Source organism: Medicago sativa, chromosome 6 (assembly GCF_051527215.1).
Source record: "Medicago sativa cultivar Bolivia chromosome 6, Bolivia_mono, whole genome shotgun sequence".
In the NCBI taxonomy this organism is placed as follows: domain Eukaryota; kingdom Viridiplantae; phylum Streptophyta; class Magnoliopsida; order Fabales; family Fabaceae; genus Medicago; species Medicago sativa.
In genome coordinates this window covers 75,578,938-75,651,026 of record NC_140754.1, presented here as the reverse complement: position 1 = coordinate 75,651,026, position 72,089 = coordinate 75,578,938, and the positions used below count along the sequence as shown (strand labels likewise).

General features: G+C 34.3%; 1 non-coding gene across 1 annotated transcript; it reads left to right on the top strand.

Moving 5' to 3' along the window:
* The first annotated feature begins 40,416 nt into the window (after nucleotides 1–40,416).
* Nucleotides 40,417–40,650, top strand: LOC146916847 (RNase MRP). The gene has a single exon (XR_015016992.1).
* Nucleotides 40,651–72,089: the final 31,439 nt, after the last annotated feature.

Genomic DNA, 72,089 nt, shown 5'->3' with positions numbered 1-72,089 from the left:
AATGTTTAAAATTATAGTTGCGGCTGCCATCGTTGATAATAGATAGAATTGCTATCAAATGTGGTTTATGAAACCTCCAATAGTCCAATGTGTATTGAATTTGGATTCCATACACCAAGAGAATTTTGAATTCACACATTCATGATATCAATGGATTCTCGGTCAAGATCATTCAATCTAAAAAAATGAAGATTTTAATATTTTTGTAATTCATAACACCAGCTTAAATCTAAACAGTTTGATCTTATCAAACGACTACCGATGTCTTTTGTTTTTCAATATGGTTGCCGATGTCTTGAATGAAGAGAATCCCCACTTGTAAGGAATCCGAGTTTGTTGCATAGACATTAAAACTTGGGCTCCACGGTCCAAATTATTCATGGACTTTATTCTTAAACTCTGGTCAAAATATATCTGGGTTGTTTAAGCTATCTTTTATCCAACATGGTTGCCGATGTCTTTTGTTTTTCAATATGGTTGCCGATGTCTTGAATGCAGAGAATCCCCACTTGTAAGGAATCCGAGTTTGTTGCATAGACATTAAAACTTGGGCTCCGCGGTCCAAATTATTCATGGACTTTATTCTTAAACTCTGGTCAAAATATATCTGGGTTGTTTAAGCTATCTTTTATCCAACATGGGACTTTAACATTTGTGTTGGACTCCACAAAAGCGACTTACGAGATGAGAGTTATCCCCACTTATAAACACATGGGTCATGACATCTTTTATCCAATGTCTGACTCTTTAACAATCACTTCAGCATGTACATAATTTTAGTTCACATAATTGTGATACCTAGAACAAAAATTGCAGTGCCAATGATAAAAGATTGATAATATACATTGCAAAGACAAAAAGATGAACCTGTTGTAAACAAGATGGACATTGCAGGATAGAAAATTCACCCAAGTGATATTGCATATCTGAATATTATTTGAGTACATGATTTCAATCAGGTGGCCTTATATAACTGACTTGGCCCCTTATGAAACTTTTGACAACGCACTTGACCTTGTCCCTCTAATGTACCATTGTCCCATAGAAATATAGTTGAATTCAATAATTAAAATAAAGAAGCGAATTTGAGTTAGACTAGATTTGTATTTTAATCCCTAAAGCTTAACTGGACTAATTTTTATAGAACACGTACCATTAATATAGCTATGCTTTAAGGATAATGAGCTGCTGCTGAATTATTATTTTATGTTTCTTTTTCTTAAGCTTAAAGAATCAAGAAAAGGCACACTAAACAAAGTCCCACATCGATAGAAGAAAGTAGTATGATAGGGTTTATAAACTTCAGAGTGCCAACATTGCTCATGGGTGATTGAGGAACTGTTTGAATAAGATGAGTTGTACGCAAAATATATTCAATCAATCAGCTCCTACAATTATTTTCATTTTTCAATTTTTCAATTTTTCAAATTTTTTTCAAATTTTCATTTTTCAATTTTCATAGCTCCTACAATTATTTTCATTTTTCATTTTCTTTTATAATAATCAGCTCCTACAATTATTTTCATTTTTCAATTTTTCAATTTTTCAAATTATTTTCATTTTTCAATTTTTCAATTTTTCAAATTTTTTTCAAATTTTCATTTTTCAATTTTCATAGCTCCTACAATTATTTTCATTTTTCATTTTCTTTTATAATACGGTTATCATGTTTTACGATTTTGCTTCATAGCTCCTACAATTATTTTCATTTTTCAATTTTCATTTTTCATTTTCTTTTATAATACGGTTATCATGTTTTACCATTTTGCATTTGTGTGGTTTAAAAATCAGAAAATTAATAAAAGAAGCTATGTGAAAAATTTACAGTTTCTATTTTGTTCGCGTAGCGAGCTAGTATCGCCCAACCAAATGGGTGAAGTGATTCTTTCCCAGCAACTTGAGGTTTCTTCAAGGGGAGGAAATACGTTGGTGTTCAAATAGTCACTAAATCGCTTTACTTCGTTGGGCGAAATGTAGCCAACCCAACGAGCATAATTTTCTCCCTGAAAATCTTTGGAAATGCTTGCCTTCACATTGCCTAGCAAAGGTTCTTTCCTAGATATTATTGAAGCTCTTTGACTTGGCTCGCTTGAGCTCGCCTAGCAAACGTACTTGTGTCAAGAGTCTTTGTTCCACTTTAATCATGTCTCAAACCTACAAAATATGAATGGAAACTAAATAGTATTAGCATTTTGGCATATAACTATAATTATTTGTATATTTACAATAAATTAGGGGTTTTCATATAGATTACTTGCGAAACAAGTTAATTAGTAATCATGAAAATAACTTGATTTTGACGCTTATCGGATTTCACTGGAACTTTGCTTTTGAAAGGAAAAAAAAAGATTTTCTTTGCATTTTATCATTTTTCTTTTGTAGTGATGGCTACTCTTAATTACTGGTTTCGTTAATATAAAACCTGACATGAATGATTATAATCTTGGTCTTAATTGCTATGTGACATTATGTGTTAACTATATGTTGGTGTTATTCTCTTCATTATTTCCTCTTTTAAAGCATTTTTTAATTCATAACTTAGTGATTGTATTTGTTCTCATTATATTTGGTTCAAATTGGATTATATGTCAGCTTTAGGACCTCGTTGATGAACAATCTTTAAATATATCATTATGCCTGTTATTATATTGACAATGATGAATGACATGAATAGTTGACATTTGCATACTGAAATGCCCTTTAGTCTGGGATATTTTTGGTGAATATGATCAAAGAGGTTATATGATGAACTTATGTCTTCATTGTTTAAACATCACTGTGGTTTTTTATGATAAACTTGTTGGTTAATATTTGCTTATTAAAAGTTTATATAATTCATAAATTGAACATAGAACCGACTTAAGAAGTATTTTTTACCTGACTTAACAACTGTTTTCTGCACTGGTGATAATTTAATTTTTGCTTAATATCTCTTCTTCTTTGCGTACTACAGTTGTGAAGATGTTCAGGATGGAATTATGGAAGAAAATAAGCAAAGGAATTATGTGAATTTTGTTGCCTGTTTAACTTCTTTGTTTAATAACATTGTGTCGGATATTGAAGAGAACGCCGAGATTTTAATTTGCTTATGTGGTAAGGATGGTATTGTATATGCAATCTGCGACGTTCACGAGGAATTTGATTTAAGGAGTTCTTGTATTGAACAAGTACATGTAGTACATAAAGTTGGCTCAGTTATCATCTGAAATTATTGCACGCAACAATAATTTTCTTGCAGTTGGCGGAGGATTTAAGGGATCTGATCCAAGAGAGGTTGATTTGCACTTGAGAATTATACTGAAATCATGATTTCAAAGATCAAAGCCCTCACTTTTGTTGACCTCAAATTGCTCCCTTATGCTAGCAAGGCTTTTAGGAGTTGTAGCTTCAGCAAAGTTCCACAGGATTTGACTTGGTTTTATGTCATTCTTGAGGGATTTTTTTTTTGTTTGCGAATGTTAGGACTATTGTCGTCAAAATCCCGACTTAAATCTAAAATCTAAGATTTTGCGACTTTCTTCACCTTCAACGACTCAAATCCATAGTAGAATCCTAAAATAGGCAAAATCCATCGATTTTGATTGCGATTTTACGATTTCTTATAAACTACGTCATTTATGACTAAAAACCATTTATAACATATATTTAATATTATTATTTTTTGGTAAAATCCATCGATTTTGATTGCGATTTTACAATTTCCTATATCGATTCTACTAAAGTCCTTGAGTAAAATCCTTCGATTTTGATTGCGATTTTACGAGTCCTGATTTATATCATCAATTCTAAAAATCCTTGTATGTGTTGACTCAGTAAAGAAAGAACGGTGTTTCTTTGGTACCAATAGGAACTGATATACACTTGAAGTCTATACAGAAATGATCACTTATTCACTTTTACAAAGTTGTTGCAATTTTAGGATCAATGTATATTATGATAGGTCCTTTGTCTGCTTTGACAATCATATGAATTAAACATCAATGTAGTGTTATGTATATGTTCAAAGAACCTGAGTAGACGTTATATTCCAATTACGTACAATTCAATAATATGAATGTGACAACATGAGTGATTCTTGCATGCATGTATGCGTAAAACAAGTTAATAGAAAAATCACAATCACAATTTAAAGCTATCATGTAGAAAATCTGATGGATGTTAAGAAAGTGAGTGTTAGAAGACCTGTTGAAAAGAGAGTGTTCTTAACACGTCTGTTTTTTATGTTTATTCTTCTACGGAACCAAGAAAAGGATCCCTTACAAAAGTCCTTCATCAACAAAATAAACAGATGATTGATAGTGTATACAAAATTTAAATCAACGTCTCTCAATTTAGACATGTTTATATTAACAAAGTATAGTTGTATGGATATATGGATTGAATGGAAGGCAGAAGAGATGAAAATGAAAACCACCCAAGTGACTCCACACGTTGCAATGAGCATGACTAGCTAGAATTGCTCATTTTCTAGGATGCAATGATTATGTTGTTGTTTTTCTAGATCTCAATACAAAAGAGCTTAACTTCTTTTACTTATAATTTGTTAGTTATCTTCTATTTGACGTAATTGAGGGAAACTAGATTTGTTCTCTATTCCATGCATCTCAGATTTTTCATTTTTGTTACAGTTAGCCTTTGGTTTTTAGGAAAATTGCCCTTGGTAATTCATAGTTTGATTAGAGAAGAGTCTGATAAAAAATTGTTCTATTCATAAATCGAATTTTGGTTCTCCCAAACGATTTGTTTTATGTGAAGCTCGTTAACCCCAATGAAGTAGTAAGATAGTGTTTATAAACTTCAAGTAGCATTCAAAAAAGTAGTAAGATTTTATCAATTAAAACGAGGGAAATTAGTATCGGTTGCACTTATAATATGTGGATGATAATAAAAAAAATTGTGTGAAAATAATAATTTTAAGAATCATTAATATATTTTAAGAAGTATATTACAATGACAAATAATACACATTAGATGAATGTACTGAAGTGATAACAATTATGAGAATATTGTAAGTCAAACATTGTAGGGATGGATACCAACACTTTGAATTGAATCGAGCTCCGAACAGATCAGGCTTGCTGCTCATGGAGTGGCCATCCAACTACCAGTTCTAGCCCACCTACTGTATTCAGCATAAGAGTGATCATTGCTTAAGATACAAGGGTTGAGCCGATAGGCAGCAATTAGCCTAACTAATGATTAAAAAACATAATTAACGATTAATGATACACGCGCTCTATAAAAGTGGCATAAACTAAGAGTTCAAAAACTATCTTACACTAAGATTATGAGATGTTGCTGAATTCTTCTTTTAAGTTTCGTCTCAACTGAAGCACAGAGAAGCAAAAAATGGGGCACTAAAAATAGTCCCACCTCGAGTGAAATAAATGATATGATAGTATTTATATACTTCGATGTTTGAACTCAATTTGAATTTGAGAGTGATGCTGAATGAATGAGTTGGTATCCAATTTATTCAACATTATCTAAATTCTTTTGACCTTTTTCTCTGAACAAAACGGTAAAGGCCAAATTGCTATCAGATTGAGAGATGCATAAATTTTATCGGTGATGTTTACTAAGCTCATGGTCTACATCAAAGTCTCTTGAGTATGTGACAATTGTCAAAGAATGTTGCACACAATTGTCAAAGAAAGTTTACAACATGCATAAAAAGATTTTCTTTGCATTTTATCATTTTTCTTTTGTAGTGATGGCTACTCTTAATTACTGGTTTCGTTAATGTGAAACCTGACATGAATGATTATAATCTTGGTCTTAATTGCTATGTTACATTATGTGTTAACTATATGTTGGTGTTATTCTCTTCGTTTTTTCCTCTTTTAAAGTATATTTTTAATTCATAACTTAGTGATTGTATTTGTTCTCATTATATTTGGTTCAAATTGGATTATATGTCAGCTTTAGGACCTCGTTGATGGACAATCTTTAAGTATATATGCAAGCGCTCTCTTAGTCTTGAGGCTTGTCCTGACTATGGGGCGAGCTCCTAAGACCCAACTAACCTAAACTTTTATTTTCCAATCAAAAAATGTGAATTTTAAGAATTATATTAAGTGTAACCAGCAAATCTGTTGTATCATTCTGCCTGTTATTATATTGACAATGATGAATGACGTGAATAGTTGACATTTGCATACTGAAATGCCCTTTAGTCTGGGATATTTGTTGGTGAATATGATGAAAGAGGTTATAGGATGTGATGTTTACAGGTGTTGCTGAATCAAGACATTAACAAGGCATTTGTTTACAGGTGTTTTCTGTGTGTTTTTTAGCACATCATTTCATTTCATTCTAAGATGTGATGATTACATTGTCACTCAAAATCTTAACTAATTAATTAAGGCTTAAATATGTTTTTCGTCCCTGCAAATAGGGGTCGCTTAAAATTTCGTCCCTGTAATCGCTAATCCTTTTTTTTTGCCCCTGCAAAGTTTAATCAGTTAAAAATTCGTCCCTTGACCAAGTTAATGACTGCCACGTCATCAAATTAACAAAATGGCATGGGAATTGACGAAAATACCCCTGACTTATTTTTTTTTTGTTTTTTTTCCTTCAAAAAAAAAATTCAGTTTTTTCCCGAATTTTTTTTACGATTTTTTCCCGAAAATTTTTCAGTTTTAATTTTAACAGTTTTTTTCCGAATTTTTTTTTGACCTTTAAATATTTTTTCAGATTTTTTTAATTTAAAAAAGAATTTTAAAAATTTTGAAAAAAAAATTTTTTTTTGAAGGAAAAAAAAAATTAGCCCAGGGGTATTTTCGTCAATTCCCATGCCATTATGGTAATTTTGATGACGTGGCAGTCATTAACTTGGTCAAAGGACGAATTTTTAACTGATTAGACTTTGCAGGTGCAAAAAAAAAGGATTAGCGATTGCAGAGACGAAATTTTAAGCGACCCCTATTTGCATGGACGAAAAACATATTTAAGCCATTAATTAACTATAGTTTAACATCCGCTTTTTGATCAAGCATGAAAGATCTAACTCAAATAGGTGTATCAATTCAATGGATGCCCATTTATAACTATTCATTAAATTATCACATCTCTATATTGATTTGTCGTTGTCTATGTTTTAGATGGCTTTAAACAGTGTGCTGAAAGATTCATTGAGACATTTGTTTGATAAAAAAGAGAGACTATTATGAAACCATATATATGTCGGCTATGAAAAAAAAATTAACTAATGTAATGTGTTAAGAGATAAAGTTTTAAGGATAGCCAATTGATTTCTACCATTCAAACTTGTCCTATATGATCATTGAGTCTAATGATACACGTTCCATTAAACTGGGTGTAAACTTAAGAGTTCAACATCTAAGAGGCATTGGATAAATGGTTGCTTACAATATGTTTATGAGCTGCTACTGAAATATTATTTTCTTCTTCTAAAGCTTAAAGAAGGAAGAAAAGGGGCATTAAAAAAGTCCCATATCGACAGGAACAAGTAGTGTATTAGTATTTATAATCTTTAAGACGCGTTCTTATTTTGAACTTGATTGTATAAAATATAAATATATGTGGAATTGTATGAATCGTACCTTGTGTTATGAATCGTACCTTGTGTTTTTGCAAATACTTGTGTCACATTCCACATATCTTGTGTTTTTGCAAATACGATTCATACCTAGCAAGCAAATACGATTCATACAATTCCACATATCTTGTGTCACATTCCACATATCTTGTGTTTTTGCAAATACTTGTGTCACATTCCACATATTTTGCAAATACTTGTGTCACATTCCACATATCTTGTGTTTTTGCAAATACGATTCACTTGCAAATACGATTCATACGATTCCACATATATTGTGTTTTATTCTTGTGTTTTATTTTTAATGTGTGCGACGAGTTATCTTGTGTCACATTCCACATATCTTGTGTTTTTGCAAATACGATTCACTTGCAAATACGATTCATAAGATTCCACATATATTGTGTTTTATTCTTGTGTTTTATTTTAATGTGTGAGACGAGTTGACCGCTAAAGATAGCAATGTAGACCGAAACAATCTTCTTGTGTGAAAAAGGTCGAAGCAGTGTGTGTCCCTGGAATGTATGAATCATATTTGGTTAGAGACGAAGAAATAGCTTTCATAGAAGCAGTTTATGCTTCTGTCTCTTCATCTTCTTCTTCTATTCTCTCTTGTTTTTCTTCTTCTTGTTCTCCTACTCGTCGTCTTCACAACAATGCAATTTCCATTAACTCAATCACTCTTGTATCTAAACAAAGATTTTCTTCTTCATCATCATGTGCTGGTGCTGGTGACATTGAAGATACTGTTTGGGGTCAGAAACCAAGAGAGAATCCACTCTCTAACTCTCAATTGAGAAAACTCAAGTTTAATATATTTCAAATTGTTGAGGATGCATGAAGGAAATGACCTTATTTATAGTAATCCTAGAGGCCTTAGATGCAACTGTAGAATGCTGAAAATTAATGTGAATGCAAGAAATAAAATGTCAACATAAGTGGCTAGATGGTTGTGTCAACCATGGTGGCTTCAATGAGGCAAGGGATGATGCAAGGTAGGAGATGTTGTATAATAATGACGTAGAATCATATCAAGTATTAATAACAAATAATCACAACTAAAAATAAATCAGAGAACAAGTGAAACTTATCGAATTTGGTTGCCGACACAGCTCCATCAAAATCTTCGCAAATCAAATTGGAGGAAACCTGCAAAACAACACACTGTTAAGTAACCTGAGGCGTGACATAGTCACTGTCCTTGAGGATTTTATCCGCCTCATAAGCGCATACCCTCCCAGGATACAACAGTTCTTCCCCGTTATGAATCATAAGCGGAGGTGACAGAACAGCTCAAATATATCTCAGATATCAGGAGATATAACCCATAAACTCAATATTTGGATGAGGGAAAATAATTTTGTATAGGTATATGAAGTGAGGGAGTATGCATGTACTATATGCAGATTGATCATTTTCTATATCTTGCGTATTGCTCAAAGCAATATATATATAAGCTATATACAAAATGACCGTAGCACAATAATAAACGTGGGAGCATTAAAAATAGCTTCTTTGAAACAGTCCTAGCATAAATATAGGGATATTAGAAAGGCTAGTTTCCTTCATGAATACGTTTGAGAATTAGTCAACAGAATTTATATCCAAAATGTGTTAATTGAATAAGCAATAAAAAGCCTTAAAAATAGCTAATAAAAATAAGTAACTGAAGCACGTTATAGTGATGCCAAGACCAAGTAAAACCAAGGCAAAGTAATTGAAAAGCAAGTTCCACAAATCATGGCAACGTGATATTCTGCCAAATGAGCTTCTTATGAATAAGTCAACAAAGCTAATTTTCTCAATAAAATTAATTAAACCATTTTTATAATAAATAAACAATAAATAACTTTTGAAATATCTCAAATATACAACAATCCCCCACATATTTCAAAAGTTAAAATAAAAGGTTAAAAAGAGTTTTTCTGGGTAAACATCGTAGATGTAATGCATCGGAACGGTATAGCAAGCTATGGAACCCGTCCTAGACTAATAAGACTTAACACACAGTGAATTGGTTTAGCAAGCTATGGAACCAAGACACTTGTTGTATGTTAGAGGTCTCATAATCACACTACACCCCCACAATTCTTGCTGTTACGCGGTTGTGCGCGAATAGGCCATGCGCGTGCCTGGTATTCATGAGTGCTCTAGAGACCCGCCACGGTCTCATGCAAGCGGCCCCACTCGACACCCATATAGGCGATTTCATCAAGTGTATGCTGCAAGTCATACACCACCCATAAGGGATATGATAATCGTTGAAAGCATTATAGCTTATCCTCTCAATATTGCAGTGTCTAGCACTTTCTCAAATACACCATAGGAAAGAGACAAGATTAAATTTAGCGCTAGCAGAACTAACATGTGACTTGTTCTTACCACATTGAACCTTCTTCATGGGATCTCCAATCACAAAGGTTGGGTTCCTATCACATGTCAATTTCGATTGGCTTAAGTCTCAATCCCCTTGATGCTCACAAATTTATTTCATCCCAGGGGCTTTGTTTAGTAGCTACTTTATACACAAATGATGAATACAATTTTCTTTCATCATATAAGATTGACTAAGACGTCTCTAAGTCAATCAACCTCATATATTTATCAAAGTCTATAACAATAAACTTGATCTCTATAATTATATTTATACAGGTCTGCTTGAATGACTTCAAGCGACAACATCCCTTAAAATAATTCTACATTTTGATTTATTCTCATTGAAATTTTCATTTCAATTAACATCATTGCATCTTAATGCAATGGTTCGTCAACTCTAAATAATATTTCACATATTGTTAAACTGACTTCTTTGATATACGTCATCAGGTCTACTTAGATAAATTCTAAGCGACAACCCCCACATTGGGAAAATATAACTCTATTTGTGGATTTATTATACAGGTCTACTTGAATAATTTTCAAGTGACAACAATTCCACAATGAAAAATAAATCCGATAAATGTATATTTTCTTATAAACAAATTTTAAACATCATTGTATTATTTTAATACAATGGCTAATTTACAATATATCATGCTATATTTCATGGTATCTCTGAGAATATCTAATTAGTCTGATAAACGCCACAAAATATATATAATACTTTATAAATTATAGTATCAAAAAAATTTGCTTATTGAGACCATTTCTTTAGTAATAGTGCATGACTCTATCTCCTGCCAAAGAGAAACTTCCCTTATGGATAACAACAAATTGCAACATTTTCTTTCCACATAGAGTTGTTACATAACATGGTATTAAATCTCAACATAGAATATGAATGCAAAAGTAAAGAAAACTATGAGCAGTATGCAAGAACCGTTTATTTCATTCCACTACAGTACCAAAGTAAGATAAAGAAAATATCATGCATTCTTCAGTTCAGCAGATTAGCCAAAGAGTCTAAATAGAAAGTCTAAAAACACAAACAGAGCATTCACAAAAGCATTTAGCAAATTCTTGATAAAATTTCCATTTTGGCAAATACAATGGTTATATATATACTTTCATTTTGACAAACCAAACCAATTTTATCTAATGTCTATATTCTGATCACTATCCCAAACTCAAGACAAAAGTATTAATATTAAGGTCATTGACTCCAAACCTTCCACAAAATTCATACATACACATGTCATGCTCTAAAACAAAAATCATATGATAAGTCCATAAACCAGTAAAATTTCATTGAACCAATATTATCTAACAGAATTATGAGTAACTAATTTAGTGGCAAGAATATGGGCTAGAGAAATGTGAGATTCAAACAACAAGCAGTGGCACGTAGTAGAAAATTAGACCAACATGCATCATAAAATTCTCACATGTAAGTACATCTTAATTAGTCTCTCGTCATCAATAATTTGTCTGGTTGAAAATGGATTAATATAATCTATTAAACAAAGTTATTAATTCTTTTAGAGACTCAAATGATTACATTTTCCTTTAAACAAAGGAAAGACAAATACAAAGCAACCAGATATACAGCTAAATATAGAGACAAATTTTTCTTAAACATTATAAATTTTCAGTGTGTCCAAAAAGGATTCTCTATGCCAGAATTGAGAATTTAAAAATCCCGGAAACTACAAGCATAATTCAAACAAATATCATCACAACACCAACAGAATGATAAAGGAATTGGAAATGGACACAAGGAGACTAAAACAAAAATTAAAAAGAAATAGAAAAACCTGGTTTTGTGCCTCCCCTTTTCTCATCTCCAGGGATGGCCAATTGCACCTGGCTCTCATAAAATTTTCGCTTCACTAATATTGAATTCTGCAAATCAACTGCTAGGTCTGTATACTTTGGCCATCGAATCCTGAATTGTCGTTCAGAAGCATACACCAAGCCTCAACATCAAATTCTTGTTTTGATACCATGTCCTTGTCGGCTCTTGTGAGTTGAAATGTTCTCTCCACGCACTGCACTGGTTTGGTACCATCAGTTGGAATACTGGTTGTGGCCAACTCTACATAACAAAGGATGAGATACTGAAACCCAAAACGGTATGCAATCTGGTTTTGAAATTACCACACAAAAATTTAATTGCTAAAATCCTCAAGATTGTTGTATAATAATGACGTAGAATCATATCAAGTATTAATAACAAATAATCACAACTAAAAATAAATCAGAGAACAAGTGAAACTTATCGAATTTGGTTGCCGACACAGCTCCATCAAAATCTTCGCAAATCAAATTGGAGGAAACCTGCAAAACAACACACTGTTAAGTAACCTGAGGCGTGACATAGTCACTGTCCTTGAGGATTTTATCCGCCTCATAAGCGCATACCCTCCCAGGATACAACAGTTCTTCCCCGTTATGAATCATAAGCGGAGGTGACAGAACAGCTCAAATATATCTCAGATATCAGGAGATATAACCCATAAACTCAATATTTGGATGAGGGAAAATAATTTTGTATAGGTATATGAAGTGAGGGAGTATGCATGTACTATATGCAGATTGATCATTTTCTATATCTTGCGTATTGCTCAAAGCAATATATATATATAAGCTATATACAAAATGACCGTAGCACAATAATAAACGTGGGAGCATTAAAAATAGCTTCTTTGAAACAGTCCTAGCATAAATATAGGGATATTAGAAAGGCTAGTTTCCTTCATGAATACGTTTGAGAATTAGTCAACAGAATTTATATCCAAAATGTGTTAATTGAATAAGCAATAAAAAGCCTTAAAAATAGCTAATAAAAATAAGTAACTGAAGCACGTTATAGTGATGCCAAGACCAAGTAAAACCAAGGCAAAGTAATTGAAAAGCAAGTTCCACAAATCATGGCAACGTGATATTCTGCCAAATGAGCTTCTTATGAATAAGTCAACAAAGCTAATTTTCTCAATAAAATTAATTAAACCATTTTTATAATAAATAAACAATAAATAACTTTTGAAATATCTCAAATATACAACAATCCCCCACATATTTCAAAAGTTAAAATAAAAGGTTAAAAAGAGTTTTTCTGGGTAAACATCGTAGATGTAATGCATCGGAACGGTATAGCAAGCTATGGAACCCGTCCTAGACTAATAAGACTTAACACACAGTGAATTGGTTTAGCAAGCTATGGAACCAAGACACTTGTTGTATGTTAGAGGTCTCATAATCACACTACACCCCCACAATTCTTGCTGTTACGCGGTTGTGCGCGAATAGGCCATGCGCGTGCCTGGTATTCATGAGTGCTCTAGAGACCCGCCACGGTCTCATGCAAGCGGCCCCACTCGACACCCATATAGGCGATTTCATCAAGTGTATGCTGCAAGTCATACACCACCCATAAGGGATATGATAATCGTTGAAAGCATTATAGCTTATCCTCTCAATATTGCAGTGTCTAGCACTTTCTCAAATACACCATAGGAAAGAGACAAGATTAAATTTAGCGCTAGCAGAACTAACATGTGACTTGTTCTTACCACATTGAACCTTCTTCATGGGATCTCCAATCACAAAGGTTGGGTTCCTATCACATGTCAATTTCGATTGGCTTAAGTCTCAATCCCCTTGATGCTCACAAATTTATTTCATCCCAGGGGCTTTGTTTAGTAGCTACTTTATACACAAATGATGAATACAATTTTCTTTCATCATATAAGATTGACTAAGACGTCTCTAAGTCAATCAACCTCATATATTTATCAAAGTCTATAACAATAAACTTGATCTCTATAATTATATTTATACAGGTCTGCTTGAATGACTTCAAGCGACAACATCCCTTAAAATAATTCTACATTTTGATTTATTCTCATTGAAATTTTCATTTCAATTAACATCATTGCATCTTAATGCAATGGTTCGTCAACTCTAAATAATATTTCACATATTGTTAAACTGACTTCTTTGATATACGTCATCAGGTCTACTTAGATAAATTCTAAGCGACAACCCCCACATTGGGAAAATATAACTCTATTTGTGGATTTATTATACAGGTCTACTTGAATAATTTTCAAGTGACAACAATTCCACAATGAAAAATAAATCCGATAAATGTATATTTTCTTATAAACAAATTTTAAACATCATTGTATTATTTTAATACAATGGCTAATTTACAATATATCATGCTATATTTCATGGTATCTCTGAGAATATCTAATTAGTCTGATAAACGCCACAAAATATATATAATACTTTATAAATTATAGTATCAAAAAAATTTGCTTATTGAGACCATTTCTTTAGTAATAGTGCATGACTCTATCTCCTGCCAAAGAGAAACTTCCCTTATGGATAACAACAAATTGCAACATTTTCTTTCCACATAGAGTTGTTACATAACATGGTATTAAATCTCAACATAGAATATGAATGCAAAAGTAAAGAAAACTATGAGCAGTATGCAAGAACCGTTTATTTCATTCCACTACAGTACCAAAGTAAGATAAAGAAAATATCATGCATTCTTCAGTTCAGCAGATTAGCCAAAGAGTCTAAATAGAAAGTCTAAAAACACAAACAGAGCATTCACAAAAGCATTTAGCAAATTCTTGATAAAATTTCCATTTTGGCAAATACAATGGTTATATATATACTTTCATTTTGACAAACCAAACCAATTTTATCTAATGTCTATATTCTGATCACTATCCCAAACTCAAGACAAAAGTATTAATATTAAGGTCATTGACTCCAAACCTTCCACAAAATTCATACATACACATGTCATGCTCTAAAACAAAAATCATATGATAAGTCCATAAACCAGTAAAATTTCATTGAACCAATATTATCTAACAGAATTATGAGTAACTAATTTAGTGGCAAGAATATGGGCTAGAGAAATGTGAGATTCAAACAACAAGCAGTGGCACGTAGTAGAAAATTAGACCAACATGCATCATAAAATTCTCACATGTAAGTACATCTTAATTAGTCTCTCGTCATCAATAATTTGTCTGGTTGAAAATGGATTAATATAATCTATTAAACAAAGTTATTAATTCTTTTAGAGACTCAAATGATTACATTTTCCTTTAAACAAAGGAAAGACAAATACAAAGCAACCAGATATACAGCTAAATATAGAGACAAATTTTTCTTAAACATTATAAATTTTCAGTGTGTCCAAAAAGGATTCTCTATGCCAGAATTGAGAATTTAAAAATCCCGGAAACTACAAGCATAATTCAAACAAATATCATCACAACACCAACAGAATGATAAAGGAATTGGAAATGGACACAAGGAGACTAAAACAAAAATTAAAAAGAAATAGAAAAACCTGGTTTTGTGCCTCCCCTTTTCTCATCTCCAGGGATGGCCAATTGCACCTGGCTCTCATAAAATTTTCGCTTCACTAATATTGAATTCTGCAAATCAACTGCTAGGTCTGTATACTTTGGCCATCGAATCCTGAATTGTCGTTCAGAAGCATACACCAAGCCTCAACATCAAATTCTTGTTTTGATACCATGTCCTTGTCGTCTCTTGTGAGTTGAAATGTTCTCTCCACGCACTGCACTGGTTTGGTACCATCAGTTGGAATACTGGTTGTGGCCAACTCTACATAACAAAGGATGAGATACTGAAACCCAAAACGGTATGCAATCTGGTTTTGAAATTACCACACAAAAATTTAATTGCTAAAATCCTCAAGATTGTTGTATAATAATGACGTAGAATCATATCAAGTATTAATAACAAATAATCACAACTAAAAATAAATCAGAGAACAAGTGAAACTTATCGAATTTGGTTGCCGACACAGCTCCATCAAAATCTTCGCAAATCAAATTGGAGGAAACCTGCAAAACAACACACTGTTAAGTAACCTGAGGCGTGACATAGTCACTGTCCTTGAGGATTTTATCCGCCTCATAAGCGCATACCCTCCCAGGATACAACAGTTCTTCCCCGTTATGAATCATAAGCGGAGGTGACAGAACAGCTCAAATATATCTCAGATATCAGGAGATATAACCCATAAACTCAATATTTGGATGAGGGAAAATAATTTTGTATAGGTATATGAAGTGAGGGAGTATGCATGTACTATATGCAGATTGATCATTTTCTATATCTTGCGTATTGCTCAAAGCAATATATATATATATAAGCTATATACAAAATGACCGTAGCACAATAATAAACGTGGGAGCATTAAAAATAGCTTCTTTGAAACAGTCCTAGCATAAATATAGGGATATTAGAAAGGCTAGTTTCCTTCATGAATACGTTTGAGAATTAGTCAACAGAATTTATATCCAAAATGTGTTAATTGAATAAGCAATAAAAAGCCTTAAAAATAGCTAATAAAAATAAGTAACTGAAGCACGTTATAGTGATGCCAAGACCAAGTAAAACCAAGGCAAAGTAATTGAAAAGCAAGTTCCACAAATCATGGCAACGTGATATTCTGCCAAATGAGCTTCTTATGAATAAGTCAACAAAGCTAATTTTCTCAATAAAATTAATTAAACCATTTTTATAATAAATAAACAATAAATAACTTTTGAAATATCTCAAATATACAACAATCCCCCACATATTTCAAAAGTTAAAATAAAAGGTTAAAAAGAGTTTTTCTGGGTAAACATCGTAGATGTAATGCATCGGAACGGTATTGTTATACCCTAATTTTGGACCTAAAAATACTTGTTTAATTCTTCTTTTCTTGCATTATAAGTCATCTGATATGTCTCTGATCAATTGCATCTTTCTCTGCATTTTATTTCAATTTTATTTGCAAAATTCACATAAAAGGGTATTTTAGTCATTTCCTGCATTCAACTCATTTTTATCCTTGAAAATTGTTTGAGTCTTTTAAATTGGTTTGTATAAGTCCTTGTTTCAACCTCATGTCAAAATTCATTTCAAAAAATGTCAGTTGAGTCATTTTCCAGTCAGTTTAGCCCCTAGGGGCATTTTAGTCATTTCCTATGTCAAAATCTCCTTCAATCCGTAAAAATTTGTTTGAGTCCTTTCAAATAGTTTGAATAAGTCTTCATTTCAATTCTATGTCAAAATCCCTTTTAAAATTGCATTTGAAGTCATTTTTGAGTCAGCTTTGCCCCTAGGGGCATTTTAGTCCTTTCACGTGTTAAAACCCTGTTTAAATTCTAAAAATTGTCTCTGAGTATTTTAATTCGCTTGTATAAACTCTTGCTTTAATCCCTTGTTAAAAAATCATTTTAAAATTGCATTTGAGTCGTTTTTAGTCGTTTTAGTCCCTAGGGGCGTTTTGGTCATTTCACATAAAATTGCTGATTCATTTTAATCCGTTTTGTTGTTTTTAATCGTCTCGCTTTGCGTTAATTTTCAATTTACTTTTTTTAATTCAATTTTAGTTTTAATTTTCATTTTTAGTCCGCGCACTTTGGTTATTTACGTTTTAATCCCTCTTAAGTTTGTTAGAGTCCAAGTGCCATGTGTCCAAATGTTATTGGTTCTTAAAAGTTTGTTACAAGTCAAGTGTCACATGGCATTATTTCATTGGTCCAAGCTTACCACATCACCTATATAAGTCAAACCAAGGGTCAATTCATAGATTCACCAATCATTTTTACAAATTCCACAAAAAAGTCATAACATTTTTCTCTCTTTTCCCTCTTTCTTTTCCCTCACGTGTTCCATTTCTTCTCCTCCATAACAAACTTTTCTAACCACCCATTCCACCACCACAACAAACCACAACCACCACTAAAACCACCCTAACAAACTACTCCTCCACCCTAACCACCACTAAAACCACCACAAACCACCACCACTTTCATCACTCAATTCCCATAACCGCCAACCTTCATCTTCAACATTCATCATAATCGATCCCTCCCATATTCAAGCTCCAATTTCGTCCAAAATCATCACAATATTGCTGTTTTCTTCAAGGTTGCTACATCCACAATCCAACCAATCTACTTCCGATCGCTCATAATCACGCAATAACAAGTCAAAAATTGCAAAGAAAACGGAACAGAAACTGTGAAACAAGAGGAAGCAGCAGCAAAATTAGGTCGAGCAAGAAGAAAGGGAATTCGAATCCTCTATGTCCAAGCACAGATCCGAATCAGAGAAGAGGGAAACGAAGTGGTGTTCGTGAGCAAGGAAGCAGAAGCATTCGAATCGAGCAGAGGAGAGCGAACTGGATCCGTGAAGAAGAGGTAATTCCTTGATTTTTTGTTTCCATACCTGTTCGTTTAGATATACGGCTGTTGTTAGCTTGTATTGAATTTGTGAATTCGGATTTGGATAGAGAAAGATGAGAGGATTCGAAATACGTAAAAATCTTTAAGTTTGGTGAAGTTTTAGGACTCCGGTGCGGTGGTGCCGCCGTCGGCCACCGCACCGGAATTTTTTCCGGTCTTCTTCCTCACAGCTCCGGCGAGCTGTTATTTTCTAGAGAGAGAAGGAGTGCTGCGTTTTTAGAGAGAAGCTTGTGGGAAAAATGAGGAAAAAATAGCACAGCAAGCCTTTTATATGAGCCCAAGACCCATGGATCTGCCCATACCCGCTCCAACTCCATACCCACGACCCTGCGGGCTTGTCCAAAGCCCAACGAATTGTTGCTTTTTCTTTCCAGTTTGCTATGCGCCCCCCCTTTCCCTGCGTGTTGTACTGATTTTTTTGCTAATTGCACCCCTGCACTTTCAAAACGTCCTTTAAAAATTCCTAAAAAAATTCATATAATTTTCTTGGTACTTTTTAATCAATCTTGACATATTACATGTCAAGATTGATCAAGAAATACTGGAGAATTATTTTTACTTTGGTTTATTGTTTTTTCTTTAATTTTTGTTGAAAATGTTGATAAAAAACTTGTAAAAACCTTGTGATTTCTTTCGCATTTGTCTTGAGTGACTAAGACTTGTTTCTTGTGACCCTTTGCATGTTGAAAATTTTTAGAGAAAGTGCATGTGAAATTGTGAACGATTTGTGTTGTTTTTCATCATATTTTGTGAAGCTTTTTTTTGCACATTTTAGCTCCAACATTTTGGCTCATGATAATTGGTACTTGATGGATGATCTTAGAGTGTTATTTGTTGCATAATATGTAGTGTTTAGTGCTGTTTCGAATGGGTGATGATTGGTTGCTTAGTTAGCAAGTTATTTGTCATTTTAATATGTGATTTGGTGCAAACATAGGCCTAATTTCATATCATGATTCCTTGGCCTATAATTTTCTTGTAACTCTCATATTAGGGCTGACCCCAAAACTCTTTAAAAAATGTTATAATGTGAGAGTTATGAGTCTTTTGTGTGCTTGGGATTTTGGTATTTTGTTAGGTGTATTTTGTCACCTTTTCTTGCCATTTTTGTTATGTTATCATGCCTTATTTCTTTGCCAATTTTCTAATATTCTATGCCTTATATTACTAACCATTTTGTTCCATGTTTCATGAGCATCTTTCATCATCTTCATCTCATTCTCCATTCTATATCCTTGGTTTTTATTTTTTCTTACACTTTAAAATTCCATGCAAAATTAGAATGTAAATACTTAGGAGTCTTTGTATTTTACTTTTATGCAATTTCAATTTCTTGGCAAAGAGGCCATAGAATGTACCTAGGGTGATGTAAAGGACAATGGACTCTAATGATGTACACCGACACAAGCACCGACACATGCACACACATCACTATATAGCTAGAATATGCATGTTTAGATGTATGTTTAGGATTGTATGTTTAGATGTATGTTTAGGCCTTATACTTAGAAAAATCAATTTCCAAAAAAAAACTTGAACAAACATCACTCAAATCATTTTCAAAATAAACCTTGGGATCAAAATCCCATTGTATTTTCCTTTTTCATTTTCTTAATCAAATTTCAATGAAAAATAATCATACTTGACTTCTTTTTGCAAATAACTAATTCCACCTCACAATTTCATAATCTCATGCCCTTGAGGCCTCTTTCTATTCTTCAAAATCCCATTTTCAAATTTAAAATCAACCAACAAAAACAAAAACATTTTTGGAAGAGAACTACGGTGGATTTGATCCCTTAATCGGGTACGTAGGCAAGGAACAAAATTCCTTCAATTCAACTAAAATAAAAATCCAAAAACATTCTTCTCCCTCCAATTCTTCACTTAGTAACTTTTAGGTGTAAATAACATTTTCAAATAGCATTTAAAAATAAAGCGCGCGCGTAGAAATTAAAGACGGTTCCTATAGGTTACTATAGTCGTTATGGGTGCCTAACACCTTCCCGTAGCGAAAACAACTCCCGGACCTCGATTCTCAAGGGTTTTGCTTACTTTTTCCCTTCCCAAGAAAAAATAAGATATCACCGGTTTAAAAGGTTCAAACGTAATCAATGTTTGACACCCGAAAACCAAGATAAAACAGCTGGCGACTTCACTGGGGAGATTCGAGAGTTACGCCTAGTCTTTATTTCCACGCTTGCGCTTGTATTTTTACTTGCTTCCTTTACTTGCTTTCCTATGTGAATAAATGTTTAATTTCTTGCAAACGTGTGGGGTGAGAATATCAAAAGTCCTGCACCCGGGCTGAGTGAACTTAGGATTTAGGAGGGATATAATCGACAATTCATTCCGGGGGTTGCCTCGTGTTTTGGATTATGCGATCAATCCCACATAGCTGAGGCATTTTGGGGGTGATGTTGTCGGCGCGAGTTGTCGCGTTTAGGCACTTTGCTTCTAATTGTTCTATGACGCTATGAACCGTAGATAACCAAACCCATCCATGGCCATTTTCTAGGATGTAGTGCAGAGGCTAAACCGGGTGTTGTCTCGAGTTTTAGTCGTCACGCGATACTACACTCAAGTTAGACCTTCCACGTATAATCATGGAGCAAGTGTTTGTCTCGTGACACCGTGAGATACGTCGGAGAGGTTGCAACTTGGGAACCTTTTTAGAACCCGGTTACTATTATCCTAAAACCATAGTTTCACCGGACACCGTGTCCACCCATGACTCCTCGACTTTGAACTTCAACCCACCATGTTTTCTCCGAACTTGAACATAATCATGCATGCATGCATACATGCATACATGCATAAACTTTTGTCATGCATTGTTATCGAAGGGCTTAGACAAGTTGAATTTGTAAACATTGTAGGGATGAAGATGACTAAATCCTACAAGTTCAAGGAAGTGGATTTGGCTAGTTTGAGGAATTTGCCACTCAAGATTGAGGATCCGACTGGTTTCCGACGCCGTTACGGGGCTTTACTTCCTATTCTCCATACTAATGTGGATGAGAGGCTTGTGCACACTCTAGTGCAATTCTATGATCCGGGGTATCGGTGCTTCACTTTTCCAGACTTTCAGTTGGTGCCTACTCTAGAGGCTTATTCTTCCTTGATGGGTTTATCTATTGCTAAGGGGATACCTTTCTCAGGACCTGAAAATCCTCTTCCTTCATTGGTTATTGCTAAAGATCTCTATCTCAAGACCACCGATGTCTCCAAGAATCTTGTCACTAAGGCACACATCCGAGGGTTCACTTCAGAGTATCTTCTTGGGAAAGCCAACCTCAATACCACTTGTCAGGACACTCTCGAGGCTATTCTTGCACTCCTCATCTATGGGCTTATTCTCTTTCCGAATCTTGATGGCTTCGTGGACATGAATGCTATTATGATCTTCCACTCCAAGAATCTGGTTCCCACTTTGCTAGCTGACACATACCATGCTATTCATGATCGTACTGGCAAGGGTCGTGGCTACATTCTTTGTTGTGTACCTCTCCTCTATAGGTGGTTTATTTCGCACCTTCCGGAGTCTTTCCACGCCAATCCGGAGAATTGGTCTATTTCACAGAGGATTATGGCTCTCACTCCTAATGAAGTGGTTTGGCTCACTCCAGCTTCTAGAGTCAAGGAAATTATCTTTGGTGGTGGGAAGTTTCTTAATGTACCTCTTCTTGGTACCCGGGGTGGAATCAACTACAACCCGGAGCTTGCTTTGCGACAATTTGGTTTTCCGATGAAAGATAAGCCCATCAATCTTGCTACAGCTCCTTACTTCTTTCACTACTCCAATACTCCCACAGGCATAAGAGAGGATTTCACGGAAGCTTGGACTAAGCTTCGGAAGAAAGAGGTGAAGCATATGGGTGTAAGGTCCGGTATCGCTCATGAGGCCTATACACAGTGGGTGATAAATCAAGCTGAGGAGATTGGTACGCCTTACCCCCCTATGAGATATGTGTCTGCATCAGTTCCTACCATGCCTTTGCCTCTACTCCCACCTACCCAGGAGATGTATCAGGAGCATCTAGCTATGGAGAGTCGGGAGAAACATCAGTGGAGAGCTAGATATTATGAGGCTGAGAACTTGATCATGACTTTGGATGGAAAGGATGAGCAGAAGACTCATGAGGTCTTGACACTGAGGAAAGAGTTAGCTAAGGCCAAGAGGGAGATTGAAGAGAAAGATAGGTTGCTTATGAGAGACTCCAAGAGGGCTAGGGGTGCCCGTGACTTCTATGCACGATACTGCAGCTATGAGTCTGAGTCTGAGGATGATGCTTCCACTTCCTATGATTGAGGATCTCCATTTCCTGTTATTTCCATTTTGTGTTGATTTACATTTCAAAGTCTATCCCTTGGCTTAGCATTTCAAAGGGAATCGTCTTGTAAAACTATATGTTGGTTATTTGTTTCCGGTTCGTGTTAATCGTTGTTTAGTAATGTTTACAAGTTTCTAATTTGTCTAAAAACCCTTCGATAACACGTAAAAAGAATCTTTTTGCATATGCATTTACACATTTCATGCATCATATGCATTCATTGGTCACAAAAAGCTTCTCTCGTGCTTACTGCCTCCTGGTTTTGTCCGCCGCAGTCTGAAAAGTGGCTCGTGCTCGCAAAGTGTATCAACCAGATAGAATTCACCAAACAAGATTTCACAAGAGAAGGATCATGGCTAACTTTGAAGAAGAAAATGCTCGGCTCCGTGCCGAATTGGCTGCTATGAAAGAAGACTTGGCTAAGGCTCATGACACTATGTCTACTTTGCTGGCTGCACAAGAACAACCAGCCACATCTGTCCCAGTTTCTACTGAAGCAATTCCGTCTATCCCACTATCTACTGTGGCTACTGATGCTCGTTTTGTTATGCCCAATGGGCGTCCTTATGGTCTCTCAGCTTACTATCCTCCTAATACCGCTGCTGGTGTCTCTGGTTTCGCTGGTCAAGGACAGATTCCTGTGTCCACTGCTATGCCTCAGGTGACTACTGTTGTTACCGACCCTGTTGTACACACTGTGCAACAGGTAATTGATGTCGATACTCCGCGTGGACAAGATCCCGCAATGGAAGCTATGAGAAGACAGTTGATGGAGTTGGCTGGAGAACTCCGTGAGGTCAAGGCTAGCCGAGGAAGCAATGGTGTTCCTGCTAAAGCTCGTGATCTATGCCTGGTATCCCGATTTGAGGTTCCTAAGAAATTCAAAGAGCCAGAATTTGACAAATACAATGGGACTTCTTGTCCACACAACCATGTTATCCGGTACGTCCGAAAGATGGCTAACTACGCAGATAATGATGCACTAATGATCCATTGCTTCCAGAGTAGCTTGACAGATGATGCAGCAGATTGGTACACTAGTTTGAGTAAGGACAACATCCATACCTTTGAGGATCTGGCTGCTGCTTTTGAGAGTCAATATGAATTCAATACCCGTCTGAGACCGAATAGGGACTCTCTTAAAGCCCTGTCTCAGAAATCAGATGAAACCTTCCGAGAGTATGCTCAAAGATGGAGAGGGGCAGCTGCCCGTGTTTCTCCTCGACTTGATGAGGAAGAATTAACACAGACATTCCTGAAGACTCTGAAGAAGGAATATAAAGAGAGAATGATAGTCTCTGCCCCAAACAACTTCTCTGATATGGTTACCATGGGAACTCGCCTAGAGGAGGCCGTCCGGGATGGTATTATTGTCCTTGAGAAAGGTGAATCCTCAACCAGTGCACCAAAGAAGTATGGTAATGGTCATCATAAGAAGAAAGAATCTGATGTGGGGATGGTGTCTGGTAACCCATCTGCAGCTGCCACACAATTACCTATGCCTTATCATTACATGCAGTACTCTCAGCATCCTTTCTTCCCTCCATTCTACCAGCAATATCCTCTGCCACCGGGCCAACCACAAGTGCCCGTCAATGCCATCGCTCAGCAAGTGCAACAACAGCCTCCTGCTCAACAACAACAGCAGCAGCAACAGGGTCCCCGACCCAAACCCTCCTTTCCACCAAGTGGGTTGAAGCTGCTTCCTATGCAAATGTGACCAAGCAAGTGGTTGTCAAGTTTATCAAGAATAACATCATCTGTCGATATGGTGTTCCCAACAAAATCATCACTGACAATGGCTCCAATCTGAACAATAGCATGATGCAAGCTTTATGTGAAGAATTCAAGATTGAGCATCACAACTCTTCTCCTTATAGACCTCAGATGAATGGTGCAGTTGAGGCCGCTAACAAGAACATCAAGAAGATTGTTCAGAAGATGGTCACTACTTACAAAGACTGGCATGAAATGCTACCGTTTGCCTTGCATGGTTACCGTACTACGGTGCACAGTTCAACCGGGGCAACTCCTTTCTCTCTGGTATATGGCATGGAAGCAGTTCTCCCACTAGAAGTGGAGATTCCATCTCTTCGAGTAATCATGGAAGCAAAACTAACTGAGGCTGAATGGTGTCAAAGTCGGTATGATCAATTGAATTTAATTGAAGAGAAACGTATGAATGCTATGGCTCATGGACAGTTGTATCAAGTGCGAATGAAGAATGCTTTTGACAAGAAAGTCCGACCTCGAGAATTCAAGGAAGGCGAACTTGTATTGAAAAGAAGGATAAGTCAGCAACCCGACCCAAGGGGCAAGTGGACACCTAACTACGAAGGTCCTTATGTTGTCAAGAAGGCCTTCTCTGGTGGTGCTCTGATTCTTACACACATGGATGGTGTTGAACTCCCAAATCCTGTTAATGCCGATATAGTCAAGAAATACTTTGTCTAAAAAGAAAAGAACAGCGTGGTAGGTCGAAAACCCGAAAGGGCGGCCTAGGCAAAAATGCGCTTCCCGGTGGATCGAAAACCCGAAAGGGCGATCCAGGCAAAAGTTAGGGACAAAAAAAACAAATATATGAAAAGCTCGCTGAGATTGTACGCAACTCAGGCAAGAATGAGCGCCTCGATGAGCCGAAAACCCGAAAGGGCGGTTCATGCAAAAATGAGGTCAATAAAAGACAAGTAACTATATCTGGCAAACCACCATCACCCCTTGGGGCATCTGCAACTGTCAATGATCTTCTTCATCAGAGGCTTCTGTATTTGTGAATTCAAAATTTCTATGAAATATAGCGGTCATCGTGTTCAATGTATCACCAACCAATAAAATTACCATTTTCCAAGCTTTGCAAATCCGTGGAGTCATGCCTTTGGCTGACTTTCACTCTTCTACATCAATTTGAGCCTTTCTATTGTTTGAAACTCTATTTTTCTTTCTACTTTCAATGCTTTATACAGAATATTTTCTTTCTATTTGATGATATCAATGGCTGAAACAAACATCTTTGAAAATTGAAAAATCTTTTCCTGTCTATTTTGAAAGCAAACCTGAGCAACAGGGTACATTTCAGTGAAACATGCATGAATGAATGAATGTCAATGTCTATTTCAATACATGTTACAAGCAGGTTACTCCCCAGGATGATCTGTGGTCAATGGCAAGAATGAAAAAACAGAATGAAAGTGAAAAAAAAAAAAAAATGAAAATAAAAAGCTCGCTAAGTTGAAAACCCGAAAGGGCGGCTTAGGCAAAAATGAGCACCCCGCTGATTGACAACCTATGAAGGCAATTCAGGCAAAAATGGGGCAATGAAAAGAATCTTTACTCCCCGGTGAATCGAAAACCCGAAAGGGCGGTTCAGGCAAAAGTGGGGTTTGAAAATGAAAAAGGATAGAATGGAATATTGAAAAGCATTGACCACAGATGCGAACATCCAATGATTACCCAGCACTGACACGCCTAGCAACGGCGACCTGTATCCAAGAATCTTCCAAGGGTCCTCCTTTACAAGTTTTATTGCCCTCAGCCATGGTTTTGATACGTCTCTCAACGACGGTCTCTCCAAAGAGGTTTTTTCCCCTGTGAATATGTCGCAGCACGAGCCACTACGTGCCCAATCTTCCAATGTCTTGTCTGCCTCTGTGAAACTTTCTCTGTCAAGTTACAAACCAATCATGCATTTCAAGCATTCATACATGCATAATCACGCATTTTACGTGCTCATACATCCAATAATCTTGATATACCATACATACATGTTGCATATCCAAATGTCAAATGTCAATGCCAATGTCAATGTTAATGTCAAATGTTAATGTCGAATGTCAATGTTAATGTCAAATGCCAATGTCAATGTCAATGTTAATGTCAAATGCCAATGTCAATGTCAATGTTAATGTCAAATGCCAATGCCAATGTCAAATGTCAATGTTAAATGTCAATGTCAAATGTCAATATCCAATGCCAATGTTAAATGTCAATGTCAAATGTCAATGTTAAATGTCAATGTCAATGTCTATGTCAATGCCAATGTCAAATGTCAATGTCAATGTCAATGCCAATGTCAAATGTCAATGTTAAATGTCAATGTCAAATGTCAATATCCAATGCCAATGTTAATTGTCAATGTCAAATGTCAATGTCAAATGTCAATGTCAATTGCCAAGCCAATATCAATGTCAATGTCAATGTCAATGTCAATTTCAATTGCCAAGCCAATGTCAATGTCAATGTCAATTTCAATTGCCAAGCCAATGTCAATGTCAATTTCAATGTCAATGTCAATATCTAATGTCAATGTCAATGCTGATGTCAATTTCAACTGTCAATTCAGTTCAAATCAATGTCAATTTACTTTTGGGCCAACAAAAATGGTCATGTTTATTTTCAAATCAAGTCAATGACAATTTACCCTCAATTGGTATCTTGTTAAACCAGACTTTCAATTTGTATCTTGTTACTGGTCAAGTGGCAAGTTCGATCCAAAGAACAGCTTGTACCTGCATATATGTCTATGTTTTCGGTCAAGTGGCAAGTTCGATCCAAAGAACAGCTTGTACCTATCTTTTGTTTGTATTTCCGGTCAAGTGGCAAGTTCGATCCAAAGAACAGCTTGTACCCGTGTCTTGTTTGTATTTCCTCGGTCAAGTGGCAAGTTCGATCCAAAGAACAGCTTGTACCCGTGTCTTGTTTGTATTTCCTCGGTCAAGTGGCAAGTTCGATCCAAAGAACAGCTTGTACCCGTGTCTTGTTTGTATTTCCTCGGTCAAGTGGCAAGTTCGATCCAAAGAACAGCTTGTACCTGTCTATTTGTTGTATCTTTCGGTCAAGTGGCAAGTTCGATCCAAAGAACATCTTGTACCTGTCTATTTGTTGCCCGTTCTTTCTACCTTGATGTCTATAAATCCCTTGGTGGTGTGACACAGCCCGTAGATTCCGGTTTGATTGTCTTGCATTCATAAATGAAATGTTGCATGGCATTCATGTTTTTGAAAATCTGCAAACGTATTTTTATGTCCAAAAGCAGTGCAAATGTTAATATTTAAGTATCTTCGTCCCGTCAATTCTAAGACTTCGTCTCTTGACTCCCCGGACAAAGAAACTTAAATAGGGGCAGCTGTTATACCCTAATTTTGGACCTAAAAATACTTGTTTAATTCTTCTTTTCTTGCATTATAAGTCATCTGATATGTCTCTGATCAATTGCATCTTTCTCTGCATTTTATTTCAATTTTATTTGCAAAATTCACATAAAAGGGTATTTTAGTCATTTCCTGCATTCAACTCATTTTTATCCTTGAAAATTGTTTGAGTCTTTTAAATTGGTTTGTATAAGTCCTTGTTTCAACCTCATGTCAAAATTCATTTCAAAAAATGTCAGTTGAGTCATTTTCCAGTCAGTTTAGCCCCTAGGGGCATTTTAGTCATTTCCTATGTCAAAATCTCCTTCAATCCGTAAAAATTTGTTTGAGTCCTTTCAAATAGTTTGAATAAGTCTTCATTTCAATTCTATGTCAAAATCCCTTTTAAAATTGCATTTGAAGTCATTTTTGAGTCAGCTTTGCCCCTAGGGGCATTTTAGTCCTTTCACGTGTTAAAACCCTGTTTAAATTCTAAAAATTGTCTCTGAGTATTTTAATTCGCTTGTATAAACTCTTGCTTTAATCCCTTGTTAAAAAATCATTTTAAAATTGCATTTGAGTCGTTTTTAGTCGTTTTAGTCCCTAGGGGCGTTTTGGTCATTTCACATAAAATTGCTGATTCATTTTAATCCGTTTTGTTGTTTTTAATCGTCTCGCTTTGCGTTAATTTTCAATTTACTTTTTTTAATTCAATTTTAGTTTTAATTTTCATTTTTAGTCCGCGCACTTTGGTTATTTACGTTTTAATCCCTCTTAAGTTTGTTAGAGTCCAAGTGCCATGTGTCCAAATGTTATTGGTTCTTAAAAGTTTGTTACAAGTCAAGTGTCACATGGCATTATTTCATTGGTCCAAGCTTACCACATCACCTATATAAGTCAAACCAAGGGTCAATTCATAGATTCACCAATCATTTTTACAAATTCCACAAAAAAGTCATAACATTTTTCTCTCTTTTCCCTCTTTCTTTTCCCTCACGTGTTCCATTTCTTCTCCTCCATAACAAACTTTTCTAACCACCCATTCCACCACCACAACAAACCACAACCACCACTAAAACCACCCTAACAAACTACTCCTCCACCCTAACCACCACTAAAACCACCACAAACCACCACCACTTTCATCACTCAATTCCCATAACCGCCAACCTTCATCTTCAACATTCATCATAATCGATCCCTCCCATATTCAAGCTCCAATTTCGTCCAAAATCATCACAATATTGCTGTTTTCTTCAAGGTTGCTACATCCACAATCCAACCAATCTACTTCCGATCGCTCATAATCACGCAATAACAAGTCAAAAATTGCAAAGAAAACGGAACAGAAACTGTGAAACAAGAGGAAGCAGCAGCAAAATTAGGTCGAGCAAGAAGAAAGGGAATTCGAATCCTCTATGTCCAAGCACAGATCCGAATCAGAGAAGAGGGAAACGAAGTGGTGTTCGTGAGCAAGGAAGCAGAAGCATTCGAATCGAGCAGAGGAGAGCGAACTGGATCCGTGAAGAAGAGGTAATTCCTTGATTTTTTGTTTCCATACCTGTTCGTTTAGATATACGGCTGTTGTTAGCTTGTATTGAATTTGTGAATTCGGATTTGGATAGAGAAAGATGAGAGGATTCGAAATACGTAAAAATCTTTAAGTTTGGTGAAGTTTTAGGACTCCGGTGCGGTGGTGCCGCCGTCGGCCACCGCACCGGAATTTTTTCCGGTCTTCTTCCTCACAGCTCCGGCGAGCTGTTATTTTCTAGAGAGAGAAGGAGTGCTGCGTTTTTAGAGAGAAGCTTGTGGGAAAAATGAGGAAAAAATAGCACAGCAAGCCTTTTATATGAGCCCAAGACCCATGGATCTGCCCATACCCGCTCCAACTCCATACCCACGACCCTGCGGGCTTGTCCAAAGCCCAACGAATTGTTGCTTTTTCTTTCCAGTTTGCTATGCGCCCCCCCTTCCCTGCGTGTTGTACTGATTTTTTTGCTAATTGCACCCCTGCACTTTCAAAACGTCCTTTAAAAATTCCTAAAAAAATTCATATAATTTTCTTGGTACTTTTTAATCAATCTTGACATATTACATGTCAAGATTGATCAAGAAATACTGGAGAATTATTTTTACTTTGGTTTATTGTTTTTTCTTTAATTTTTGTTGAAAATGTTGATAAAAAACTTGTAAAAACCTTGTGATTTCTTTCGCATTTGTCTTGAGTGACTAAGACTTATTTCTTGTGACCCTTTGCATGTTGAAAATTGTTAGAGAAAGTGCATGTGAAATTGTGAACGATTTGTGTTGTTTTTCATCATATTTTGTGAAGCTTTTTTTTGCACATTTTAGCTCCAACATTTTGGCTCATGATAATTGGTACTTGATGGATGATCTTAGAGTGTTATTTGTTGCATAATATGTAGTGTTTAGTGCTGTTTCGAATGGGTGATGATTGGTTGCTTAGTTAGCAAGTTATTTGTCATTTTAATATGTGATTTGGTGCAAACATAGGCCTAATTTCATATCATGATTCCTTGGCCTATAATTTTCTTGTAACTCTCATATTAGGGCTGACCCCAAAACTCTTTAAAAAATGTTATAATGTGAGAGTTATGAGTCTTTTGTGTGCTTGGGATTTTGGTATTTTGTTAGGTGTATTTTGTCACCTTTTCTTGCCATTTTTGTTATGTTATCATGCCTTATTTCTTTGCCAATTTTCTAATATTCTATGCCTTATATTACTAACCATTTTGTTCCATGTTTCATGAGCATCTTTCATCATCTTCATCTCATTCTCCATTCTATATCCTTGGTTTTTATTTTTTCTTACACTTTAAAATTCCATGCAAAATTAGAATGTAAATACTTAGGAGTCTTTGTATTTTACTTTTATGCAATTTCAATTTCTTGGCAAAGAGGCCATAGAATGTACCTAGGGTGATGTAAAGGACAATGGACTCTAATGATGTACACCGACACAAGCACCGACACATGCACACACATCACTATATAGCTAGAATATGCATGTTTAGATGTATGTTTAGGATTGTATGTTTAGATGTATGTTTAGGCCTTATACTTAGAAAAATCAATTTCCAAAAAAAAACTTGAACAAACATCACTCAAATCATTTTCAAAATAAACCTTGGGATCAAAATCCCATTGTATTTTCCTTTTTCATTTTCTTAATCAAATTTCAATGAAAAATAATCATACTTGACTTCTTTTTGCAAATAACTAATTCCACCTCACAATTTCATAATCTCATGCCCTTGAGGCCTCTTTCTATTCTTCAAAATCCCATTTTCAAATTTAAAATCAACCAACAAAAACAAAAACATTTTTGGAAGAGAACTACGGTGGATTTGATCCCTTAATCGGGTACGTAGGCAAGGAACAAAATTCCTTCAATTCAACTAAAATAAAAATCCAAAAACATTCTTCTCCCTCCAATTCTTCACTTAGTAACTTTTAGGTGTAAATAACATTTTCAAATAGCATTTAAAAATAAAGCGCGCGCGTAGAAATTAAAGACGGTTCCTATAGGTTACTATAGTCGTTATGGGTGCCTAACACCTTCCCGTAGCGAAAACAACTCCCGGACCTCGATTCTCAAGGGTTTTGCTTACTTTTTCCCTTCCCAAGAAAAAATAAGATATCACCGGTTTAAAAGGTTCAAACGTAATCAATGTTTGACACCCGAAAACCAAGATAAAACAGGTATAGCAAGCTATGGAACCCGTCCTAGACTAATAAGACTTAACACACAGTGAATTGGTTTAGCAAGCTATGGAACCAAGACACTTGTTGTATGTTAGAGGTCTCATAATCACACTACACCCCCACAATTCTTGCTGTTACGCGGTTGTGCGCGAATAGGCCATGCGCGTGCCTGGTATTCATGAGTGCTCTAGAGACCCGCCACGGTCTCATGCAAGCGGCCCCACTCGACACCCATATAGGCGATTTCATCAAGTGTATGCTGCAAGTCATACACCACCCATAAGGGATATGATAATCGTTGAAAGCATTATAGCTTATCCTCTCAATATTGCAGTGTCTAGCACTTTCTCAAATACACCATAGGAAAGAGACAAGATTAAATTTAGCGCTAGCAGAACTAACATGTGACTTGTTCTTACCACATTGAACCTTCTTCATGGGATCTCCAATCACAAAGGTTGGGTTCCTATCACATGTCAATTTCGATTGGCTTAAGTCTCAATCCCCTCGATGCTCACAAATTTATTTCATCCCAGGGGCTTTGTTTAGTAGCTACTTTATACACAAATGATGAATACAATTTTCTTTCATCATATAAGATTGACTAAGACGTCTCTAAGTCAATCAACCTCATATATTTATCAAAGTCTATAACAATAAACTTGATCTCTATAATTATATTTATACAGGTCTGCTTGAATGACTTCAAGCGACAACATCCCTTAAAATAATTCTACATTTTGATTTATTCTCATTGAAATTTTCATTTCAATTAACATCATTGCATCTTAATGCAATGGTTCGTCAACTCTAAATAATATTTCACATATTGTTAAACTGACTTCTTTGATATACGTCATCAGGTCTACTTAGATAAATTCTAAGCGACAACCCCCACATTGGGAAAATATAACTCTATTTGTGGATTTATTATACAGGTCTACTTGAATAATTTTCAAGTGACAACAATTCCACAATGAAAAATAAATCCGATAAATGTATATTTTCTTATAAACAAATTTTAAACATCATTGTATTATTTTAATACAATGGCTAATTTACAATATATCATGCTATATTTCATGGTATCTCTGAGAATATCTAATTAGTCTGATAAATGCCACAAAATATATATAATACTTTATAAATTATAGTATCAAAAAAATTTGCTTATTGAGACCATTTCTTTAGTAATAGTGCATGACTCTATCTCCTGCCAAAGAGAAACTTCCCTTATGGATAACAACAAATTGCAACATTTTCTTTGCACATAGAGTTGTTACATAACATGGTATTAAATCTCAACATAGAATATGAATGCAAAAGTAAAGAAAACTATGAGCAGTATGCAAGAACCGTTTATTTCATTCCACTACAGTACCAAAGTAAGATAAAGAAAATATCATGCATTCTTCAGTTCAGCAGATTAGCCAAAGAGTCTAAATAGAAAGTCTAAAAACACAAACAGAGCATTCACAAAAGCATTTAGCAAATTCTTGATAAAATTTCCATTTTGGCAAATACAATGGTTATATATATACTTTCATTTTGACAAACCAAACCAATTTTATCTAATGTCTATATTCTGATCACTATCCCAAACTCAAGACAAAAGTATTAATATTAAGGTCATTGACTCCAAACCTTCCACAAAATTCATACATACACATGTCATGCTCTAAAACAAAAATCATATGATAAGTCCATAAACCAGTAAAATTTCATTGTACCAATATTATCTAACAGAATTATGAGTAACTAATTTAGTGGCAAGAATATGGGCTAGAGAAATGTGAGATTCAAACAACAAGCAGTGGCACGTAGTAGAAAATTAGACCAACATGCATCATAAAATTCTCACATGTAAGTACATCTTAATTAGTCTCTCGTCATCAATAATTTGTCTGGTTGAAAATGGATTAATATAATCTATTAAACAAAGTTATTAATTCTTTTAGAGACTCAAATGATTACATTTTCCTTTAAACAAAGGAAAGACAAATACAAAGCAACCAGATATACAGCTAAATATAGAGACAAATTTTTCTTAAACATTATAAATTTTCAGTGTGTCCAAAAAGGATTCTCTATGCCAGAATTGAGAATTTAAAAATCCCGGAAACTACAAGCATAATTCAAACAAATATCATCACAACACCAACAGAATGATAAAGGAATTGGAAATGGACACAAGGAGACTAAAACAAAAATTAAAAAGAAATAGAAAAACCTGGTTTTGTGCCTCCCCTTTTCTCATCTCCAGGGATGGCCAATTGCACCTGGCTCTCATAAAATTTTCGCTTCACTAATATTGAATTCTGCAAATCAACTGCTAGGTCTGTATACTTTGGCCATCGAATCCTGAATTGTCGTTCAGAAGCATACACCAAGCCTCAACATCAAATTCTTGTTTTGATACCATGTCCTTGTCGGCTCTTGTGAGTTGAAATGTTCTCTCCACGCACTGCACTGGTTTGGTACCATCAGTTGGAATACTGGTTGTGGCCAACTCTACATAACAAAGGATGAGATACTGAAACCCAAAACGGTATGCAATCTGGTTTTGAAATTACCACACAAAAATTTAATTGCTAAAATCCTCAAGATTGTTGTATAATAATGACGTAGAATCATATCAAGTATTAATAACAAATAATCACAACTAAAAATAAATCAGAGAACAAGTGAAACTTATCGAATTTGGTTGCCGACACAGCTCCATCAAAATCTTCGCAAATCAAATTGGAGGAAACCTGCAAAACAACACACTGTTAAGTAACCTGAGGCGTGACATAGTCACTGTCCTTGAGGATTTTATCCGCCTCATAAGCGCATACCCTCCCAGGATACAACAGTTCTTCCCCGTTATGAATCATAAGCGGAGGTGACAGAACAGCTCAAATATATCTCAGATATCAGGAGATATAACCCATAAACTCAATATTTGGATGAGGGAAAATAATTTTGTATAGGTATATGAAGTGAGGGAGTATGCATGTACTATATGCAGATTGATCATTTTCTATATCTTGCGTATTGCTCAAAGCAATATATATATAAGCTATATACAAAATGACCGTAGCACAATAATAAACGTGGGAGCATTAAAAATAGCTTCTTTGAAACAGTCCTAGCATAAATATAGGGATATTAGAAAGGCTAGTTTCCTTCATGAATACGTTTGAGAATTAGTCAACAGAATTTATATCCAAAATGTGTTAATTGAATAAGCAATAAAAAGCCTTAAAAATAGCTAATAAAAATAAGTAACTGAAGCACGTTATAGTGATGCCAAGACCAAGTAAAACCAAGGCAAAGTAATTGAAAAGCAAGTTCCACAAATCATGGCAACGTGATATTCTGCCAAATGAGCTTCTTATGAATAAGTCAACAAAGCTAATTTTCTCAATAAAATTAATTAAACCATTTTTATAATAAATAAACAATAAATAACTTTTGAAATATCTCAAATATACAACAGGAGAACCTATGAATAATAGGGGTGGTGCAATTAATAGGTTGTTTGAATATCTTGATCTGTATCACTGTTGTTATTTCTGATTCATTTCACCGTCGTTTTAGGAAGAAACGTGCTTTAATTTGTCCGTCACTGATCTTACATCGACGGTGCATATCATTCTTTTTTTAATCTTCTTTATTTATTATGTATTAGGATGAGAGATGGAATTAATTATTTGTGTGAAATTAAGGGCTTGTTTGTTGTTGCTTACATTTATAGGCTTAAGCCACCACTTATGAGTTCACTTCTAAGATGCATTGGATAGTTGTTTGCTTACAATATGATTATGAGCTCCTAGTTTTGATTATGCTTTCTATTTTATGAGATGGATCCATCCTATATATCCGGTGGCTTCCAAGAAATACATACATGAATTTTGAGTAAATCACAAAGTTGTCCCTTGAAATTGTTGGATGTTAATTAAAATCACCAAAATTTGTGAATATAGACCAAAAGGCCCTGATATTGAATTATGTCCAGCAACTTATTCCTTGTGCTAACTGGGATCTTATTTACTGTCAAAGTTGTTCCTTAATTATATCACTTACTATCAAATTAGTCCCTCAATTATATCACTTAATATTAAACTAACCTCCTAATTATATGAAAAACTGTGAAACCAATCCTTAAAAGTTTGCCGGAACGTTATTCAAAATTAAAGTCTTTTTTTCCTATTCGGAAATTTTATGGGTGTAAATATCCGAACCCCACAATTTCATGGGGAAAATTGGCATTTGGATTTTCCCAATAGGTAAATATAGATTTTCATTTGCCATACATTATATTTAATTGTTTCCACTCCTGTTTTTCATTTTTGAAGGGGCGAGAGAGAGAGACATGGATTGATAGATGATTAGTGTATAAATTGTCAAGTTATGATGTGTGTTCCTTCCTTGTTTTTTTAATTGATAAATATAAAATTTGGCTGAAATTAATAAACAGTATGGCCTGATCATTCACATAATTTGTTCAATATATGATTTGGTAATTGGATCATTTACAATCCAAGTAGGAATATTACAGTTTCTGGACCTATTCAATGCCCTGTTTTAGTAACACTTTCTTCTTGTTGACAATATGTGATGTGATTAATGCATATTGTTGCATAGAACAAGACCTTACACACTATAAAAACCATATTAATTTCATGAATTTGATACACTTCATTTTTTTTTCTTTTCTTTTCTTTAAGTTTTCATCTTAATAGGCATATCATATTCGTTCTTATTTTTGTTAGTTTTAGTGTATGAGAAAGTAACACAATTTTATGATGCTATCTTCATTATACTAGTTTAAGTGTAATGATACTCGTTCTATTAAATTGGCATAAACCGAAGAGTTCAACTTGTAGGAAGCATTGAATAAATGTTTGCTTACAATATGATTATGAGTTGCTGCTGAAATATTCTTTTATGTTTCCAAAGCTTAAAGAAGGAAGAATAGGGGCATTAAAAAAGTCACACATCGACATGAAAAAGCATTTTGTTAGTATTTATAGTTTTTAAGGAGCGTTAATATAATATCCTTGATTTTGGGGGTTTATGAATTGAAAACTAAAATGCTAAGATGTTTATGTTATTGTATGTACGAACGCAATTTGTTGTATAAACATTCATTGAAAATTTTATTGTTGTATATTTTAATGTATCCAGTACTAAATTCAATGCACGTGCTAGACTTTCTAGATACGTGTAGTATGGGTGTTACATTTCTGTCTTGTAATTATCATATACTCCCTTCGTTTCAAAATATAAGCAAAATTTACTTTTTAGGTTCATTCATTTAATGATGTATGTGGTTCATATTATGAACCATATACATCATTAAATGAATGAACTTAAAAAGTGAATTTTGCTTATATTTTGAAATGGAGAGAGTACCTTTTGTTCATCGACAACAAAACTCACTAATAATCCCTCATAAAAAAAAACTCACTAATAAGTCACACAATTAAATACTCCCTCCGGTCCTAAATATAAGCAAATTTAACTTTTTAGATTCATTCAATTAATGATGTATGTGGTCCATATTATGAACCATATACATCATTAATTGAATGAACCTAAAAAGTCAAATTTGTTTATATTTAGGACCAGAGGGAGTACGTGCTTAGGTGTATTTGATCTAATTAACGGTACCTGTACAAAAATATGAGAAGTAGTTTTATTTTCACGAAAATGGATAAAGTATCTATTAAGTTGTATCTTCAACCCATCCAACTTGTCGGTGGGGGTTAAAAAAGCGTTATTCCTCCTCTTCAAAAAAAAAAAAAAACCTTATTCCTCTTCTTAAAGGTGGAGTATCAGACATGTGCTTCCAATTTTCGATCATGAGACATGATTCACTTGACAGAAGTAGATACAAGAGCAAACATCAGAATAAAATAAAATGAAAGATAAAATACGATACATATATTTATGTAAAATACGATCTATAATAACCACATTAAACTTGTTTATGGATGCTTTGCCCATCACATAAAAGCCATATATTTATCTATCGGAAATGCTACTTGTCCCAAGAAATTATTTCTCGAGAACATCACGACAGTGCATTTCTTCACCTTGCTATTTGCCAGCTACCCATGCATTGTATTAAAGGACTAGATCTGATGGGATATGACACGGTTCTAAACCTTTCTTGATAATTTCTTGATGTTTTCTTTCCCACTAAATAGCACTGCTGATTTATATAATACATATTTTTCTTTTAACTATGCCATTAATGGTGGGCTGTCAAGTAAGCATATCAATTCAATGGATGCCAATTTATAACTATTCTTTAAATTATCGCATCTCTAAATTGATTTGTCGTTGTCTACTTATGTTTTAGAGATGATTTAAATACCAACATGAGACATTTGTTTGATAAAAGACAATTATTAAGTTGAAGCACTGGAACCGACCAAATACCAACATGGATAAGTTGAAGGCGGTAAAAATTTAAACAAAATTAATTAATTGAACGCAATCATATATGTCGATATTTTGTCCATGTTCTACCACGCGCACGCATCATCCATTAGAAGTATCGGTGTGTAGCTTACTTTTTTTTTTTTTAAAGATGAAAAGTAGCTTACTGTCATTTAAGAAAGGGGAATTTCATAACTTGGTTCTTCAAATGTCTCATAACAGTGTAAACTTATTTGGTATGAGGGTTATTTGACACAACAGAAGCAATATCATTATAAAAGAAAAAACATTTCGGTTTGAAATTAAAAGAGTCCTATGTTCGATCATATTCATATAACTGCCATCTTCCAATTGCATTTCTTATGCACACAACAACACCACTATATCTTTCAAAAAAAAAAAAAACACCACTACTATAGCCATCTCATTCTCATGCATCATTTAGGCTTCATTTGGAAAATTACGTAATTAAACATATTCCTTTTGATCTCATTAGTTTTTTTTTTTTTTTTTTTGACAGAATCTCATTAGATAATGACTTGGTATAGTCACGTTGCCATATTGATAATGACTTGGAAGGGGTTAGAAAAAGTTATATGGAACAAAATAATCAAATAGCTCACAAGAAAAAAAGCATTTAAAAATTCATGGTTTACCTTGTGTCTGTTTCATTCTCTTGTCTTGATAGCCTCGGTACCATTTCCTTGCGGCTAGTTTTTCAATTTAGTGGCTACGTCAGACATTAGGTTTTACTTCACAATTTACTGTTTTAGAGATTTATCATCTTCCGGTCATCTGCAACAACATAATTAACTTAATATAAACTTGCCTTATAGCTAGATCAATTATTCGCCAAAAATAATAATAATTGATGTTTGAAAGTCCAACCTCGGTAATATCTGGTATTATAAACCACTGTATCTTTCTTCCGAAGAAAAAATTCAGCATATAAATATACAATTCATAAAGTAAGCAAAACAATATTAATTGGTGATTCTCTACATACACGCATTCATGAACATTAGTGGATGCTCGACCAACATCAGAAGGTCGAAAAGAATCAGATTTCAATTTGTTTTTTAATTCAAAAAACCAAGCTTAAAGTTAGACAATATGATCTTGATCAAACGACCACCGGTGTCATGAATGCGTGAATGCAAAAAATCCCCAATTATAAGGAATTTGAGTTTTGCTGTCGCATAGACATTAAAAACCTCAATGTTTCGGGCCAAATTATTCATTGACTTTTCTTAAGCCCGGGTCAAAATAGTTCACATAATTTTGATTATTTGAACAATAATGTTGCTGCATTCAATTTCTTATATTTAAAAACTTTGTACAATAGTGTTGATGTTACAATGATTAAAGATTGATAGTATACATTGCAAAGATTCACGTGTGAGGATGCCCAAGTGGACAAAATATCGGAAAGAGTTTTGGTCGTTGAAGTGGAGAGTGATAATGGCGTTTGGCAAATCGCTGACTCTGTTATCCTCACCTTGGGACATCTTAGGTGAGACTGCGAATCTAAGCGAAGGAATACAACGAGAGCGACAAAGCGAAGGAATGGGATTTATGTTACATTGAAAGAAAAAAAAAATGAACCTGTTTTAAGCAGGATGGACATTCCAGAATGGAGAATTACTAAGCGAAGGAATAGGGTTTACAAGATTTCAATCAAGCAAGCCATGGCATTAGTAAGGTTTCCCTTATGGAACTTTTGCCACCACACTTCACCTTTTCCATCTAGTGTATCATTGTCTCCTAAAAATATAGTTAAATTCAATAATTCAAATAAGCAAATTCTAGTTGGACTATATTTGGAGTGCTGTGTTTAAGATGGTGGCTAACCAAGACCACAATTTAGGGGTTATTTGTCACAACTGAAACATTATCACTAAAAAAAAAAAAAAAAAAATCATTCGGTTTGAAATCAAGAGTCCAATGATCGTATTGATCTCACTGTCAAATGCATTTGTTGGAACACTGTTTGATCTATAATCAAGTTTAAGAATAATAGATAGAGGCTAAACTTCATTTCTTATGTACACAATCATCTAATGTGATATGTATATGTGACAAAGTAGGCATATTAAGTTTATCTTAGGTGCTCACATTAAATTCTTATTTTGCATAAATAGACAAATGCAAAGACAAATCCAAGACAACAAATCTTGCCTTAACATCCTTGCCTTCAATGCCCTTCACTGTTTAAATTATGATATGGTATTTAATCATTCACCAAATCCCCAAAACAAATGCCTTCATGTTTCAAAGTCCAACCTCTTTCTTCCAGCGAAAAAGTTCAGCATATCAAATACTTAATTTATAAAGGAATCAAACCAATATTATTTATAAAGGAATCAAACCAATATTATATGTCAAGACTCAAGACGTTGGACATATTCTTGCTAAATTTTTCTTTTATGTTGATTCTTCTAAACCTTAAAAAACCAAGAAAAGGAGCACTTAATAAAGTCCCACATCGACAAAAAATATTGTATGATAGACTAATGTTGTATATAAATAACTAAGCAACTCTCACTTTATCTCTTGACCTTGAAGTGGTGTGAATGGGCTCTTGCGGTATGCAGGGCTCAGGAAAGTCCCCGGGCCAAATCTGCAGAAATGCAGACCTGGAAACAGGTTAATCATCGAGTTAGGAATTGGGCTGAGACACGTGTGTGGAGCCATAACAATTCTCACACATGATAATTGGCTGAATGTTTACAGTCATTCACACGGTCTTCGTGACTAACTGAACGGGGCTTATGCTTCAAGATCCACTTTTTTAAAACAAATCGAAATTTTTGCTTTATATATTCTTTCCGTACTTTTTATTAGAAGATGGGTTATATATTTTTTGTGTCCATGCAGCCCAACTTCAACATATATCATGTTGCAATTGTGTGCATAATATAGGGAAGGTAATGGAGAAGACCAGTTGGACATAATAGATAGTTTGGATATATTTTTGCACATAAAATTGTGCTAGCAAAATATCATAAGTGATCACTCTTATTATTAATGAAATTGAGGATAAACACCTATTTACCTATAATAAGATATACCATACCTTATTATTATTGGAATTGAGGTTAATATAACTTTAGTTAATTACCTCCCTCTTGCCAGAGTTTACTAAATCACATTTCCTTCTTCTGCTACACCACACATTTATGATGTGTCACTTCTTATGCACTTAAAGACCAACCACTAAGCTTGAAGGCATGAAATTATATAATAACAAAATAGATGATATTTGAACTAGAATCCAACATTTTTTTAGCAAACACATTTTGACCTGTCTTCATTTCTACAAAATGCAAACATTCCATGAGAGAAGGTATAAGTTTCTTTAATCAAAGGGAAAAATAACTGTTATAGTAGATGTAGTGCTTATAGATTACCTTTGTTAGAATATTTATACATCAATTGACACAAATTAGTAGGCCCTACAAAGCAATATTTATAAGAAAGACTTATACTTCACCCACAAATGAAAACAAAACCAAAAAAATTCCAACAACAAAGAATTAAGGACATTGCAGCAGAATCCGAAAAAACAGATAGCAACAACTACTCCAACAAACAAAACGCAGTAGATACTTCACAAAACTCGACAAAAAGAAATCGTATCTCCTTCACATATAGTTAAACGGGTCCAACGACTACTCAGAAAAATATACATGAGGAATTTTCTTTCAATTAAACCCCCATTTATTAAACTTTAGTATCATCCACCACTTCCTTAACGTTGTTTGCGAAAATTTTGTCGTTTCTCGCCTTCCATATAGCCCATAATATTGTGTGCCAAATCAACCAAGTTCGTTTCCTTAACCTTTCACCTCGGACTGCCCTACTAATGCACTCGAACAGAGTGAAAAATTTCTAAGGCATGACCAACACAAACCCTAACCATCTAAACACATCATACCAAACTCACTTTGCAAAATGACATGTACAAATAAATGAAAGGCTGTTTATTCACAAAAAGAATACAGTCTCCTCTCATTATACGTACCAAAATGACTCCAAGATGCGCTACACTACTTCTGGTTGGAAATCTCCACACAAGAAGTAAAAAGAAATAAAAGACAATTCACGATCAAATATTATGTTGCTCTAAACTAACAATATTTAGAAGTATAAAATTAATCATTCACTGCGACACAGCTAACAATTGAACAGTTAATTTGGATTTTCCAAAGCAATATATTTGTTGCGTTTCTAGGCATAAACGATGAACGGGATTAATGATCTTTTGGTGGATTTGAGAAGGATATGTGATCTAATGAAAAATTATTTTGATAATGATCAAGGAAGAATGCTAAAATACTTTTGTTCATAATGTAATGCTTAAATTGATCATGCTATTTGAAAATAAGTAAAATAAGCTGATGTAATTAGGAGTTAAGAGATAACTTTTAGGATGATCATTTGAGTTCTACTATTCAAACCTTGTCGTATATATCATCTCGGGTCTATGATGCTTTTGCGAAAACATAAAAATGTGTAGCTTTTATCTTCATATATAGTGCGTAACTATAAGGAATTAACATAATTAATGATACACATTCTATAAAATTGAAATAAACTTAAGAGTTCAACTTCTAAGAGTCCTTGAATAATTGCTTGCTTACTATATGATTTTGAGCTGCCCCTGAATTATTTGCTTATGTTTCCTTTTCTAAAGCTTAAAGAAGTAAGAATAGGGGAACTAAAAATAGTCCCACATCGAGTGAGAGAAGTAATAGACAATGTTTATATACTTTCAAGTGCCCTTGTACTATAGGTTGAGTAATTGTTTTATTTGAATCCGTCTCTGCCTTGTTTATTTGAATCCGTCTCTGCCTTGGGTTGTACTATTATATTATATTATAATATTATACTATTATATTATATTATAATATTATATTTATAATTATTATATAATATTACTTAATTCTTTTTATCGGTTTTGAGAAACTTTTAATTTATGATTCAGAAAACGAGCTTGAATACAGATTGTTCAATTTTGATCAAGCGACTGCCGATGTGATGAATTTTGATCAAGCGACTGCCGATGTGATGAAAGTAGCGAATCCACAATTGTAAGAGAACTGAATCTTATAGTTGTGTAGAAACTGCAGAAGATACGAGAAGATAACTGTATATTCATTCATGTCTAAAGTCAAGGTTTGTTTATTGCTACGCAGGATATAAGAGAATCTTCAAGAAAAATAGAATGATCATTGTGAGAAAACACATCTAACAAAAGTTCCCTTCTCAATTGCATAAGGTTGTTTTCACTCTATGTTAGAAAAAATAGAATGCTTATGGATAGAGATCACAATATTTATCAACTAACCTTCATTGAATAAGTAATAGAAGGCAACAAAACTTTCAACACCAGCATTATAATCACAAGGTAATTTATTATGAGTCATAAGCCTTGGTGAACACGAATATAAATATAAATATAAATAAAGAACAAATAAGACACAATTAAAGGTACTGCAGCTTACAGAATGGCACAATTAAACTGCACGGTTATAATTATGAGAATGTTGAAACAGACGGAACTCCCAGCGCCCGCATAGATGAAATTGAAGCCGATCAGATCAGCCTTGCTACTCATGGTTTCCTAGTAGCTATTGCATATTTGTCATCCATATTAGAAAACACAAACTTTGAGATGAAAAATGATAATTCAAAGAAGATAATTAACTAGAGGTTAACTTATACTCCCATCAGACTAAACAAAATTTTAAACATGCTTTCAAGTTAAAAAAAATATCTATAGAGTTTAACTCATTCGTATAGTTACACCCCCACCCCAACCAGAAACGTCCCTTGTCATGAAACGTGCTTCTTCATGTTGTAAACATGCTTGATTCGAAGGCAATAATATACTGATTTTCAGACATCCCCATTCTAGGTTCTGCCAGGTTCGTTGGACGAGTGCAGGTTCACCTAGCGAATCATCCCAGAATGAAAAGATTTTGAACAAAAATTCAGTTTTTCAACAGTTTAGGCCTAAGCTTCTATTTGTTTGTTTTTCCATGCATTAGAACAACAATAAGGTACCATGTATCTTCATATTAATTTCCAATGTGAAAAGATGCTTTCTTTCTTTAGATTTCAAACTCTTAATCTCATGCATGCATGTAGTAAAAGTATCATCGTTTGATGAAGAACTATGTGTTTTTCCAAATACCATTTTTCTTGAACATAAAATTTTCCTAGCAAAGATTATACAAAATAGTTCTTTTTATGAAATTATAATTATACAAAATAGTTCTTTTTATGAAATTATAAGTTGAAAAACATGAAAGCATGCCTTGATGAAGATTAAAATGCAGAACGTTGCTAAGGAAAGAAACTAGAATGATGAAAATGGTGTTCTTGATGCTTTGGGAAAGTGTGAATGCATGCAATTGGTGATGTGTTGGGTTAAAATGCAATGAAGAGGTTAATTCAATGGTTCAAAACCATACTGCGAATAAAGTTATTATCTTAAAAGAATCGGTCCAATTGCCACAACTTCTAAACCAAAAATGCTAATATATTCTAAAGAGATACGTGTCATCAAAATTTGCAAATGGCAAGTTGCATCATCATTATCCATTACGTTAGAATGGCAAATAGTCATGTAGCAACAATTTGTGGATCACATTATAAACCACAAAAATGAATGTGAGCAAACACTATTATCAACTATGTATCTCCAAGACTATATGCACAAATGCACACATAATTAAACAAATTATCTTTTTGGCTGAAAAAAAAAATGTTATCCTTGAAGTACTTAGGAGTTCAACTTCTACGAGGCACTGGTTAGATTAGATGCTTTCTTACTGTATGATTTTGATTATGTTTTTTTGGTTTTTTTCTAAATCTTAAAAAGCGATTAATGAGGCACTAACATAGTCCCACATCGCTTGAACTATGTAGTACATCATTGTTTAAAATCTTCGAAGTTCTATTATCAAACATGAATGTTTAAGATTAAGAGGTGCAAATTAATCAATACCTTGTAACCTTGTAAGGTGCGTCAAATTATTATAAGCTTCATTTTTCTCAACTTTTTTGGCATAGCCAAGTGATCAAAGTTGTAAGGTGCATCAAATTATTATAAGCTTCATTTTTCTCAACTATTTTGGCATAGCCAAGTGATCAAAGTGCAGAGGTACATCATAAGCTCTTATACTTGATAAGCTCTTTATGTTTGGATATATACACGAAAAAGTACTTACTATTATAAGCTTCATTTTTCTCAACTTTTTTGGCATAGCCAAGTGATCAAAGTGCAGAGGTACATCATAAGCTCTTATACTTGATAAGCTCTTTATGTTTGGATATATACACGAAAAAGTACTTACTATTATAAGCTTCATTTTTCTCAACTTTTTTGGCATAGCCAAGTGATCAAAGTGCAGAGGTACATCATAAGCTCTTATACTTGATAAGCTCTTTATGTTTGGATATATACACGAAAAAGTACTTACTATTATAAGCTTCATTTTTCTCAACTTTTTTGGCATAGCCAAGTGATCAAAGTGCAGAGGTACATCATAAGCTCTTATACTTGATAAGCTCTTTATGTTTGGATATATACATGAAAAAGTACTTACATAAATTGAAGTGTTTGAATGTAACATAAGCAATTATAGAATTTTTAAATATTTTTAATTTACCAATAAAAAGTCAAAGAATCAAACCACGATTATTAAGATTAAATCAAGATGTAAAAAACAATATTATAATATATTAATTATAATTATATATTTTTAATTATATATATATATATATATATATATATATATATTCGTCCTTAAAAAAAATGATCAATACTCGTATAAGCCAAAATTAATATTAGAGGTGTAAATAAATAGTGTAAACATCATCATACACAAGTATGATAATGGAGTATATGATAAGCTTTCTTTAATATATGATGACTTTGTTAAAAATGGAGCATCTAGATACCATATGGTTATTTCGAACAACTGGTTGTCAGGGAACATTCCTAAATTAGAAGTAAGCAAGTTAAGTTTGTTTTTTGTTAATCATTTTCATTTTGTTACGTAAAAAAAAAAAAATAATAAAAATCTTGTTACATGTGTTACTTTAATAAGATAAGTATAGCTATAATTCTCTATTCATGCACCGCCAAAGATATTTACATAATAATTAAAATAATGTTTGGAAAAAGTGCATCCACGAGAATTGAAGCAGGTACATAAATTCTTAAGCTCCGTATTAAGCTTTATGAAACTATGATAAGCTATTTTTGTTTATTTACTCAAACACCTTTAAAAAGGCTTATGGGAGTAGATAAACTCACATAAACTCAAAATAAGTCAATCCAAATGGTGAATAATAACCGGGTGATGACATCTTAATTGGATATTTTTTAAATTGTAATCCAATTTATATGATAATGCCATTTTAATAGGATTTCTTTTTTAATTCTAATTGACATCCATTTAAGTCATTGTATTATTACTCAAATACATTCTCATTTTTTAGTTTTTTTAATTACGATGGCGTTTGTAAATTATTAACTGCGTATTTTTTTTAGGGTTAATTAAGTTTTTAGTCCCTATAAATATTCACAGTTTTGTTTTTAGTCCCTACAAAATAAAATCACACTTTTTAGTCCCTATAAAATTTTCCATCAACATTTTTAGTCCCTATAAAATTTTTCATCAGCATTTTTAGTCCCTATAAAATTTTTCCATCAGCATTTTTAGTCCCTAAAATGCTTAAGGAAAATGTCACAGGGACTAAAAAGTGTGATTTTATTTTATAGGGACTAAAAACAAAACTGTGAATATTTATAGGGACTAAAAACTTAATTAACCCTTTTTTTTTTTTATAAAATTATGATTTTGATCACCTGGGATACGGATTTATCATCATGGAATCTGACTTCCACACAACTTTGAATCTGATTTTTGATACTAAGACTCTGTTTGGAAGTTTTGAGGGGAGGGGAGGGTTTGTAAAAAAAATAAAGACAGAGAGAATGAACACGTGAAAAGAATGGAGAACTATGATATATAGTGGAGTGCTTTGGGGGTTTAATTTTCTTTCATAATACAAAATCCCCTTGATTTGGGGAACTAAAAATTCGTATTCGAGTAGGGAGTTTGGAAGGTTTTGGGTAAGTTTTTCAAATCCAATCTATGTTGTTATAATACTTTCAAAGTTTTCTTTTTTTTTTTGAAGGAATATTGCTTTCAAAGTTAAAAATATATTAATCATAAGTATTTATTTATCATTCTCTACAAAAACCAATCTCAATAAAATTGAGGACTATTCCATTTTATCCTCTACTCTCATCCCTCCAACATTCTCCCCTTCCTTCCCATCCAAAATCCCAAACAGATCATAAGGAGAATGATTTTCATCCCCATGCAAACTTACTTTTCCATATTAGGAACCTCTCTTCTCATCCTTGGATATATAGTTTCAGGAGGAGCACCTTATAAATCGCTGCAGTTTGCAGAGACCAAACTTTGAGACAGATGAGTCTTGAGCGGAAATACCACTGCCTTTGTGATAAAGATTCCATAAAGTTTTATAAAGAAAATGTTTGAAACATAGTCATAAAACCGTTGTCTTCAATACAGATGATTGTGAGGATGGATCCTTATGTTTCTGCTTGTTCAATTTATCTAGAAAAAGAGAATAACAACTTTCTACTCTATCTTTCTCCCTCAATTTAAGCACGTATTTGTTCTGATATGTTTTCTCTTTACCTTTCTTCATCAATGATTCCAGCAACCAAAATGACTTCCTTGAAGAATCTAGCTTTGACGAATAGTGTCACATGTCTGACAAAACCATTTTTAATTGACTCGTCTTTTAAAGGGTTTTAAAGGCATTCATCGAAGTCTCCGTCAATGTCACTATACTTAGTTTCCTTGTATGTGCAATAAAATTGCAACCGAAAAAGAGAACATCTAATGCTACCTTGAGGGAAAGTTGCATGCTACGGATTGCGTAAAACAATGATAAAACACAGTTTATAAATGTAACATGATGTATAAGACCCTGATATGGTTTAATGATGACTTTTGCAGGATGATGCGTAGCAACACACCAAATTCGGTTTGAAATTAAGAGTCCATTGATCGTATTCATCTCACTGCCAAATGCATTTATTGGAACACTATTTGATCTTTAATCAAGTTTAAGACTAATAGATAGAGGCTAAACTGCATTTCTTATGTACACAATCATCTAATGTAATATGTATAGGTGACAAAGTAGGCATATTAAGTTTATCTTAGTGCTAACATTGAATTGTTATTTTGCATAAATAGACAAAATGCAAAGATTTAATTTCTATATAAACTTGCCTTGAAGCTAGATTAATTAGTCGCCAAAAAAAGTAACCTTTCATGTTTCAAATCGAGCCTCATAGTAATATTTGGTGTTATAAACTACTGGAACTTTGTGATGAAAAAAAAATCAGCATATCAAATACATAATTCATAAAGAAAGCAAAACAATATTAATGAGGAATCAGGGAAAAACATTTAGGAATTTACTTGAACATTATACACTCATGCAATCTATACCCTGTATAAGAAAGAATCACAGAACCAACATGACTAAGTAGGAATTACCTTGAACAACAATGAAGATTGGATCCAATTGATGATGTCTAAAGAGATTAATTACTATGCATGTAAGTTATTTTACGCATGCATCCAATAATGTGTTGACACATCATACGAATATTTTTAAAACTGATATGATGGTGCAGTTTAAAAACAAAAATCCCTTTTTTACTTCAGATTCTTCGTGTTATGTTATAGTTGGGTCCGCCATCGTTGATAATAAATAGAATCTATGTTCAGTTCGATCATCAATTACTTATGTCCTGCGAATTATTTAGACAAATCAAATTGGTTCCAATTAGTACCTGTTATTACATCAACATATCAATGAGGTTGGTTCCAAAAATTAGACGGCTATACCCTCCATCCTATAGAACCGATGCAAATTTGCTTTTGAATTTGGTGTTGTTTGATTAAACTATCGAGAATGTAAATTCATATAGATCATATATATGGTATTTGAAGAAAAATAAACTATTATAAGGAGTTAAGAGAAAAACTTTTAAGGATGACCAATTGAATTCTACCATTCAAACCTTGTCTTATATGATCATTCAGTTTTAGATAGTGGAAACCTAAATATCTTTTTTGTAGCTATAAGCAATTAATGATACATGTTCTTTAAAATTGGCATAAATAGTCCCACCAGTGGCGGATCTCTTCAGAGACCCCCAGGTGCCACTGCACCCATTGTTATCAAAAACCCGACTTAAGTCTCAAAATCCTGGTTTTTGCGACTTTGCGTAGCTTCAACGACTAAAATCCATAGCAAAGTCCCAAAAACAGGCAAAATCCTATCAAAATCGCACAAAATCGTACAAAATCGTGAAATCCATTCAAAATCGCAGGATTTTGATGGATTTTGAAGGATTTTGTTCATTTTTTTTGATAAGGGTCAATTTTTGACCTGGTTCGTAAATTGACCCGATTTGAATCCACGACCCGTTCTATAAATACCTGAAAGGCCAAAAATTTTCATTTCTTCACTTCTCCCACATTTATGTATATGTATTTTGTGGACTTTGAACTTTAAACATTTATGACCATATGCAATTTATAACATATATTTAACATTATTTTTGTTTTGGTAGAATCCTCGATTTTGATTGCGATTTTACGAGTCCCGACTTTACTATCATACATCGATTCTACAAAAGTCCTTGAGTAAAATCCTTCGATTTTGATTGCGATTTTACGAGTCTCGATTTTGCTACTCCCTTTCGACTTGAAGTAAAGTCCCGATTTTGATAACCTTGACTGCACCCCCCAGTTTTTATATAAATTTCATATTATGCATACTATTTCACTAATTCATTGTCGTTGCAGCAGTTAAGCGGTCCCCCCAGTGTATTAAAGGTGGCGTTTGATCCCTGGCACCCTGCTTTTTATAATTCTATTCTAAGCGAATTTTTCTTATTTTATTTGAAAAAAAATGTCCTGGTGGGATTCAAACCAGCATCCCCATGTATGAATCATGACAATATTACCACCACAGCAGTTTACAATAATGTACATTTTTTGAAACTGTTTAATATATATTCTTCGAATACTTGGCAACCCAGGAAAAAAATAAAGATCCGCCACTGAGTCCCACATTGACAGATAAAGAAGCATAATGGAGCCATACAAATAGTCCCACATTGACTGGATGTACAAGTATGAGAGTGTTTATAATCGTCTAGGTGCCTTACCTATATGATTGAGTAATGGAAATGCAATCTATTGGGATATTGTTTATGACTTTCCGTTCTCTCTACTTTTTAAAACGATTTTTTTGTTTTCGGCCGTTCTCTCTACTTTTTGAAACGATTTTTTTGTTTTCGGTATATTTATATTTTTGGGTTAATAGTGTTTTACCCTGTAATATAAGCCATTTTCGGTTTACCCTCCTGTAATTATTTTTTTAGATTTCATTTTTGTAATTTGAAGATTTTTTGGTTTGGACTTTCATGGCATCAAATTACAAAATTTATGGTACTTTCGCCCCATGTAATTAGAGTAAATTTCTGTTTATCCCCTGCCATGTCATCAATTTTTTACATTCAAAATTCCTGACGGGGGTAAACCTAAAATCTTCAAATTACAAGGATGAAATTTAAAAAATTAAAATTACAGGGGGTAAACCGGAAATATCGTATATTACAGGGGGTAAAACACTATTAATTAACCCTTTTTTTTAAAACAAACTCGGTAAGATGCAAACATTTTGATTTTAACGTTTAAATCCATCATCACCAAAAGAAAACCAAAAGCCTAAAACCATTCCCTTCCACCTAACAAAAAACCTGAAAGTTCTTACTCATCATCAACTCAAACCCATGCTACAATCTTTGTCATCATCATCACAAACCCATAAAACATTTCCCCTTCAAACTAACAAACTCAAACCAAGAAAACTTCCAAACTCTTTACGTCACCACCATTCGTGTTCGAAATTGATTACAGCGAGGAAGATTGTTGAGAAACATAGCTCCCACATTTTTTATTTAACCCATTAAAAATCATACACTTGAATTCTATTTCTTCTTCAAAAGAAAAAAAAAAAGCGTAGTGAAAGTGTTTGAAAAAGGTTGATTAATTTTCCAAGTTTTGAAGATAAACAATAATGGAATAAAGAAATTAAAGCTTCAGTTGGATATAATTGGATTGACAATATAGGAACTGCGTGTTTGTGAATTCATTTGGTTCTTGTGCCTTGATGCGGTTTAAATGTGCCATTTGAAGCACTTTCCTTGAACAATGTTGATAAACTTAAAGCAGGATGCAACAAGCTTTTGTTGTTTAGTTTTTTTGGTTTTTAAATCTTTCTTCTATTTGGTTATAAAATTTTATAGAAATTAAGGTTTTTATATGTTAATGATGGTTTTGAGTAGTTGGATTATGGATTTTGAGTTGAGGATGAAGATTAAGAGATGTTCGATATGAATATGAAACTTTCTACGCAAAGGAGAAGATGGATTTTTTAGTAGTGTTAGAGAAGATGAAATTTTTTAGATATTTTGTCCCTGCTTAATTACATTCTTTTGGTTTTGCTCCCTCTACGATTTTTTTGTCCCTCCCACTGTGTGACTCATCATCCACTTTGCCAAATCAGCCGTATTTGTTACGTCATCCAATGCCAATCATCCTATGTTTCCATATACACGTTTTTGTAAATGGTAGGGACTAAAACCAAAATGTTTACAACTTATTATAAGGTTTGTTTCAAAAAATATATAGCGACAAATACCAAAAACTCGCCAATTTACATTCATGGTATTTCATTCATAACAAATCAATGTTTCAAAAATTGAACATGTTATCGACCCAACTCATAAAGCCGAACTGACTAATAAAATTAGAAGGCATTAAATAGGGTTTTAACTAGTTAAAAGTCGTTAAACTTTCAAAGTTTGTCTTTCTCTTCTATTTCCAACTTGTATTTTCATTTCTTCATGAACATAGTCTATATTTTGCCAGTTCCAGTATGGGCCGACGCCGAATCAATTGTAAATTACAAAGGGCTCGTCATGAAAAGATTCTGCATGGTCGTTAAGTTACAAAGGGCTTGTCGCTAAAAGAGTCCACATGGCCTTGGCATGAGAGGGAAAGAACCCGCACAAGAACAACCAAAGAAGCCTGTGACACAAGAGATATGATATCACAGGCCACAAGCGAATAAACAACACAGCCTGTGACACAGAACAACACTGATAAAAGATGAACAACCAACATGGTTTGTGGCACAGGAGCACACATACCAAAGGTAAACAACCAACATGAAAAATGATATGTGTTACTACTCACAGATTTACAATTGGCTGACCCTCAATAGGTAAAAGCATAATTAATCACTATGTACACACAAATGTAGTAATGTTTATATCTTAACCAGGTCTAATTGTATGACTATATAGATTGAAATTGAAATGTAATGGAAAAAAACATTAGTTTTACGTAGAATTTGTATTGCGGAAACACATAATTTAATATTAGAATAAATATAGGTTTACCACCAAAGTGTTTAAAATGAGTTTATACAAAGTAACATTCATCACCCTACAAGTCGGTTTTTAATTACCAACTAGGCCAAATTTAAAAACCTAATAAAATGAGGGAAAAATGAAAACCAACCAAGTTCCCCTACACGTTGCAATGAGCATGACTAGCTACAATTGCTCATTTTCTAGGATTCAATGATTCTGTTGTTGTTTGTTAAAAAAGATATATGATTCTGTTGTTGTTTTTCTATATCTTATTACAATGAGCTTATTTGTTTTTCTAATTATCGGTTTGCTATCTTCTATTTGATGTAGTTGAGAGCAAATAGATCTGTTCTCTATTTCATGCGCTCTTTGTTTGTAAAAACAGATATCAGTTGGTCATAGCAGCTCCAAATGCAGAAAATGCCATTTAGTATACTGACTATTCGCTGGTCATAACTGTCCGTCAAGAGATGACTTCCGATTCGAATAAGTGGACATGACCACCATTCTGAATATACTAAATGTATTTGAATAGACTGAATAAATTCTGAGCATAATCAGCAATCCAACACCAAACCTAACCATCTATACACATCATACCGAGCTCGCATTGCAAAATCACATGTACAAATAAATGGAAAGCCGTTTCTGATTGATTTACAAATAGAACACAGTTTCCGGTCATATCCTGCAAAATTACTCCACGATGAGCTATATAACTTGTATCAATAGGATATGTTTGTTTTGCAGTTTCAACAATATGCTCTGATCCGAATTAATTAGTTGGGCCTTTCAAAACTGCTGATAGTTAAATATATATTGATCATTTTGAAATTAAATTTTTAAATAAATTTGAAAAATAAACGTATATATGTTTTTAGCATAGGGAAGGGATTCCAGTTTCTAAAAAGGCGTAGATGGAACTAGGCGAAGGTTGTAGTGATGCATTCAAAACGGATGAGGTGAATTTAATCTAAATGAGTATTACTATTTGTTTATATATAATAATTTAAGATTGTAACATAACTAATATTATTTCATAGATATTAAAAAACAAAGTTAAATATTCATTCTTAGCATTATGAGATCAGATAGAGAGACGGAACAAACTTTAATCCTATCTGATGGTAAGGTACTAAATTAATATCCTCACCTAACTTCTTAGAAAAGAAGATTAACGTACGTCTAAAATCTTAATTCTTAGAAGAGAAAACGAGGGCTTGAATAAGTAAATGAGCTACTATAATCTGATTGATTTTCATACCCTCAAGTATTAAAGATAAATGCTTGCTTACGAAAAGGGCACTCAAAAAGTCCCACATCGACAAACAAAAATGGAATGATGGGGTTTATAACCTTCAAATCGCATTATTATTTATAAGTTCATGATCGGTTATCAGCGAAATTTGCAAATATATGTTGTGCAAAAGTTGTTGGTAACTTGCATTAACTTTTTTTTTTTTTTTTGCTGTTCATTAATTGAAATGTGTTTATTTTAACAAATATTTAAAAACTATGTAATAATGTGGCTGCCTTTACTAGATTATAGACAACTTCATTTGCTTGTTTTCACACATACTCAACACTTTGCTAGATTATGAACAACCTTATTTGTTTGTCTATGTACAAACTCAACACTGGAGTTTTCATAATATTGCCTAAGGAGAGATTTGCATCATGTTTAAGGGACATAAATCTATCCACCATTAGAGTCAAACTCAAAATCGACAGGTCCTAAGTTTAACTCATGGACCCATCTCAAAGTCCCAAAGCTTCTCCTATATGAACACCACAAATTAGAGTAAACCAACTGCTTCAGCTACTATTGTTTGTTTCCTTCCGATCATATCCACACCTACTTGCTCCCCAAGTTTCTATTAACCATTTTGCTTTGGATGACCTCATTTGCGTCATGCATGTTCCCCAAGTTTCTCACGGACGAGTTGTAAAACCTCTAGAAACAGACTCATAGGCATTGTTGTAAAAATCCCGACTTAAATCCCGACTTATTCCCCTTTAATGATTCAAATTCATAGCAGAATCCCAAAATAGATAAATTCCTAATAAAATCGCATCAAAATCGTGAAATCAATGCAAAATCATAGGATTTTGAAGAATTATATCCCTTTTTTGATACGGGTCAATTTTCACCCAGATCGTAAATTGACCCGGTTGTACTCGTGACCGGTTCTATAAATACATAAAAGACCATGTTTTTATTTTATTTTTTCACAACACACTGCCTCTTTACCGTACATCAAGATTAAAATGAACTATACCTAACTAGATTGTCTATTCCCTTCAATCCATCATCCTTTCCTTTCTATCCATCATCATATATCTGTCATGCATCTACGATTTGCCTATAAGTATTTTGTCAAGGTTATTTAGAATTATTAGGACTACTAAAGAATATTTGGCATCTAGGCTTTGTCTTAGTTGTCTAGGCTTTGTGGACTTTTGAGTAAAGATTATATGCAATTTATAACATATTTAGCATTATTTTTGTTTTGATAGAATCCATTGATTTTGATTGCGATTTTACTATTTTTGATTTTGCTATCCTATATTGATTCTATAAATGTAGTTGAGTAAATTTGTTTGATTTTGATTGTGATTCGCTTTAGACCTTAAGCAAAATCCCGATTTTGACAACCTTGCTCATATGTATTGCATATGACACATTTGAGCTTCAAGAGAACTGTGGTTCATAGGGTTTTGTTATATTGAATATGTACATGGAATATAAGAAGTTTGTTTAGCTTAGCTATCATTTTAAAATTAATGCATACAACTTGCGTGCAAATGGAGCAGGACCCGAGGGACTTGATCCAAGAGATGTTGAGTTATACTTGGAAGAGCTTCTAAAACGTAGAAAAACAGTATTGGACACTACTATATATAACTTATTGCCACAGCCATTTAGCTATATCCACTTCAAAAATTAGTTCTTTTTTTATATTGAGTGGTACTCGTTTGCTGAGCAATAATTATCATGAAGCAGTACAACTGAAAATTAGAGAGCGCGCTGGACATTCGCGCAAAGTCGTTCAAAGACAGAGACGGATATTGTAACCGCTTTAAATAACATGGATGTTAGCAGTGAATACATTCTCAAGTTGAAACATGAAATTGAAGAAAAGTGTGCGAGGTAGATGGTATATTTGACCATGAAATTCGTCAAAGTAGAAACGGCCTTTTATATGATTTCACTAGGAAAATTGAATACTCACCTGTCTATTCAGTAAAGAAAGGTCAGTGTTTCTTTGTTACCAGTTACCAATAGAGACCGATATAATTGTGACATATTTGTCATTATTTTCTCTACCTTCTGTTAAGATGATAGGAGTTTCTCAATTTACATAGATTTTTCTCTTTTATGAAGTCGTAAACTATAGATCACTTTATTGGTGGAAGTTTGCTTTGCATATTTAATGTATATCCTTTTAAAATTGCAGCTTTAACTGTCCAAATTACTTTGTACAGGGTGTTTCTTGCACCAACTTGTGCAAATTGAATTGGAAAAACTGTTTTCTCACAGATGATATTTTGTGATAACTATACCTCTTGAGATTGAATGGCTAATCATTTTGAGATACATCTTGAGAACTTAATTAAATTCTCTTAATAATAGTTATCCAGTTAATGACATCAAGTTAATAATATAGATATATATGGAAAATGATACTTGTCACGACTCACAAATCTACAATTGGTTTTCCATCAAAAGATATAAGCATGATTAATCACTATGCACACACATAAATATAAAAATGTTTATATTAACCCAAACTAATTGTATGAACATATGGATGTTATCTCAGAAAATTTGATTAGAATAGACACTTTATTTATAGATACAATATTTAAAGATATGAATTTGAAAACGTTGAAGGACTAACAGAAGAGAAGCTCTCTCCACTACGTATGGTAGGCATAGTAGTATATTGAATTTGGAGAAAAATTATCGCCTTCCAAAATCGATGTTACATAATAAACAGCAGTTCCATATTGTTGATTCCGATACATGATCAACATCAAACCTTACTATATTAAACACATCATACCAAACTCGCATTTCAAAATCACATTGTACAAATAAATGGAAGGCAGTTTCCAATTGATTCACACAGAACATAATCTCCGGTCATATCCTGCGAAATGACTACACGATGAGCTAGATTACTTCTAATTGGAATCCTGTTATGCAACAGTTTAATTTCCACAATTAACCAATCACCGTTGAAGATAAAACCTAAATTCGCAAGTTTCCTAACTTCAAATCTTGAATTAAATTTACTTCAGAAATTTGGGGACTTGGAATTGGAGATGAGAGAAAATCCTCAATATATAAAAATCTCATATTAAAAAGATATTTAAAATGTATACAATGTGTTCTATATATGGAGAGATCATTTCAAAATAACCAGTTTACGAACTATTAACAAACTCTAACTGCCTAACTGAATTAAGTTAGTGTCGGTTAGGACGACTCTAACTGAATTAAGTTAGTGTCGGTTAGGACGACTCTACATGATTTCTTTGACTTTTTTTTATGTTGGATTTGGGTTTAAACTCGATTTAGACGACACTAAATGTTGGAACATGTGTGGAAATTGAGTTAAAAAGACTAAACACAAATTCCCATGTTGGGTAGAATTAGTGTTGTGTGAATTGAAAAAAGTGGAAGTCCCACATCGGATGGAACACACACATTAGTAGTGTTTATATAGTGGGGGTGTACCTCTAATTAATGGGGGTACATAAGCACTAGAGAAAAAATATATATTGATATATATTTTATTATTTGGAAATGATAAATTAAATAATTAATTTAATCATTATTAGAAAGTGCTTTCTTAGTCATTAGAAAGTGCTTTCTTAGTCCCCAAGTTTTGCTAAAATATTTTGGTACATAATATAATATCTTTTTGTACTAAATTTAATATATTTTAGTACTCAATTAAGATATTTTTGTACTAGATCTAATATGTGAATTACTTAATCGCAAAGTAATATGTTACTTGTTCCCAAAGTTTCTCATATTACTTGTTCCCAAAGTTTATCACTTATTAGTTGTGAATTTTCTCTATAAATAGAGAGCTCACACAGTGCATTCCACACACCAAAGAGTTTCATTGAGTTGTCGGGAACTCTTTCTCCCTTTTTCGACTTGTGTTGACGAGTCTTTCATCTCTTCTCCCTCCTTCGACTTGTTTAACAAGTCCTTCTCCTTTTTCTACTCCTTTCTGTCCCTTCGGAATTAAGAGTGTTCTTAAGACCATAGTCCCTTTTCGGTTTAATGTCCCTTCGGAATTAAGAATGGTCTTAAGTTCATAGTCCCTTCGGTAATATATGTCCCTTCGGAATAAAGAGTACTTTTAAGATCATAGTCCCTATTTGGAATAAAGAGTACTTTTAAGATCATAGTCCATATTTGGAATAATAATGTCCCGTCGGAATCAAGAATGATCTTAACGGTATATAAATATTATAACAATATTTTTCTATTTGAGGAGAAATGGTGGTAACACCATATTTGAGTGGTCATAGTACCATAATGATAGTTTGGAGAACTTAAAGGTTAGAATGGTGGAAACACCATATTTGAGTGGTCTTAGCACCATAATAGAATGGTAATGATACCATATTAAAGTGGTTTCAGTATTAAAGAGTGGTCTTAGTACCATATTTGACGGTGTAATTCTCGAACGGTTTTCTACAGTGCAGTAGTTAATCGAACATTGTAGCTGGACTTGTTTTATCCTGGAGGCGGCGTGGTTGATAGTCTACCTTGCACAATTTTTGGGTAGTGCCACGAAACGTCTTAAAGAGAGCGACCTGGTCGTGACTCAACCTAGTAACAACTTCGGTAGATAATAGAATTTGAAAATCCAAATACAACAGTTTGGAAATCCAAAAACAACACTAAATTAGTGTTTGTGTCTGTTTTTGCCTTGTTAGAGTGGGTTTTTGGTCGACGCTAAAACACAGTTTTCTTGTAGTGTTATCCAGTAGATATAAACACTAAGCTAGTTGTAATGTACTACGACATAGGGAACCCCATCTATTTAAGGTATGTGATTGTTGTCCAAGACTGGAGTAGTTTGCAGACTTGTTTACTAAAATTGTCATTAGAGACCAATTTCTGAAGCTAATAAGATAATTGAGAGTTGTAACCTTTGATAGTTTTAATTAGAGTGTTAAATGTAATTCAAACTAGTTAATTGTAGTTAATTGTTACTTGTATGTAAGTTACAAGTTTGTTAGAGAAGCTAGGAGTACTTAGAGAGATTTTAACTAACTAGTTTACAGGTCTACTTGACTCACAAGTAATCGGGTTATTTAGTTTCAATCTTATTTATAAAAGGGTCCTTAAAAAAAATTTCATTTATAAAAGGTGTACAGCATTATTGTAACAACTCAATTTAATATTTTTTTTCAAGAGAATCAATATTAAGTTTCTTTTTTAAATACTTCTTCTCAAATAAATCTTTTTAGTTCATAGTGTGTGCTGAGAAAATCAGTACTACCTTTTTTAACTCAATATCTTTCGACTTACTACCACCGTTTTAGTTTGTGATGCTACAATTACAAACCTCGGAATTTAAATGCATCATGCTTGAATATTTTTATGTTGGTAGGATTCAATTGTTGAAAAAACAAAACAGGGACTCTTTGTTCCACAAGGACGTAAAGATATCTTGGCAGAAGCGATCGGACGACTTGAACACCCTGGACATGTTCGTGATATTGGTGGAGGTGTGGGAAGTCTTTACCCCCCTGTAGTATATGTTATTTCCGGTTTTCCCCCTGTAATTTTTTTTATTTACCTCCTGTAAAAAAAATGTTTTGATTTACCCCCCTAATACGCCAAATTACACAAAAACAAAAATTTCTTGAAAAATAAAATAAATTGGTTTTTGTTTGGCATATTAGGGGGGTAAATCAAAAAAAAAAAATTACAGGGGGGAAACCGGAAATGACCTATATTACAGGGGGGAATGACCTATTAACCCTATTTTGGTTCACTTTCTCATTATGGTGCCTCTTTCTCACTTGTTTTCCATAGCAAACAAATAGAGATCATGAAAGCAGATCTTACTAAGGAGATCAGGGATCAAGTGATGCGGGATTTATCATCTATTCCGGCTTTCTCTCAACATTTCCCAACATGCTCTCCTAGTACCAATATACTTGCAAGCACAAAAGGTAGTTGTTCTCAGTGCCGCCTATACCAGAGGATGAGAATGAGGATATCCCAAAAGAGTGTGAATTATATGTTGATGATAAACATCCCATAGTATCATATGCAAATGTATTGTCAAGAAAAGTTCCTGTGAAGTTCGATTTGAATGAGAATGAATTTTTTTTCCTCCCAACGAAAGATATTATGGAGTTTTGTATAAAGGAAAAAGAATTATGCCTCACGATTCTAGGAATATGGGTGGTGTAAGTACATTTCCACCCTTATTTATGCTAGTTTGTGCTTTAAAGTAGATCGATCATTAAAGAAAATGTCTCTGTTTGTGACTTTGCATCTATGAAAAGTTGGTGTGTAATCACATTCTGAATTGTTTATAGAAGGTTTTTGTTCATTCAAATGCACTTTGCCTTGTTGTTTCTTTGTTTGTTTGCTGCCTTGTACATGTTCAAATTTTGAATTGTTTTTGAATATTTTAGGTATATGGAACTCCTCTGTACTCAATTGGGAAATAGTGATATGTATGATTTCGTTGATCCATTTTTCATTGAGCATATTGTTAATTCGTAAGTATTTAACTAATTGGATCTAATTTAATAAATTAAGATGTTTTACACAACAATTTATATGAATGTATTTTATTACTGTAGTGCTATAGATGGGTATAACAAGTTGAGTGGTTTTAGAAAGCCTAGAAATCCAACATGGGAGATTCCCGTAGTAAGTTAAAAATTATAGATGAAGAATTCATACAATATTATAAGTTTTGTATATATGATATTTACTCAATAGAATTTCATATTTATGACAATTGTAGTGCCAAAGACAACCTTTCAATTATGAGTGTGGCTACTTTATAATGATACATATGTTGAACATTGTATCAGCTGGTATTACCGACTCATGGGATATGGTGTGTATCTGATGTAGCAAGCAAAAAAAAAAAAAAAGCCAAGTCAGCGCCACATAGGCTATTTTCGTGAGCTGGATGGGGGAGGGGTGTTTTCCGGAAAAAAAAAATTTACAAGGGTGCAAATCAGACCGAAAATTTCATAAGGGTGAAAACCAGAAACGACCTATATTACAGGAGTGAAAAACACTATTCACCCAACTAAATATTACAACCATTTGTGTTTCTTATGTTTTTTTAAAGTTAATTTGATATTCTAATATGTTATCTTTTTTTTCTCTCCAGATTTTTGGAGACAAAACTCCGTTTACTGATGATGAAATGACAAATGTTCAAAAACGTTGTGCAAGTTTGATTTTGGAAAGACTTTGATGTAATTTGATTATGTCAATAACTATGTTTAGAAACAATGTTTAGCTTTTGTTTAGTTTTATGATATTGTAACTTTGGATTTGTTTGATATTGTAACAATGACAGGTTTGATATGACATTTGATCATATGATATTCCATATTAGTGGCTATGCTCATGAAATTTTTTATTATTATATTAAATTCAGTACCATAATCGTATTTAAAAAAAATAGAGAGATTTTAAATGGGGTGAACCGATTGAAATTAAAAGATTTTGACACTTGTTAACCGTTTTTATATGGTTTCAACCGATTTAAATTAAAATATTTTAAATCGGGTAAGGGGGTCAGACTTAAAATCAAAGGCAGCTTTTTAAATCGGCCACCTATAAGCCGGATCATGAACCAATTTAAAAAGTCATTTTCACCCAAAAGTGTTTTCTGTACTAGTTGTGTTCTATATATAAAATTGACATAAACTTAAGAGTTTAACTTCTACGAGGCAATGATTAAATAAGCAAGAAAAGAGGAACTAAAAGTAGTCCCACATCGACCGAGAGAAGTAGTATGACACTGTTTATCTATTTCAAAGTGTCCATCTTGGTTAGCATGATTGAGAAAGTGGAGTTACATGTATTTGTAACCCTAAATTCATACTTGTGTCTTTTTATTAATGATGTTTTTTATTAATTAAAAAAAATTAATACTAGTTTTCTTATAAAATTCTGATTTTGATGAACTTGGATATCGATCTATCATCATGGAATCTGACTTCCAGTCAGATTTGGATCTGATTGTTGATACCGAGGAGAATGATTTTCATCCCCATGCAAACTTATTTTTCCGCATTAGGAAGCTCAAAGTAGAATGATTTTCATCCACGTGCAAACTTACCTATCTAAATTAGGAAGCTCTCTCCTTTTCCTTGGATATATAGTCGCTTAATTTATTCATACCTTGAGAGAAGACAACAAATGTGTTGAGTGGTTCGCTAAATTTGGTGCTACTAATGTCGGTTTTTTTGAAGATGTGGATTTCTCCTCTTTCAACTATAATATATTCTCCTTCCAGATACATCTGGGATGTTTAGACAAAAGATTTCTTAGTTTGTTTTTTTTGTCCTTTATTTTCTTTCTAAAAGTGATTAAAAGTATAAATGTGAAGATTTGTGAGTTTCAAACCAACACAATAATGGACCATGATGAAGTGTTGTTTACGTTGACCAGTGAAAACTATTTCTATTACAATATTAATAACTCACTTAGCCATTTATCTCATTTAAGAAATGGTAATTTCGTACTTGATTCTTGCAATGTCTCATAACAGTGATAACCTTATTTGGTATAAAGCTTACTTCTCACAAACAAAACAATAGTATTAAAAAACATTACGGCTTGAAATTGAAAGTGTCCTATGATATGTGAATTTCTAACCACTAGACTACTTGGCTAAAAAAAAAAATGTATCTGTAACATCCCGCCTGCCAGTGTTTGAACTGTATCAGTCGATCGTCCCAGAGAACTTATTTTGAAAGATAGTTTAATGGAGAATATTTATTACGTAATATCAGCTTATTACGGAGTAAGTGTTAGAGACGGATTTAACACGCTTAAAGAAAGGGCAATTTGGTAATTGCGCGGTTAAAGGATATTTATTTGGGAAAGGGACCAAAATATCTCATTTTCTCTTCTTCCTTCTCTCTCTAGGTTGGAGAAAGGATTTTGCTCTCCCTTCTCTCTTCTCCATCGATCTCCCTCCTTTTCCTCACCTCACCACTTCATCAAAACTACTTCCTCACATGGCATGCTTCTAGATTATGTTTCTCAACATCTCTTAAGCTTGGGGTTTTGTTTGATTCTTCTTTTCTTCCTTTCAAGAATGGATTCAAGTTAGGGTTTTGATCAAGTTGGAAGTTGAAGCATGTTTTGGTGTAAGCTTGGGTTGATTCATGGTTAAGAAACAAAGAGGAAGATGATTGAAGATTGATTAGTAAGCTAAGGCCATGGATGTGAACAAATCAAGAACTAGGGTTTGTTGAATAAAGCTTTGGGTTGGATTTGTGATGAGCTAGCAAGGATGAAGATGTTATGGATTGCAATAAAACTACAAGAGTGAGATGCTTTGATCAAGAAAGCAATAAGGACCAAAGCTTGGGTTTTGAGGCATGAAGTGAAGTTGATGCTTGGAAGCTTTTGGGAATCAATTGTAATCTTTTAGGTGAGTTCCTTAGTTAGTTTCCTACCCTTTGGGTTTGTGTATTTATCTTGCAAAGTTAATATGTATGTTAGGGTTTTTAAAGTATAAGTTAGTTGCCCTATTTCTTACCATGCTTGCTATACTTGTGCACACTTGTTCCATGACTGTTTTTACAGGTTTCTAATGATCCTAAGGGTCATATAGCACTTGGAGATGCTTGGTTTGAGGTTTTTAAGTCAAAAATATCAATTTTGAAGTTGCAGGACTGTCACAGCTCGCCACGGCGAGCAAATGGCTCGCGAGGCGAGCTAGAGGGCCGAACAGGGGGTCCTGCTCGCCCCCAACTCGCCATGGCGAGTAGGAGCTCGCCTCCCACACCAATTTACTCGCCTAGGCGAGCTACACAGTGGGGAAACCCATTGTTTGCTCGCCTCAGGTCGTTTCGGCGTTTCGCGAGCGGTTTTTTCTTGTGCAGTCTTTTTAAGAGAAATAAACCCCTCAAACCAAGGTCCTAATTGTTAAGCTTTGAAAGGAGAATTTCTTTTAAATGAACCAAGTGTTTGGCAAGTATGGTAAAGCATGGTAAGCGAGAGTATGAAGGTTGATTCGGGTAGCAAGATAATCCTTAAGAAAAGGGAAGAACTAGAGCCTCGGTATAGTTATCGAGAACTAGAATAGTTAGAAAGAATAGAATGCTTTGCATTAGTAATATGCTTGATAGACGCGAGGTAATGAGAGTATTATCTTCGCATAGAAGCAAGTGCCATACGAGTATGGCAAGACGTGAATTGATTTTATATCCATTCACAAAGTAAGTTGAGCAAGCATATAGTTACCTCTAGTGGGATCGTCTAGGGATCCGAGGTAAAGAGTTAGCATGTTTAAGTTAATTTTCATGCATAAGACTAAGACTTTTAAGAAAGAAAGAGTGTCATGTCTCTTGTTATCCAAATTGGATTCAAGGGGTTCCCCAAGGGGAATGGTTAAGCCGCAAGGGAGCCGCATTTCACTAAGTTAAGGTGTCGTGTCTTTTGTATTCCTTCCAAGGTTGGGTACAAAAGGTTCTCCAAGGGGAATGGGGTAAGCCGTAAGGGACCCGCACGTTCACTAAGGGAGTCCGGTGCGCTCTTGCTAAGCATATCACCGGTAGTAAGGGATTATCTTCCGGGGTTACTCCACTCGGGACTAATCCGTAAAATGAACTCAGATAAGTTGTTTGTTACACGCTAACATAATCAATGAAGCTAACTATGCATATCTATTATACATGTTTATGTTATGTCATAGAGCCTTGACGTAGATCGTCAAGAACAAGTAGAGACTTGGCGTAGTTCGTCAAGAAGTAGTAAATAGCAAGAATCACTTAGGTGATAAGAGATGATATGTTGTAGATACAACATATTAAGCAAGTAGAAGCAAGTAAAGAAAGATTTGCCGACGACGATCTTAGGTTACCCCTAATCGTCCGGTTTAGAATCGTGTCATGATAGAGATATAAGAGAGCCTTGATGCTTATAGTGTACTCTTGGCAATGCGGTTTTAGTTCCCCCTTCACCGCCATGACACGTATAGCAGAGAAGCCTATAACAAGTTAAGAATATTAAGACGGCCCTAGCAAGCACCGCCGTCTAAGAAAGCTAGTCCCCACACACGTATAATCAACCGTCAGGTTGTATTGTAGACACGAGGTGACCGTAGGTTTCCCCCGAGGTTGCCTATAGCCTAGGGTTAGGTGGAACTCACTGAGACATTATGTCTCATCCCAATCCTTATTTGTTTCAGATATCAGGATGGTTTGCAAGCTAGTAGCCGAATGGATGTTGCGACAAGTGTTGGTTCGTACCCGGTGCCGGATGATATGGATCTTCAAGGATGTATACATTATGTATTAGGAAAGTTTAAGATGTAATCTCTTGTACGAACGCATGTTGTTGTATATAATTTTCATTCGAAGTTTTTATGTTGTAAGTTTTTAATGTATCCAGTACTAAACTAATACACATGCTAGACTTTCTAGATACGTCTAGTATGGGTGTTACATTTGGTATCAGAGCAGGTCGATTCAGATCGTACCTTGGGTCATTAAGTTACAACTAAGGTAGTGGGGCCATTGGGTTCCGGGTAAATGTTCTAATTGTTGATGTTAGTTGAGCCTGATCAAATCAATTTAACATTCGACGATTAGGACGGATGCCTGAGAGCTGAATAGGACCTAGGAGGAATGAAGCATAAGTTGGAGATGCACTGGAAAGTGTAAGATCAGAAGTAAGAACTCGGAATGAGTGCTTGTAAGAAGTTGATCGTGCCAGTAGGTGGTCGGTGAACTAAGTAGGTAGAAGTATGAATCTTTCAGGAATGTAAGGTAATGAAGAAAAGGAGCGTTCCGACGGCGTTCGATAAGATGTGGAAGATACTTCATATACCGTAAGTAAGAGTTTGGAAATGTCTAAGTATGATCTAAAGTATTTTATGAAGGTAGGAGTGATTGATGTGCATTGGATTACTTGAGAAATGATAATTGTATGTAAAGTACTTTTCCATAGAATTGAACTGGAGGAACTCGCCAATAGCAAACCTGGAATGAGATTTCCTATTCCCCGAAAACCGTTAATTCATCTCCAGGGTTTCGTTGACTATTGGAGGGTTGTTCTCATAATATTTGTCATGCAACGAAAACCTTTTTATGACATCAAGTAACAAATGCATATCACATTCTGAGGTTTCCATAGGAAAAGGCACGGGCAACCATTAACGAAGTCGGTTCAGTTTAAGGTAACTTGGGAAGTTAATGTATCAAGAGTTAAGAATGAGCTTAGCCTAAGAGTTTAAAGGTTCCGGTATGTGGAATGGACATCACGGATGAGAAAGCTTTAAGCAAGATGTTAAGTGGTGTGAAATCACAAGGTTCACGTTTTTGTGGAACTAAGAGTATTTCTCGAATCTATGTTTCGTTTAATTGACTTGCTAAGGCTCGTTACGATGTCAAAACGTAAAGTTTATATGATTTTAGAAAGATATATGCGTATGGGTGATTGAAGTTGATATTTCGGAAATTCAAAAGAAATTTTTGCAGGTACCGGTTGTTACGACTCGCGTAGGGTATACTAAACTCACTAGGACTAAGATTTGATGGCACGTATGTGTTGTCAACTCGTCCCGTGAATTTAGAGTAACAACTCGGGCATAGGTTCAGCATATTTTATAAATGTATATAGTGGAAAATTATCAACGTCAATAACCCATGTGCTAATTTACAAAGTTTCCTTTAAAATAAAAACCAACGAGCAAGCATAGGAACGATTAAACAAAATGTAGAATACAAAGATACGAGGTTAGATGTTTGAGGAGGATATGCCTGAGAGAAAAAAGGAGTTTACCATGGGAAGTCGTGAGGACAACTCATGAGAATGACAAGTATATTGGAAGGTAAAACCAACCAGTAAGAACATAAGGTATATTCCCAAGTAAAGTGTTAAGAGTATAAGATAAGTTCACCGTGAGATTTGATCTTACAAAGCAGTGGTAAGAGTTAGAGAAAGGTTGCATCATGTAAGATCCTGAAAATAGTTCAAGAAGATAGAATCCTTGAGGTAAACAGGATTGTGGTGTTTTACTCGTCACAACATAATGGGATATTGGTTTAAGCTAACCGGTGGAAATCAGAGTAGCGCAACGCAAATTCAGTGGGAAGTATTTAGAAATGAGCAAGGAGTTTTTGATATGATAAGGAAGAGTAGAGATATCACTAGTGAAGTAATCAGTTTGTCCACTTGGTAAAGTTGAATGTGTTCAGGAAAAGTAAGTACTATGTTAAGAGAAATATGTTTCGCTAAGGAAATCAGGTTCCGTGTACTGGGAGTAAAGAAATGAGTTTGTGGTCAAGGATCTTGTATGAATTATGTATTTAGAGAAGTGTACCTGAGATATTTAAGTAAGATAGGAAAGGATAGGGAGGCATTCGCTTCTGGAGTTCAAGAGTTTTATTCCGTAAGGATACGGTACATGAGTTAAGCATGAGGAAGTAGATATCATCTTGTACCATACTTGTTGAAAGATAACGGTACTTGCTAGAAAATTTTAAGTCATAATTTCATAGCTTTAAAAGCTGAAATGGGTATTAAGGAACTTGGGAACGATGTTTATTCAAAATTAAAATATTTCGCATTGTTGAGACCGAGGAGATACGTCGTAAGTGAACAAGCTCACTTAAGACATACAGACTTCAGGACCGACTTGCTATAGTCAAGTGTGGGGCGAGATGAAAAACTTTTTCCAAATTTAGGGACTCGTCCTGTGGTTCTGCGGTACTAGTACACACTCAGGTTCAAAATGAGATTTTCCTTCAATCAAGTAATTGTTCGTTCCAAGAACCTATGTACCAAAGTTTAGAATTCTAGAAGCAAAATACTAGAACAAGTATCGTTAATAATTAACAAGGAGCGGTATTAAAAGGTGTGCAAATGGACTTGGCAAGAATTTAAGAGCAACTGAACCAGCAGACTGGTTAGTAGTTTGTCCGAGGAATCGATGTAATTGTTTACATTTCTCCAAGACAAGTTATTGAGTTACCCAAGAGTTTGGGTGCAATGAGATTGTAAGTTTTCTTTAAGACTTTGAGAAAAGACAAGAAGATTTGTAGCATCATTGAGATAAGTAACGTAAGTAAGAGGCTTGAGACTCGAAGTACAGTGAGAAAAGTTATGTGTGCATGATAAGATGTTTTGATGCAAAGGAGCACTACAGGGTAGATCCCGAGTGTTTTAGTTAATGAAGGTTATTCAAATTAATGGTATATGTCAAGTAACTAAGTTGTGGATACAAGATGACCAAGTTGCATCCAGTAAAGATGTGGTTCAAATGCGATGTCTTGAGATAGCTCAGTGATTTAAGAAAGATAATAAGATTGAGAGATTTTATTCGTTTTAATGCGGATAAAGAAAGAAGTCAAGTTAAGTGGTCTAACGAAGAAAGTATACTTCGAGATCTTTAGAGTGGGCTTGGTCAAAATCTGTTATGAGAATTAGTAGGTGATCTCTAAATTTCGAGGACGAAATTTCTTTAAGGGGGGTAGAATGTAACATCCCGCCTGTCAGTGTTTGAACTGTATCAGTCGATCGTCCCAGAGAACTTATTTTGAAAGATAGTTTAATGGAGAATATTTATTACGTAATATCAGCTTATTACGGAGTAAGTGTTAGAGACGGATTTAACACGCTTAAAGAAAGGGCAATTTGGTAATTGCGCGGTTAAAGGATATTTATTTGGGAAAGGGACCAAAATATCTCATTTTCTCTTCTTCCTTCTCTCTCTAGGTTGGAGAAAGGATTTTGCTCTCCCTTCTCTCTTCTCCATCGATCTCCCTCCTTTTCCTCACCTCACCACTTCATCAAAACTACTTCCTCACATGGCATGCTTCTAGATTATGTTTCTCAACATCTCTTAAGCTTGGGGTTTTGTTTGATTCTTCTTTTCTTCCTTTCAAGAATGGATTCAAGTTAGGGTTTTGATCAAGTTGGAAGTTGAAGCATGTTTTGGTGTAAGCTTGGGTTGATTCATGGTTAAGAAACAAAGAGGAAGATGATTGAAGATTGATTAGTAAGCTAAGGCCATGGATGTGAACAAATCAAGAACTAGGGTTTGTTGAATAAAGCTTTGGGTTGGATTTGTGATGAGCTAGCAAGGATGAAGATGTTATGGATTGCAATAAAACTACAAGAGTGAGATGCTTTGATCAAGAAAGCAATAAGGACCAAAGCTTGGGTTTTGAGGCATGAAGTGAAGTTGATGCTTGGAAGCTTTTGGGAATCAATTGTAATCTTTTCGGTGAGTTCCTTAGTTAGTTTCCTACCCTTTGGGTTTGTGTATTTATCTTGCAAAGTTAATATGTATGTTAGGGTTTTTAAAGTATAAGTTAGTTGCCCTATTTCTTACCATGCTTGCTATACTTGTGCACACTTGTTCCATGACTGTTTTTACAGGTTTCTAATGATCCTAAGGGTCATATAGCACTTGGAGATGCTTGGTTTGAGGTTTTTAAGTCAAAAATATCAATTTTGAAGTTGCAGGACTGTCACAGCTCGCCACGGCGAGCAAATGGCTCGCGAGGCGAGCTAGAGGGCCGAACAGGGGGTCCTGCTCGCCCCCAACTCGCCATGGCGAGTAGGAGCTCGCCTCCCACACCAATTTACTCGCCTAGGCGAGCTACACAGTGGGGAAACCCATTGTTTGCTCGCCTCAGGTCGTTTCGGCGTTTCGCGAGCGGTTTTTTCTTGTGCAGTCTTTTTAAGAGAAATAAACCCCTCAAACCAAGGTCCTAATTGTTAAGCTTTGAAAGGAGAATTTCTTTTAAATGAACCAAGTGTTTGGCAAGTATGGTAAAGCATGGTAAGCGAGAGTATGAAGGTTGATTCGGGTAGCAAGATAATCCTTAAGAAAAGGGAAGAACTAGAGCCTCGGTATAGTTATCGAGAACTAGAATAGTTAGAAAGAATAGAATGCTTTGCATTAGTAATATGCTTGATAGACGCGAGGTAATGAGAGTATTATCTTCGCATAGAAGCAAGTGCCATACGAGTATGGCAAGACGTGAATTGATTTTATATCCATTCACAAAGTAAGTTGAGCAAGCATATAGTTACCTCTAGTGGGATCGTCTAGGGATCCGAGGTAAAGAGTTAGCATGTTTAAGTTAATTTTCATGCATAAGACTAAGACTTTTAAGAAAGAAAGAGTGTCATGTCTCTTGTTATCCAAATTGGATTCAAGGGGTTCCCCAAGGGGAATGGTTAAGCCGCAAGGGAGCCGCATTTCACTAAGTTAAGGTGTCGTGTCTTTTGTATTCCTTCCAAGGTTGGGTACAAAAGGTTCTCCAAGGGGAATGGGGTAAGCCGTAAGGGACCCGCACGTTCACTAAGGGAGTCCGGTGCGCTCTTGCTAAGCATATCACCGGTAGTAAGGGATTATCTTCCGGGGTTACTCCACTCGGGACTAATCCGTAAAATGAACTCAGATAAGTTGTTTGTTACACGCTAACATAATCAATGAAGCTAACTATGCATATCTATTATACATGTTTATGTTATGTCATAGAGCCTTGACGTAGATCGTCAAGAACAAGTAGAGACTTGGCGTAGTTCGTCAAGAAGTAGTAAATAGCAAGAATCACTTAGGTGATAAGAGATGATATGTTGTAGATACAACATATTAAGCAAGTAGAAGCAAGTAAAGAAAGATTTGCCGACGACGATCTTAGGTTACCCCTAATCGTCCGGTTTAGAATCGTGTCATGATAGAGATATAAGAGAGCCTTGATGCTTATAGTGTACTCTTGGCAATGCGGTTTTAGTTCCCCCTTCACCGCCATGACACGTATAGCAGAGAAGCCTATAACAAGTTAAGAATATTAAGACGGCCCTAGCAAGCACCGCCGTCTAAGAAAGCTAGTCCCCACACACGTATAATCAACCGTCAGGTTGTATTGTAGACACGAGGTGACCGTAGGTTTCCCCCGAGGTTGCCTATAGCCTAGGGTTAGGTGGAACTCACTGAGACATTATGTCTCATCCCAATCCTTATTTGTTTCAGATATCAGGATGGTTTGCAAGCTAGTAGCCGAATGGATGTTGCGACAAGTGTTGGTTCGTACCCGGTGCCGGATGATATGGATCTTCAAGGATGTATACATTATGTATTAGGAAAGTTTAAGATGTAATCTCTTGTACGAACGCATGTTGTTGTATATAATTTTCATTCGAAGTTTTTATGTTGTAAGTTTTTAATGTATCCAGTACTAAACTAATACACATGCTAGACTTTCTAGATACGTCTAGTATGGGTGTTACAGTATCCCATGAACATTTTCATCACTATCAATTATACAGAAAGCATGCACAATTTGTACTTCAAAGCTAGAAAAACTTAGTTTCAGGAACACCATAAAAAACAAAACGATAATGGAGAGTATGCAATAAACAATTTTGTGTTGAAGATTATTTTATATACAAATACAAATTAGAGAAAATGAATGTTAAGCTATTTTAAAGTTAGAAAAACTTAGTAACAGACAGGTACACCATAAAAAACAACACTTCATCAGGTATCAGACTTCCATGAAGAGTATACAACAGACAATTTTGTGTTGAATTCTATTTTATATACAAGTACAAATTAGAGATTGTGAATGTTAAAATACTAATATGTCTCATTTAATTAATTAGAGACAAACCAACACAACAATGGAGCTTCAGTTAGGTGCTCCAGGCCCCTAATACCCGTAAAAGTACAGCCCCCAAACGTAGTCAAATATCAAACCAACACAAATGTTGACTTCCAAAACGAATTCTCAAATTAGTGGAAAACTATTTGCAAACTCTGAAAAAACTTCAATGGACAACAGGAAAAGCCTCCAGTTTCTAGATCATGCTATTTGAATAAGATCTTTAAGTCTAAGTTACTGTTGTGGAAACATAATATTGTGTGGCTATTATCTTCATATATATGATACGGTTACGGTATGTGTTCTATAATATTAGCATAAACTTAAGAGTTTAACTTCTAAGAGGCAGTGGTTAAATGCTTCGTTACAATATGATTATGAGTTGCTGCTGAATTATTGTTTTATGTTTTTCTTCTAAAGATTAAAGAATCAAGAAAAGGATTATAAATAAGTCCCACATCGACAGAAAAAAGAAGTATGATAGAGTTTATAATCTTCAAAATTTGTACTTGAATACTAAATGGTTAGTGATCGAGTGAACTAGTCATTTCACTGAATATGAAATTATTTATATTTAATTTATTATGAAATTATTTATATTTATTTATATTTAATCATTAATAATCATTTGACAACATTAACATTAATAATCATATAATCATTTGACAACATAATCATTTGCAAATTTAGACAACATAACATTAACATTAATAATCATTTGACAATTTGACAACATAATCATTTGCAAATTTAGACAACATAATCATT